This window comes from Lissotriton vulgaris, chromosome 1_2 (assembly GCF_964263255.1).
Source record: "Lissotriton vulgaris chromosome 1_2, aLisVul1.2, whole genome shotgun sequence".
NCBI classification, from domain to species: Eukaryota; Metazoa; Chordata; class Amphibia; order Caudata; family Salamandridae; genus Lissotriton; species Lissotriton vulgaris.
In genome coordinates this window covers 201,918,691-201,990,779 of record NC_141686.1, presented here as the reverse complement: position 1 = coordinate 201,990,779, position 72,089 = coordinate 201,918,691, and the positions used below count along the sequence as shown (strand labels likewise).

Below are 72,089 nucleotides of genomic sequence, written 5' to 3'. Positions count from 1 at the left end.
ACCAACCTCTTCTAACACTACATATGTCCATTCTGGAGCTGTGTAGCTCTTGTGCATAACCCTTACTCTTCTTGTCTTTGGAACTGATTCTTCTTCTGACTCACTTTGTTCAACTTGATCTGGTACTTCTATTATTGTGTCTGGTGATTTCTGTTTCAGAGTATATTTCAATCTTTTCACTCCATTCAGTCACACATCTCCTTTTCTCGCTCTCTTACCTTGCACTGCTTCTTCTTCAGTGTCAAGATCGCAAGTTCTCTTACTCAGTTATTTTCTTTGTTGTACTTGCTCTTGATTTTCACTCAATACTTCTCCAGTGTCACCTTCAACAGCAGTCTTAAAAGGCCCAGTAGCTGGTGCCCACTTTATTTGACATTTTCCCTGTTCAGGCACATATTCAACACTTTCAGAGTCTGTAGCTTCAGACTCTGAAGCTTCAGGTACTTCAGCTTCTGGCTCTTTTTGTCTCACCGCCAGTTGCTGCTCTTCTTCTTGTCTTTTGGTATACAGTCATAATATCGAATAAAAAATATTGACTGGCTAAAATATCAAGATAAAAATATAGAATGGACACAATATCGAATGGACAGAATGTAGACTACAAAAACATTGCATAGAATAGCAGAATATCGAATAGAATAGCATTAATATCAAATCCAAAATATAGAATGGACAAAATATCGAAAGGACAGAATATAGACTACAAAAATATCGAATTTGAGGTAAGTTAAAATGAATTTTTTAAAGTGTTTTTTATGTTACTATATGTGTGAAAAGTGTATATTTATTTTATAATTCATTTTAATTAATTAATTTAATTGTATTTAATTTTTGCGTAATATAATTCTGTAGCGGGTTGTGGGTTTATAGGGGAATAGGGTAGGGAGTAATTTAAATATAATTAATTAAATATGTTAATTTATTTATTGGTATTTATGTTGAATTAATTGTTGATTAATTATTAATTGGTATCAAATCAAAAAATCTTTATTTAGATATAAACATATATCTTTAAAAGAGGTTACAAAGTTTACATTGTGTAGCTACTATTCAAAGGCAAGGAAGAGCATGTAACAGTTAATTAGCCAACAGTAATAAAAGGGAAAGGAGGTTATCAGCTCTTGGGCCTCCTTAGTCCATTACAGTAAAAATAAGGTAAAAACACAGGGCGATATGATGAGAAGAAAAGTAGGTTAAAACATATTATGCAAGAAACTTTTCCCATCAACCTTTTTTTAAAATGCCCGTTGTCCACGATGTCATGCAAGTGCAGGACCGCCAACAGTCCTGATCTCCATGTTAAAATATGGTTTTGGTTTTGTCCCCCCTCAAAATTAAGGGCTATTGTGGAGAACGTCAGAACGGTATGGGGGGGTGGGGGGGAATGCATTAGCAGGGCCCAATTTGGTTTGGATGCGGTATGCCAGCTGAATGAATTTTGTGAATTTTATATTTAAAACGATGTTTTCTGGATTCAAACCCGCCATAATGGCTTGTCTACAGGTTGTCTACAGGTTCGGACGCCCTGATTGTTCCATTCAGCTTTGAGTTTGGATCTACATTCAAAGTTAAAGGCTGGGCAGAGGCAAGCCACATGCGTGAGAGTCTCAGCTGCTTTGCCACATCCTCTGCAAGTTGCATCCTCTGCTGTACGTCGCCATGAGGGTAGATCCTGCAGAAATCGCCTATCACCCATTCTGATGGCAGTAAAACTGCGTTTAAGGTACAATGTGTATGTGCAGGCCAAGTAAGAGGCAGGGACTAACCGACTGTATGAGTGTAAGAGAGCCCATGCGTGGCAGCGTTTTGAAAAAAAGTGCTTTGTCCATGATAAGAGATTTCATTCTCGCACATTTTTTAATCCCCATTTTAAAGGCTGACTGACCGGGGTTAAGGGTCCATAGTTCACTCACTGAGAATTGCTGGATTGCGTCCTTGAAAAGGCAACCAAATATTTCACCTGAATTTTTCTCGGAGATTTCTAACCAGACCAAGGATTCCGCCTGCCTCAGTTTGTGGCAGAGGTTCAGGTATACCCGGATGTCCGAGGCGTCGTAGTTTAATAGCCCCAACTCTAGTCTTATCTGTGCAGCAGAAGCGGACTTTGGAAACTGGAGAACCTTTTTATAAATTTTAGTCGTGTGCCTATTCAAAGCGGTATTCAGTTTACCCCTGAATGTTTCCATGCCATATGATAAAGTGGGGCCTATATTTGCTCTCATTACTTCTAAAAGAGGCATTAAAGTTGGACCTGAAAGTTTTTTAGAGAGCTTGCTCAATGATACCGCTAGGGACGTGGCTTTGACTGTAATCTCTTGACGCTGTTTTAAAAGGTTGCGTCTAGAATCTAGATGGACACCCAGGTATTTATACGATTGACTAGTGACAAGGCGTTCATTGTTAAATGACCAGCCGCCGCCAGTGTAGCGTTTCTTACCGAAGGGGACAACTTGCGTTTTCTTTAAATTTACCTCTAGCTGATTGTGGATCGTATAGGTGAGCAGTTTTTCCAAGAACCTTTGTGGCCCAACCCTCGTAAGGCTGAATAGAACTAGGTCATCGGCATACAGTAGGTTGCTTAGTGCTAGGCCTCCCACCTTTGGGGGATGGCTATTTGTGTCATCCAAGGTCATCGGAAGATCGGCTATAAACAGCCGATCTTCCGATGACCTTGGATGACACAAATAGCCATCCCCCAAATTGGTAATTAATAAAAATATAATTGTTAGTTAATTTTAATTAATTGATTAATTGATAATCATGTTAATTAAATTAATGTATTTTCTGCAGCGGGTTGTGGGTTTATAGGGGAAAATGGTGGGAAGTAATTTAAATATAAATAATTAAATATGTTAATTTATTTATTGGTATTTATGTTGAATTAATTGGTAATTAATTATTAATTGGTAATTAATTAAAATATAATTGTTAATTAATTTTAATTAATAGATTAATTGGTAATCATGTTAATTACATTAATGTATTTTCTGCAGCGGTTTGTGCGTTTATAGGGGAATAGGAAGGGAAGTAATTTAAATATAAATAATTAAATATGTTAATTTATTTATTGGTATTTATGTTGAATTAATTGGTAAATAATTATTAATTGGTAATTAATTAAAATATAATTGGTAATTAATTTTTATTAATTGATTAATTGATCATTATGTGAATTAAATTAATGTATTTTCTGCAGCGGGTTGTGGGTTTATAGGGGAATAGGGTGGGAAGTAATTTAAATATATTTAATTAAATATGTTAATTTATTTACAGGTATTTATTGACAGGTGAATCAAGTCATGACAGTACCCCCCTCGTAGAATCCCCCCTAAAACTGTAGGAACTGGTTTTGGCTTATCAGGATACTTAGCATGGAATATCTTCAATATTTTAGGAGCATTCTGCAGATTCACCAATGGTTCCCACGTCCTTTCTTCGGGACCGTAACCCTTCCAATCAACTAAGTAATGCAGTTTTCCTTTCACTCTTTTAGAATCCAGGACAGCCCTAACTTCAAATTCTGGAATTCCATCAACATCAACAGCTGGAGGGTGACCAAGATCTCTTGTTTCTGGATTACAAGATTAAATCAAAGCGATATGAAATACTGGATGTATGCGATACTTGGCAGGTAGTTCTAACTTTACACAAACTGGATTGACCACTTTTTCTATAGAAAAGGGTCCAGTAAATCTTGGGCGAAAAGTTTTATGACATTTCAATCTAAGATTTTTAGTTGCTAACCACACTTTATCTCCTACAGAATAAAGTGGTGCTTTAGAACGATGTTTATCAGCATATAATTTTTGGGTTTCCTTTGCTTGCGCCAAATGTTGTTGTGCTTCCTGTTGATTAGCAACTAATTCTTTTACATAATCAGACACTGCCGGAACTAGAGTTGAACCCAAATCTGATCCTAATATTTCCTTAGGATGATAGCCAAATGTACAAAAGAAAGGGGACATACCAATTGAAGAATGGTCAGAGTTATTGTACGCAAATTCTGCGGCCCACAAAATATTTGACCATTCTTGATCATGAGTAACTAACATGCATCGTAAAAGTTGTTCGACAGTTTGATTTGTGCGTTCGGTTAATCCATCAGTTTGTGGATGATAGCTGGTAGAGGTACGAACTTCCATATTTAAAGCCTTCCCCAGATTTCGCCAAAAATGGGAAATAAACTGCGGCCCCCTATCTGAAACTAAAACTGATGGAACGCCATGTAATTTTACAATTTCCTTCATAAATACTTGAGTAAATTCCAAAGCAGATGGAAGCTTCTTAAGAGGTACAAAATGAGCATAACGGGTGAAATGATCTACCACAGTAAGAATTGTAGTGTGACCAGATTTAGAGCGAGGCAACTCAACAATAAAATCCAATGAGACAGTATGCCAAGGTTGAGGTGGCAAGGCTAGAGGTAAAAGAAAACCACTAGAAGCATGATGTACAGGCTTGTTCTGACTACAGACGGTACAAGTATCCACATAATTTTGTATGTCTTTGTACATTGAGGGCCACCAGAATTTTCTCTTAATCAACTGATACATTTTTGTCACACCAGGGTGTATTGAAAGTGAAGTGTCATGGTACATTTGTAAAACACGTTTCCGAAGAGATTCAGTAGGTGTAAAAACTTGATCATTCATGTATAACAGATTTTCTTTCCACAGTAATAACGGATAAAGTTTGTTCCATTCTTCTTTTGACTGTGATTGAAAGGCTTCTTTAAGATCAGAAACCACATCTAAGTCTATAAGACCTACAAGAAAACATTCAGCAGGTATGATTGGAATTACAGGTTCTTGTTTTACATTCATGTCATCATTAACTCCAATTCTTGATAAAGCATCAGCTTTATTGTTCTCTTTTCCTGGACGAAAGGTGATAACAAAGTCAAAATCATTAAAGAACAAAGTCCATCTTAGCTGTCTGGCTGATAAAGCTTTTATAGACTTGAGTGACTGTAGGTTTCGGTGGTCAGTATAAATTGTCACAGGATGACGGGCCCCTAGCAAGTAGTGTCGCCATTCTTTGAAAACAGCTTTTATGGCTAGTAACTCTCTATCTGCTATGGCATAGTTTTGTTCTGTGGGATTTAATTTCCTGGAATAGTATGCTATGGGGTGCATTTGGCCAGTACTTGTACTTCTTTGAGAAAGAATACCTCCAATTGCAAATTGAGAGGCATCTGCTTCAACTATAAACGGTTGTGAAGGATCTGGATGTTTCAGAATAGGAGCGGTAGTAAATTGCGATTTTAACTTCTGAAAAGCTGATTCAGCTCCTGAATCCCATTCAAATTTGGTGTTTTTTCTCAGTAATTTAGTAAATGGAGTGATGATTTTTGAGAAATCTTTAATGAAACGCCTATAGAAATTTGCAAATCCCAAAAAGCTTTGGATTTGTTTCACACTACTTGGGACTGGCCAATCAATTATGGCTTGCACTTTCTTTTGATCCATTTCTATGCCAGAAGGACTGAGGATATACCCCAAGAAATACACTGTGGTAACATGGAACAAGCTTTTCTCCAATTTGACAAATAAAGAATTCTGTAAAAGCTGTTTCAAGATGGCTCGTACTTGCTTTACATGCTCTGAGGTGTTTTTCGAGTAAATGAGGATATCATCTATATAAACAATACAACAAACGTCAAGAAATTCTCTTAAAACCTCATTTATAAAGAATTGAAATGCGGCTGGAGCATTACAGAGTCCGAAGGGCATGACTTGATACTCATAGAGTCCAAATTTAGTACGGAAAGCAGTTTTCCATTCATCGCCCTCTCGGACCCTTACTAGATGGTACGCCCCACGCAAATCTAACTTGGTGTAAATTGTTGCATCTTTGATTTGATCAAGTAGAGTTGGAATCAAGGGCAACGGGTATCTATTTTTGACAGTCACGTTGTTGATTGCGCGATAGTCGATGCATGGGCGCAATTCTCCCCCTTTCTTCGGTATGAAAAATAGAGGGGAAGAAACCGGAGACTTAGAATGTCTGATAAAACCGTTTGCCAGATATTCGTCTAAGTAAGTACGTAAATGTTCGTTTTCTTTCTCGGTGAGAGCATAAATCCTACTACATGGTAAGGTAGCTCCAGGAATTAAGTCAATTTGACAATCATAGTCTCTATGAGGTGGTAAGGTATTGGCCTTTTTCTTGTCAAATACATCCAAAAGATCATGATATTCTTCTGGAACCCCTGTGACTGTCAAAACGCTCTGAATTTTTGGGGGAAAATTGTAGCCCTGAACTTTAAGTTCAGCACCTGGATATTGTCGGAAACAGTTTACATGACAATAATCGGACTTAAACAGAATAGTTCTATTCATCCAGTCAATGTAGGGATTGTAGAGGACTAACCAAGGAATACCTAAGATTAGACCAAACTGAGGGGCATCTATTATATCAAAAGTTATGTCTTCTATGTGTTTGGCTGCACATGTCATAGTTAACACTTCCGTATTATATTGTATCGGACCTGAAGTCAATTCTTTTCCATCCACAGCCCTGACAATTTCCGGAGACTTTTTCTCTGTTCTTTTTAACCCTAATTTCACAAATAATTGTGTGTCGATAAAATTGCCTGTGGCTCCAGAATCAATCAAAGCATCTATAGACCATGAGTGACTTTTGTCCAATTGTGATTGTAGTAGAACTCTAATACTAAGATGACTATGTGAGGTGGTTGGTGCTTTAGAGGCCAAACTAAGTTGTTTACCCGATAAACTGACCTCCTGATCTATCGAGTTTGTTAGTTTTCCGACTGTTCTACTGTGTTAACATCCACTGACTTTGACTTTGGGGCACTCTTTGACAAAGTGTCCTGACTTACCATAATACATACATTGATTCAGTTTTCTTCTCTTCTCTCTTTCATCTTTAGACAAAGGCCCTCTAACTGTCCCTATTTGCATTGGCTCAACCGGATCTAATTTTGCTGTGGATTCATGTTTAGGATTTGTCTTGTCTCTTGGTAAAAATACTTTGAAATCTGTTTTTCCTTTCTCCCCCTTCCTTTCAGGAATGCGATGATTGAGTTTGACTACCAGATCAATAAATTCCTCACAATCTGTGGGAGGGTCAAGAATTTGTGTTACCATATCTTTTAATTCATCCCTCAATCCTCTATAGAATAAGGACACACGTTTGTCTTCTGGCCATTCTGCTTCAATAACTAATCTATTGAAAGAGGAGATATAATGTAAAAGATCTGAGGACCCTTGCTTTAGGTTTAGTAGTTCATAATCTGCGGACTGCACAAAGACATGTTTAGCAAATAATTTCTTCATGGTGTTTTTAAAACGCCGTAAATCATAGAGAATTGCATCATTTCCTTCTACGTAAGGTACAGACCAAAGAGCTGCTTCACCACTCAAATATGAAAGAATGAAGGCTACCTTTGAAGAGTCATCTGGGAATGCTGTGGGTTTTGCCACAAAATGTAAATGACATTGATTCAAGAATATGGCAAATTTGCTACTATCGCCATAAAACCTCTCTGGAGGCGCAAGGGGTACAGGAACAGGGGTTACCACCTGAATTTGGGTGTTAGAAGAAGGGGAGCTCGATGCGCCACCACTATACAAGGTTTGCATTTGTGGCCGAAAGGTTGCAGGTTTAATCGGAGAAGTCCAAGGAGTACTAGTAGTTTGAATCTTAGTTTGCATATCAGAAACATCCCTACGCAATTCTGCGTTTTCATGTCTTAACTCAGCTAACATTGCGGCTATATCTTGTAGCGACACCTGTGGAGTTTGGTCCATAGCGCCTGGGCAAAACTGTATCCGTGGGCTTAGCCTTCTGTCAGGTGAATCAAGTCACTCTTACCTGTATGGCTTGGTGCTCTTACCTGCAAGGTGCTTGATGGGTTTTGAGGAGACGCTATGAGTCAAACTCCCAGAAACCTATCCTACCTCTTGTGGTTTTTTTATAAATTCACTCCAAGATGCTAGATAGTTATTAGGGAGAGTGGCCGGATCTGACGCTAATGTAGATTCTAGCAGTCGACCTGCAAAACAACAAGTTCACCTTAGAATCCTTCCCACATTAACTGTACTCAACTCAACTCTCTCTGTGACACTTTGTGGTTTTACTCTAGATTTTAAACTTCCTACCTGCGATCTACTAAGAGGGGCTTCGCGTCCTGGAAGTGGTGTGATGTAGAGTCTTGTCAGGTTAGCAGAGACGATGGGATGATGACGTCCTTGCTGTTTGTTCAGCTGAAGATTTTATTCCACCTTCTCTATAAATTCTAATCTATCAGAAGAACATCAAACATTTGACCTTCTCTCTTTTGCACTTACTTATCTGCTACTGCTTTATATTTCACCACTTCCTTGTTTTCTTTCTTCTTTGAGTTAACACTATTTATAAAAGATATGGAAACAAAATGCAGCAGGCCTAATACAAATACAACTAGCCTAATACAAATACAGTAAGCCTAATAAAAGCTTTTACACAAATATCAAATGTCTTTGTTTTCATTTAGTCCTTTTCCTCTTGCAACTTCAGAAGAAATAGGTTTCCAAAAATTGTTCTGTTTTCAAATCGAGAGGCTAGCGTTGGGCGCCTTTCAAAAGAAAAGTAAGTACTTAGCTTTTGTCATTTTCAAGTTGCCGAGTCCTGAATTCCCTTTTCCGTCAAAAGCTGTGACCTCTGAAGGGACCTTGAGATGCGCGATGTCTTCACGTTGAAGGCTGGAAGGCTAAGCGCCTTCTGGAAGGTCGGGTGTGGTTTTTATACCTGAACCACACCCGAACGTTAAGACGCTAACCTGGACTCTGCCGCTTGATTCCATTCAAGCGTCCGAGAAAAGATAAACAAACGCGTCTGTTTTAACTTCTGCTCGAAGCGAGAACACAAGGTTTGCAAGTTACCAAGCCGGAATTTTGTCTTTGAATATGATGTTCTTTAAACACCGCCAAGAGTCACATTTAAGTAATAACTCCCCGCCAAGAGTCACAAAAGAAATATCAGATCGTAAAACATGATTCATTAAGCACTGGTACATGCAAACGTTCTAAATCACATTTAACACTTCAATCAGCATACTAACATGTTAATGAATACAAGGAGTGCTGGATGCACGGGACAGGGGTGGGTTTCAATAATACAAAATTAGCGCAGTTTCTTAGCGTGCGCGTTACAGGCTTTTACCTTCAATGGGGGTTGCTGAACCTAAGACCGCGAAATCATGGCATTTATTTTGACTTAATTGTTAATTAATTGTTATTTGATAATTATTTAAAATATAAATTGGTCAATCATTTTAATTAATTGAATGATTGATAATTATGTTAATTATATTAATTTCTTTTCAGTAGTGGGTTTTGCGTTTATAGGGGAATAGTGTGGGAAGTATATGAACTATAAATAATTAAAATTTAAAATGTATTTATTGCTTATTTTTATTGTAATATTTAATCTTTTTTCAATTGTTAATTAATTTAGTGTTAATTGGTAAATAATTTGTATTAGTAGGTAATTTTTATTTTAATACTTACATTTCATTTGTATCTCCCGCTATCCAACGCTTTCCCTACTGTTGCACTTACTGGAGTGGGAATAGTAATTTTTACCTCTACGCTATCCAATGCTTTCCCTACTGTCGCACTGATTGGAGTTGGAATAGTAATTTTTAACCTTCCGCTATCCAATGCTTTCCCTACTGTTGCACTCTCTGGAGTGGGAATATTAATTCTTACCTCTACGCTATCCAATGCTTTCCCTACTGTTGCACTCTCTGGAGTGGGAATAGTAATTTTTACCCATAATCTATCCAATGTTTTCTCTACTGTTGCACTCACTGGAGTGGTAATAGTAAATTTAACCCTCTCACTATCCTACGTTGAAAATATTGTATATGTTTTGTTAATAATATGTGTATATATATATATATATATATATATATATATATATATATATATATCACAGCAGAAAACGGCGTACCAACGAGCACTTAGAGGAACAGAACACGGGAGTCAGGTCAAGGTTCCAGAGCAAAGGGTTTATTAATCCATAAACCTCGTGACGCGTTTCGCGCTTAGAAAGCGCTTGTTCACACAAAGTCAGCACCATTACAATCACGCTATATGGGCATTCTCACTTCCGTGTCATGGACAACAACAAAGGACTTGTTTATGGTCGCCATCTTTGAGTGGTGAAACAATCATTATTGTCAAAACGTAAAACAAATAACAGAAACATGTACGATATATCGTATAAAGTATACAGACACATGGGGCGACATCATATTATGATTGCTAGTGCAAAGTGCAGGACACAAATTACCAAAAGTGTGGAAATCTAGCTAATTCGCTTGTTAGTGCGTTTGTCAGCATGTAATACCATTGGTAAAGGAAAACTGTTCTCGGATGAGTACGGTTAGGTCATCGGATACCTTACAATCATGGAAATAGGTCAAGAAATTAATGTAAACAAAAGCGGTTATGATACAAGTATATCCTGTCCTACCCATAAGAGACATGATGTTAAAGGGTCTCCTGGTAGGTATGCTGAAATACAAAATTAACTGTGTATAAAATACAAAAATCTATATATACAGGATTCAAGCGCTGGTTAGTGTGCAAATAATACATATCATGATAGTTCATTTCTATGTCATGCACGAAAAAATCAAAAGTTCAAGCTGTAAGATATAAACATCATCGCCCAGCTATATTAAGTCCATGAGTACTGTCCATAGCCCATATGTATAGAAGCACGGTGCAAACCCTTAGATGGAATGAGTGAAGTTCACCTCTTGATAGTGTCCAAATTTCACACGTGTTATTCAAAATCCAAAATACCGTGAAAGTCAAAATGAAAATAAAATACATCCATGGGTGGGAGAGAGGAGGAAAAATCTCCTAAAGGCCATAATATGGATGAAGAAATGAGCAGACATCTGTATGAATAATATTCTGTACTTTTTTATAGTTTACTGTGAATGAACTGATGTCCTTTTTCTCTCTCTTTTCCATATTACACAGGATCAAGGTGAGGGTCCCCACCACAGGCTTGTGTGTGGCGGTGTCCCTGCCTACCGTCATGACTCTTTTTCCTCCTCTCTCCCACCCATGGATGTATTTTATTTTCATTTTGACTTTCACGGTATTTTGGATTTTGAATAACACGTGTGAAATTTGGACACTATCAAGAGGTGAACTTCACTCATTCCATCTAAGGGTTTGCACCGTGCTTCTATACATATGGGCTATGGACAGTACTCATGGACTTAATATAGCTGGACGATGATATTTATATCTTACAGCTTGAACTTTTGATTTTTTCGTGCATGACATAGAAATGAACTATCATGATATGTATTATTTGCGCACTAACCAGCGCTTGAATCCTGTATATATAGATTTTTGTATTTTATACACAGTTAATTTTGTATTTCAGCATACCTACCAGGAGACCCTTTAACTTCATGTCTCTTATGGGTAGGACAGGATATACTTGTATCATAACCGCTTTTGTTTACATTAATTTCTTGACCTATTTCCATGATTGTAAGGTATCCGATGACCTAACCGTACTCATCCGAGAACAGTTTTCCTTTACCAATGGTATTACATGCTGACAAACGCACTAACAAGCGAATTAGCTAGATTTCCACACTTTTGGTAATTTGTGTCCTGCACTTTGCACTAGCAATCATAATATGATGTCGCCCCATGTGTCTGTATACTTTATACGATATATCGTACATGTTTCTGTTATTTGTTTTACGTTTTGACAATAATGATTGTTTCACCACTCAAAGATGGCGACCATAAACAAGTCCTTTGTTGTTGTCCATGACACGGAAGTGAGAATGCCCATATAGCGTGATTGTAATGGTGCAGACTTTGTGTGAACAAGCGCTTTCTAAGCGCGAAACGCGTCACGAGGTTTATGGATTAATAAACCCTTTGCTCTGGAACCTTGACCTGACTCCCGTGTTCTGTTCCTCTAAGTGCTCGTTGGTACGCCGTTTTCTGCTGTGATATTGTTTCCGGCTGCTCCGCCGGATACGAGCCACTTCTTTAAGCGTTTGGTTTGCCAGCAGGAGCTTCTTGTAAGGATATATATATATATATATATATATATATTAAAATTATTGTTTTTTTTACGTTACATTAATTATTTATTAATTTTAAGTTTATTTAAGTATTTTAAGTATGTTTAAATTGATTACATTTATTATTATAGTAATTTTAAATTACTTTAAAGACATTTAAAAAATTCGATATTTGGACTGTCTATATTTTTTACAACTATATTTTGGAGTCGATATTTTTGTACTTCCCTGTTAGAAGATAGGAATTCGATATTCTGCCATTCTATATTTTCTCCACGATATTTTGGCAGGTCGATATTTTCCTCCTCCATATTCTGTCAGTGATCCTTGTCTTTTATGTGGACTTGCGACTCTTTTTATATGACTTCGTGTATCCAATTCAGCAAGCCACCACACTTCACTGCTGTCGTTGTCACCAATAATATTTGGTAAGGGCCATACCACATAGGTTCCAAACAGGACTTTCTCACATGCTTCTTCACCAGGATCCACTCACCTGGACCTAAATCATGTGCTTGTTTTTACTGTGTTGTGGTTGCAATTTCTCAAACCTGATGTGACACAGAACGCTTAAGATCAGACAACTCCTGCAATAATCAAGCACTAGATCATCAGTAATATTCATCAGTTTATTTGCTGGTACAATTGGCTGTCTCATTGCTCTTCCCATAATAACTTCATGAGGGGATAAGCCAGTCTTTTTTTATCAGGAATGCTTCTCAGACTCATCAATACCAAGGGTAAAGCATCTGGCCATTTCAGTGTTGTGGATGCACACACCTTTGATAGTCTAGATTTAATAGTGCAGTTAATTTGCTCAATCACACCTGAGGCTTTTGGTCGATAGGCACAAAGCAGCTTTTGTTCAAATTGTAATGCAGCGCAAATCATCCAGATTATTTCATTATTAAAATGAGTACCTCTATCTGTTTCTAAAGAGACTGGAAATCCAAATCTAGGAATGATCTCTCTCAAAAGCACTTTAGCTACGGTTAGACTATCACTTCTTCATGTTGGATATGCTTCTACCCAATGACAAAACAGATAAACAACAACCAACATATATTTATGTCTTTTACAAGGAGGGAGCTCTATGAATTCAGCTGCTTTCCCAATTCGGCCCCAAATAACAACAGTTTTTCTACCTGCATTCTGCTGCTGGCATACTACGCACCTCTGACATAGACTCTCTGCATTAACCCTAAACTTGGGGTTATACCATTACTGCTTCAAGAGTCTAATCATGGCATCTCTTCCCACATGGGTAATTCCATGATACATCCTTGCCATCTGGGAAAGTAAACAATCTGGCATTACTACTCTGTCCTCTATATACACCCAGATTTCATCCTCAGGCCTCGTTTTACAACTTGATTTAATCCAAAGTTCTTTTCCTTCTTCACTGGCTCCTTCCTGCAACTTTTTAACCTCATCCCATGTTTTAACAGTAGAGAACATCCAGCGACAATCTGTGTTCTTTTTCTCTGTTCCTTTGTTAATTGATACTGAATTTAGTGCACCGAAATGAGCTACTTGGTCAGCATATCTGTTCCCATTAGTCACATAATCATTTCCTGATTTATGTGCTGGACATTTGACCACTGCAATTTCCTTGGGCAATTGTAGTGCATTCAAAAAATCCTTTACATATTTACTGTTTTGAATCAGGGATCCTGAAGAAGTCAGAAACCCACGGTGCATCCACAATTGGCCAAAGTAATGCACAACCCGAAAACCATTTTGACTGTCAATAAATATAGTTATTCTCAGCTTTTTGCCAATCATACAAATCCTGCACAAAGTAACCAACTCAGAAAATTGGGCTGAATGTATCCCTCTTTGACAAGATGCCTCAAGAACCATGGCCACTGTACATACAGCATACCAAGCACGCAGAACACCTCTCTCATCCCTCAGACAGGAACAATCCACGAACATCACACAATCTAACTCTGACAACGGTACATCTTTTATGTCAGGCCTTGGCTTTGTGCATAATTCTGTCACATCCAACCAATCATGATCTGCTTCATCTTTCACTTCTTTACAACTGGAACTTCGCAATAAGGTCGCTGGGTTCAATGTAGTGCATCTTGTTAGTGTCACATTTTTAGCACCCAAGATCACTCTCTCATATCTAGTCGAGCAACGGCTTGTCATATGTTGAGTCCTAGTACGTGTCAATAGGATCTCAATAGAACGTGTCACATACACTCTCACTGGATGTCCCATCACAATTGATTCACTCTGCTCCAGACTCACAAAAGTGGCAGCCACTTCTTTCAAACAACCTTGCAACGCTGCAGCCACTGAATCCAAAGTGGCGGAGATATATGCCACTGGACGACTTGCCATTCTATGTGTCTGTGTCAGGACTGAAAGAGCACACCCATCTGTCTCACAACAGAACAACTCAAATTATTTACCATAATTTGGCATTCCCAATACAGGCGCTGAACATAAACTATCTTGCAACTCCATGAATGCTTTCATGTTTTCTTCATCCAATTGAATTGGATCAATTGCATCTTTTTGAGTCAATCTCTGTAATGGCTTAGCTGTTAGTGAAAAAACACTAATCCACTGTCTGCAGTATCCAACCATGCCCAGGAGCATTCGAAATTCTTTCTACATTTTGAGAGGTCCAATTTTCAAGATCATAGCAATTCAAGCTTGTGATACTTTCCTGACTCCTTTTTCAATTTTGTGTCCCAAATATCGAACTTCTTTTAGACAAAATTGCAATTTTGCTGGTAACACTTTATGCCCACCTATTGCCAAATGGTTCAGTAACGCAAATGTATCTGTCACACATGCTTCTTGTGTCTTTGATTCTGCCAATAGGTCATCCAGACACTTTTTCAGAATCTGATTAAAAATCGAAGGGCTCTATGTGTACCCTTGAGGAACTCGGCACCATGCCAAAACACGGTCTCCGAACTGGAAAGCAAAAAAATATTTGCTATCCGGATGCAGGGGTATCAAGAAATATGCTTGACACAAATAAACCACTGTAAAACACTTCACATCACAAAGAATTTGATAAAGAATCACTGCTGGATTGGGCACTATCGGACAACAAAGTACCAAAATCCTATTAACCTTCCACAAATCATGCACAATTCTGTATTTACCACTCAGTTTCTTAATTGCCATAATAGGTGAATTACAGGGACTTCCTAGTATCTCTCTCAGAATACCCTGCTCAATCATTTGCTCAATTACAGGAGTAACTCCCTCTATAGTCTCAGGACTTATTTTTACTGTGGTGTTATCGAAAATTATGCATCCTGCTTAACTAAAATCTGAACAGGATCAACATCTTTCATCAGTCTGATGCCGTTCCTGTAAAATCCCACACATCAGCTGTCACTCTGTCTCTCAATTCAACAGGTAAATCATTCATTGTAATCAAAGGATACAAATTATTCACTTCTGTCCCTTGCTTTGCTAACATCATTTTTTAAAGCAACATCCTCATCTGGCATTTGGAAAGCAATACCATCTGGTGTACAATAGATGGTGCAAATCATTTTGCACAGTAAGTCCATCCTAAAATGTTCACTGGACTTGAGTAACACACCACAAACCGATGCAAATCTTCAAACTTCCCAATATGAACCTTTATTGGTTTGGTCACTGGAGTCCTAATATGTTTATTTGAGACTCCTACGACTTGGATAGTTTCTCTCGAGAGGGTAAGGCTTGGAATTTCTGCTGTTATCACAGTAGAACGGGTAGCACCAGTGTCCACAAGGAATGTAATATCATTACCTTCCACATTCCCATCCACAAAAGGACCTGACTGATCGACATCTAGAGAAGTGCCAAGCACAAATTTTTCCTCCCCCCTCAGGCACCATCATTGAGATGAACCTGAATCACTCTCAGAGCACGGCAACCAGTTTTGCAGAACCATTTGTACATTTTGATTCTTACCAACTTGTTCATCCACGTGAAAACCAGCATCCGCACTATATCTTTGTTCCTGAGCGATCACATTATTTGGCATAGGAGCTTGAGGTACTAGTACCTGTTGTACCTGGTGTACCTGTGGTGTAACTAGCTGTTGCAGCTGCAGTTGCTGTTGGTTCACAACCACCTCATTCTACATGTGTGGATTTAAATTTTTAACTATTACCTAACAGGGACTTAACACTCATTCCTCCAATGTCCTAACTTACCACATCCATGACACTGAAATCTCTTTTTCAACTCTTCTTAATTACCCTTACATCTACGTTTTCCCGGTAATTGCACTTGAACACATCCATTTGATACAACATTAGGTATTTGATCATTTTGGAAACTCTGATTTTGCCTTTTCATCTGGAAACCTGCTTGTGAACCATCAACAAAATTCCAATTTTTCTGCTGTGACACTTTAACCTGTGCCCACATCACTTTCTCCTTCAATTTCCTATGTCTGGATTCAATCTCATCACTACAATACTTTGTATACCTCAAAATCTCCTCTTCTGTCTTGTTCTGCCAACAAATCATATGCTGCGGAGTCATATTGATAATCTCCGGTTTCAATCCAAACACAAACCTATAGACAAAATGTCCCATATCCTTGTCAGTTATACTTTCAAAACCACTATACTGTTTGAACACTTGTAGAAACAACTCATAGTAAGCATGTACTGATTCTTTTAACTCCTGTGTCGTCCTGTCAATCTTAAGTCCAATCTGCTTCTTTTGGGGTAATCCTACCTTTCAATTAAGTAATCACTTGATTATATTTTTACATTAATCTTCTGAAGGCGCTCCAGTTTTAATGTCTCCATGATATTTATCTTTCGGCCATTCAACTGCAATCTTACACTCAGTCCATAAATTAGCTGGTACCACAATATCAAATCTTTCAACAAAATTTCTGAAACTTTTTACAAATCTCCCCACCTGTTTGTACCACTCGACATGTTTTTCTCTCAATCTAGGGAACTCATTTGTAAAAGACAGTATTTCCTGTCTTGACCAAGGGATGTGAACATACCCACCACCCCGAACTTCTCTAATTAGATATATAATTTCAGCAGACTCTGTTTCTTTTAACAGAAGCAAAGGATTTACAGTCACACCTTTTCTCATAAGCGCTTCTTCTTTCTTTCTCCCCATCTACCTTTCCATCTTTCTACTTCACCCCATCTCTTCAGAGTATTTATCAACTCCTTTATTTGCAATCGTTGTTCAGAAGCATTCAAACTCTCCAAATCCTTGTCACTAAAATCAAACCTATATGTCTTTTGCAGAGCCTTGGACTTCTCAATATCCACAGCATATTCTTGTGCAGCTTCTGCCAACCTTTCATGCAAGTTTCTCGTTTTCAATGTAATATTTTTACACATGAATAACAACTCTTCATCCTGATATTTGCTCAATCTTTCTGGATTGTACCAATAATCATTCCTTCCAGATCTACATTGAATCTCCCCAAATCCAAACTCCGTTTGGATTTATTAGATGCCATTCCTCTTATCCATTCATCCAAATCCTCTGGCGAAGGTCCGACTAAACCAGAACCCCCTGATATCGAAGTTGTTTCTCTCACATTTTGTATCTGAACACTTCTTTTTGGCGTTTCAGTCACATTTCCATTTATTGGAAGATCAATCAAACACATACTCATCTCATTTGACTCTGATCCACTAACATTCCTATCACCATTCACATGAACTGTCAATGCATGTACTCTTGAAATATTTTGACCCTCACTATACAATGGAACTATAGGACCAATCGTCACTGGAACTGACAACGCTTCTGCAGTTAAACTAATCTGAATAATATTCTGGGTCAATTCTTCTTTTGCTCTACTAAGCCTCTCATTTTCTTTTTCCTGTGCAATTCGGGTAACCTGTGGATCTTGAGGAGCTTCCATTTCAATTAATGGTGCACTTGGAGTAATCCTAATCAGACTCCCCTGATACGGTGGAGGTCCTTTCAGTAACATCTCTTTTAATAACTCGTCATCAATTTCAGTCGGATACAGATCTATTTCTGAAGTTTCAATATTATTCTTTTTATCTTTACAATTTCGACTGGCCAGATACTCAGCAACCCTTTACTGGATATAATCCATCTAAGATTACATCTTCTCTTCATCTCTTCATTTAAGCATCCCACTTAGCCTCTGAAAACCATCTCAATGTATTCATGTATTTTAATCAATTCCTGTCTCTCTACCTTCTGTACCCTTCATGTTCCCATTCTTTCAGAGCCTCATACTGCATAGGTCTAGGATTTGCTTTCAAGGAATTCATTAATCTTCTTAAATTCTCTAAAATTCTCACATTAAAAGTACCATGCTCTGGGAAAGCTAACACTCCATCATCCTCTGTATTCTTCACCCAGTTTTCCAATCATGTACACGTATGATACCCATGCTCTAACATCATAAATGAAGTAGGCGATCCTGGAGGAGGTACAGAAATTCCCTTTCTAGTCACAATTGGTTTATCCTTTTTAAAGAAATACTCAATCACTTTTATCAATTTCATTTTTCAACCCTCGCTTTTCTGCACAAAATATCTTAGAGAAATACTTCCATAATTCCACCCACTCTATTAGCTTGCGCTCGTCCAATACCAGCGCGACTCACACCACCCAACCATTCACAGCACAATACACACCCGCTATTCTGACCAATGCCTGCACGGCTTCTTGTGATGTCAGTATAACTCCTACAACTGAGCCTCCCTTTGTAAAAATAATACTGCAATGTATTACAAGGTATTTCTAACTAAATTCTTATTAGAATCAACACAAAACGCTTCTACTTTGTCTGCTCCACTAATAAAGGGATAGTTTGATTACTCAAAAAGAGGCCTCTTGCTTCCAGTAAAATAACAACCAGCATCACTCTACTCTCAAACAGGTGAAAAGAGGTCTTGGTACTCCTCTGGGGACAAGGCCAAAGTTTCGGAAGAGGACTTTTTAGAAAAGAGGTCTTGGTACTCTCTGGGGATAAGGCCAGAGTTTCCGAAGCGTACTTTCCACTATTTCATACACTCTCCTTACAAGAGAATAAGTCCCTAAAATAACATCAACAGCATTTCACTGTACGATATTACAACAACAGACAAGGTACTTGCACAGTGTGATACTTTTCCACAATATTTTCTCTGTGACAAGGCTTAAATAACATCCCGGGATGTTACGCAACTTTGTGACTATACTTTCAGACTACATAAAACAAAGACACTAACTTTTCATTAGGCAATCAATAATTTGCCAAAAAAAAACAATATAACCATCAAATTCTGCTACCAAAACTGATCCAGCGCTCAGGGACTAATTATTTTCCAAAGACAAGGCCCAATTTCCATTACCCAACAAGCCCCTTCACGCTGGGAAAGTGTACTTCCAAAAACTATACCAACTTACCAATCTCCATTTAGTACTTTCATTTCTAGTATACCAAATTTGTCAATGTAATCTTTATATAGTTGATTACACTTGGCATGCCAATATTCATGAATAAAACCACTCCCAATAAAGAAAGACTCATTTACAAATGTATAATGTGTATCTAAATATTGTGAAGTAATGCTCCTCATGTACCACCATACAGTACAAACCATAGATCCTCACAAGGCAAACAACATTAGAAAAGAAAATTACAAATTCATATCAATGACAATGCACAAAGGAGTGGATAGGCGAAGAGACAAAAGATTTAGAGTCAAAATACATTTGCAAATAATTATGCAAATTCCGTTTTTTGGACTATACTAACCCAATTGAGAAATATGTAAATAATGCTCTCTGGCCATGAGAACAGCTGGGACCCCTCATGAAGATTTTGAGGAGGCAAAGACTACGTCATGAATCACAGGATGGACAGCAAACAGACGACAACAATGATCACACCCCAACAATCTGTCAAAAGTCTGCCAAAACCCCTCCCTCCAGGCCCCTCAATTAAACCCTAAAACACAAATGTCCAACCCGCACACATATCTAAGCCAAGCGCTTTTTCCACATTTGATTGGTTAGGGAAGGGGGTGTATTATCACACCACTCTCAGCATGACCATCTTACTAAATGTCCTCTTGCTGTGTTTATTCGATGACATAAACTTCCACCTAGGAAATACAAATTTGAGCCACTGTCATTATTCTTTTCGGCAAAGTTGCAAACTTTTGTATAACCTTTGTACTGATTATGCCTCTGCAGAGGAAGATTCCCTCTGCTTGTCGCATTGTTCTCTCATTACAAATCTTGGCAGGCACTCAGGATCTCGAAGGACAGAATATTATTCCACCTTCTTCTTTGCTCTCGAATTTTCTTTTTTTTTTATTCATTTTTTTCTTGAGCAGAGCCAAAAGATAACAGTTGTTATTTATACATCACAAAGAATGTTTTGCATGTAAACAAATTGGATCACTGACATAATATCGTGGGACAGAATATTGCCCATCAAAAATATCGCTGAAAAAATATCGACAGACAGAATATCGAGTTTATATCTACAAACAGGTAAGTACAAAAATATCGAGTTAAAAATATCGTTTACTAAAATATAGTTTATAAAAATATCGACTTTACTAAAAACAATATTAAATTAAATTAATATTACAAATTAATTAATAAAAATATACTTAAACATCCTTAAATTAACTTATAATAATTCAATAATTAATGAAAGTTATAAAAAAAATTAATTTATATTTGTTAAAACATATATATATAGTAACAAAATATGATTAAATAATATCCAATATTATTAACATATAATAACAAAAGTGTAAAAATTACTATTTCCACTACAAAGAGTGCAATCGTAGGGAAAGCGTTGGATAGCGTAGGGGTTAAAATTACTATTCCCACTCCAGTGGGTGCAACAGTAGGGAAAGCTTTGTATAGCATATGGGTAAAAATTACTATTCCCACTCCAGTGGGTGCAACAGTAGGGAAAGCGTTGGATAGCGTAAGGGTAAAAATTACTATTCCCACTCAAAAGAGTGCAACAGTAGGGAAAGCGTTGGATAGCATAGGGGTTAAAATTACTATTCCCACTCCAGTGAGTGCAACAGTAGGGAAAACGTTGGATAGCCTAGGGGTTAAAATTACTATTCCCACTCCAGTGGGTGCAACAGTAGGGAAAGCGTTGGATAGTGTAGAGGTAAAATTTACTATTCCCACTCCAGTGGATGCAACAGTAGGGAAAGGGTTGGATAGCGTAGGGGTTAAAATTACTATTCCCACTCCGAAGAGTGCAACAGGAGGGAAAGCTTTGGATAGGGTAAGGGTTTAAATTACTATTCCGACTCCAGAGAATACAACATTAGGGAAAGTAAGTACTTCATATAATATTTAAAAAATATAAATTAATATCTATAAAAAATTAATTAAAAAAATAACAATTTAATATAATATAATAATTAATATATTAAAATTACTAATAAACAATAATTATTTCAATTAGTTACCTATTAATACAAATTAATTACAAATTAACAATTAAATATTTAATAATTAAAAATTCATTAACAATTATCTCGAATTAAATACAATTAAATACATTTAATTATTTAATTAATTAATAATAAATTACTTCCCACCCTATTCCCCTATAAACCCACAACCCGCTACAGAAAATAAATTATTAAAATTAACATATTTAGCAATTAATCAATTAAATTAAATTAATTGGCAAATAAAATGTTAATAATTACCCATAAAAACGTAATTAATAATTAATTCTAAATAAATACCATTAAATAATTTTACATATTTAATTAATTATAATTTAATTACTTCCCACCCAATTCCCCTATAAACCCACAACCCACTACAGAAAATAAATTAGTAAAATTTACATAATTACCAAATAATCAATTAATTAAAATGAATTACCAATTAAAATTCAATTAATTAACGAATATAAATTAATTAACAATTAATTAAAAATTACTACCAATAAATAAATTTACATATTTAATTAATTATAATTACATTACTTCCCACCCTATTCCCCTATAAACCCACAACCCGCTACAGAATTAAATTACGCAATAATTATAAAAACAAAATTCATTAATTAAAATGAATTATAACATAAATACACACTTTTCACACATATTATGACATAAAAAAACACTATAAAAATTAGATATTATTAAAAAATCGATATTTTTAACTATCTATATTATATACTTCGATATTTTAACTTTCTATGTTTTTTACAGTCGGTATTACATCACTTACCTTAAAAACAATATTTTGGATATCTATATTCTGTCCTGTCGATATTTTGTCCTATCTATATTTACAACTTGATATTATGTCAAATCGATATTTTGGACTCGATATTATGTCTGTGCACCAAACAAATTGCATCCTAATTCAACAGAACACCATTCTCAAATTAACAATCAGCAAGATAATCCCAAACCCTCGAAAATGTGTTACTTTCCCCCAACCCCCTTAGCATAAGCTTCTTCAAAACATTTTGTGTGTTTCATTTTACTCAACCATTTCTCAAACAAAGGTATTTCCATTGATCTTGTAAGATCAATGAACGGGCAACCAGCATAGCAATAGCAAGAAAAAGTCTCTGAGATTTGGAAAGTATAGCCGTCTTAATACCTATGCCAAATAAAGCAGCTTCTACTGAAGGTTTATACATTTTCATTATCACACCACTAAAATATGTAAATATTTTTTCCCCAAAAACTTTTTATCACCTCTGGAAACATTTGCGAGCTTCTTTGCTCTCGAATTTTCATCTTTAAATGCATTTCCTTTTTTTAACGTCCTTTAACCCATTATCTGTCATGCAGAATGAAAATCATGCTTCTATGGAAAACAAACACATTCATTTATTGTTCACTTGAAATGCTTTTTCTCTACGCACCAACCCAGTGCTGCATTTATCCCTGCACAACCCATTGTTAATTAGTACCTTTCCCTAGCAGACATTAATTACATGCACAAAAGCAGCATTAGTCCTTTTTATTTTCGTTAGTCAAAAAGCATATGTGGTCTACTTTAGTACCTTAGTACGCGCTTGCGCAATAGCATTTTCCCTCATGTTAGGCCTTTTTCGCATAATTTTCACTCCACGCAGTTAGTAAATGTTACTGAGGGTGCAATCAGAGCAGGTTTTATTTTCGCGAAAACCCTGCTCCATCAGTACCTAGGGTACCTTTTACATGAGGCCAGAGAGTTGTCAATTGGGGTTTGCAACAGTACATTCTGGGGAAGGAACATGGGCCCTGGGTACCTGGTAAGCAGGAACCCAGTGCGCACTGGGTCAAAGCACATCAACACTAGGCAAAAAGTGGGAGGCAACCATGCAAAAAGGGGGACTTTCCTACATTGTAGGCTACTGTAATGAGATAGAGGCTCCGAGTTTTTGCAGGGCCGGAATACACTATCTGAATTGCAATTGCTTGACCACAGTCTTCTGACAAAAGTCAAAACTGAAATCCAGATGCCTTGCTTGGGAACCTTTAGCAGCCTTAAATATCTCCTGATGCAGCATGAAGTTTTCCACATAAATTAGAATGGCCCGCAGGCTCAGGTATGTCATATTTGCACTAACACTTGCAGCCTCTACATCTTCTATTTACACCAATTCATGCATCTATCTATTGAGATGATTAAAACGGTTCTGTATTGTTTGCTGACCTCAAGGCCTCGGAATTAAAGCTCATGGTTCTCTGCACACAAAGGAAGCACCAAGTTGTAACATTCTGACCAATGCTATTAAAGTAGATTCACTTAATACATAACTCAATCAGTCCATCTGTGCAACTTACACACCTTCAATTCTTTGAATTTCCTTAAGGTGTTCAGGAACTACAGCGCCTGTCTTGGTACATTGCAGATGTGTCAGCTTCATTTGAATGAAACCCCCAGTACAAAGTATTCTGGGCCACTTTTATGAGTTTTTGCCAAAGGGCAGCTCCGCAGGCCTTCCTGCAGCGCTGCTCGACGTCAAAAGAAAAGGGCAGGAGTGTGCCATATCTATCAGATACTGCCCATTTCTCCTTGTTAAGCCGCCCTTGCGCCTCGCCTGGGTAGGCATACGTTTTCCGCACTGCCTCAGAGTTATGATTTCTTGTAAATCTGTGACAGTGTTAAAAAGCTGTCTCAATATGTTGTGTGCCAATTCTGGGAATCTAAAAGTGACAATCATGGCATCACCCTTTAAAGATTTCTTGGATTCTCCTATCCAAGATACACTTGTTGCCATCAGGATTTGGGAATGGTCCCTTGTATTAAATCTGCTGTGTTTCCCTAGCCAGTGAGAGACTTTATTGATAAGGTTTTCTGTAGCTTCCTTGCTACCCACCCCCAAACCCCTATAAATGTTCTTAGAACTTGCCCCCCCCCCTTTCTCATGCACACGGACTGGGGAATATCGGTCCCTTACGCCTGGCCTCCTCTCTCTATACCATGTGTTTGAGAGTTAGACCTATTACCACTCTCCTTCCTCTTGGCCCCCAATTCACTCAGGGGCCCATTCCCCTGTGATCTATTAGAGTTTGGTGGTTGGTTTCCAGACTCATTTTGCACTCGTGAACTAGAGCACGATACGTGTGAATGGGCCCTACTCTGGGGCGAAACTTTAGAGATGGGACTGTGCAGGAGAGTACGATCTGCTTACTATGGTTACCCCCACCTTTTGCTGGTGTTTCACTGTTTTTCGACTTTAGTCTGGCTGGGACCCTGCTATTCAGGACCCCAGCCAAGCTGCTTCTTCTCTAAAGTGATTGCATGTACTTTAGGTACACTCCAGTTTGGTTACTGGGGTACCCTTGTGAGTCCCTAGTATATGGTACACTAGGTACTAAGGGCATAGGTACCCCAGAGGCCTACCAGGGGCTGCAGCATGTATTATGCCACACCTGGGAAGCCTTCCAAAATGACACCACAGGACTGCTACTGCAGCCTGGGTAAGGTGGTGCATGCACCCCTTACTAAGATATATGTTTCCTATATCTACCTTTCATCACTGACACATAAAAACCTATCAGTCACTCCTATGGCAGGAATATCAATACTGAAGGCAGAGTGCTTGGTTTTGTGTGAGAGGGTACCTATGCATGAGCAGGACCCCTCTGCAGCATTCGGTGTCTATTCTCTGAGGCTGTTCTGTGATGCAGCCAGACCATATACTCTTAAGTGCATTATAACCTCACGATAAATGCTAACTTTGGAATAGCTGCATGGAAACATGTTGTGTTTGGTGTCAAACACTTTGAAATCCTACCTCCCCCCCCCACCAGTCCTGGTGGCGGGGGTAGAATTCCACCCTTCTAGAGCGAGAGACATGTACACACTGGTCTAACCGGTAATAATTTAGAAGAGTTATGGCATCACAAAATGGATGCTGCAGCAACAGACACGAGTCTGGCCTCCTGCTGCTGGATGAAACTCAGGCAGGGGTGGCCTGGACAGTTGGTTTCCTGTCACAGGGAGGTGTAACCACCTCCCAGACAGGCTTTAGTGTATTGGAGCTGGGTGGGTGCACTCTGAGAGTGCCAGAAAATCTGCACTGGGGGCACATTTGGTGTCCTTGTACATAGCCCAGTTCAAAACGGTTACAGGGGCTACCAACCCCTGCTCTGGCGCCAAACTGGACAAAGGAAATGGGTGTAGCCACCCATCTTTCCAGAATCTCCCATAGGTGGGTCCCCAGAGTATGTCCAACACCTTTCTGTAGTATAAGTAAGGAACCCCTGGCAACAGGACTTTAGATTACACCTGGATGAACCTCTGAAAATGATTCCCGGAACTTTGAGACTCTACTAAAGACTAGAGGATGAAAGAATCTCCCTAGGGGTCAAGGAGTGACTACCCTGCTCTAGCAAACACCAATGAAGTATTTGCTGGTCTGCATCTCCAAAGCTCCCGCCGGACTCCGAAGTATTTGCAGCCCACGAAGAGGATTTCCAGACTTCTCGAAGGCAGGCCCGAGTCCCCAGAAAAGCTGAGACCCGCAGCCCTCACGAGTGATGAGGAACCAGAACTCCAAGACACTGTGCACATTTGCTAGTGCATTGACTTCTTGACGTCTCTTGAAGTTGTGCTTTGGGTTACTTGTAGCCCAAGCCCGGGCACCATCTGCACCGAAGATTGTGGGCCTACACTCCACGAGTGTTCCGTGAGCCCGCTTCTTTCATTTCAGCTTGAGGCTCCTTCGCGATCGACTGGTGGGTCCCCTCAAAGGTAACTCTGATTTTCCTTGGGCCTCCCTGGTTCCTCCAGACGTGCTCTGACTCCCCACAGTGTGGTAAGTCCCTCAGACGTTGCTGGTCTGCACCAAAGCATTTCTTTAATTCCAGCGTGGGTTGCTGTTGTCAAGGCGTGTTGGGTCGAATCCGGGCACCGACGCCGCAGCTCGACATCATTCGTGGGACAGCTCAAATCAAGAACCTGACCATTGTCAACGCCTCATGGTCCTCGTGGTTGAAGAGTCAAGCTTCACCTGAAATCACCCAACATCGGTGGGCATTCAACTATCATGCCCCTGGTCACTGGCAAGTGACCCAGACTCTGTCCCCTCTGCTTTTAGGTTCTTCTCTTCTGCGATCCAGGCTTGGATCACACCGGACACTTTCCACTTGGATGGCAGCAGCACTTTGCAGCAGATTGCCATTGAAAATGACGTTGAAACCTGAAACCAAAAGACACCTATGCGCCCGGCTTTCCTGGGTGAGGTAACTCCAGTACTCCAGTGCTCCCCTGGGTGTTGGCTCTAGAACCCCTTAATTCTAAAGGGGTTTGCTCCAAGTCCTCTCCTAAGTGTCCTTTATCTTTAAAATTCCAACCGCGGCTGTGTTCTGACATTGCATGCGTTCCCCGTAGGTCCCCTGTGTCACTATCTTGAATGGTTCCTGGTGGCCCCAGCAGTTCTACAGGCTCTAGGCCTTGTGTCTATGCAAGTCGTGGTTCTGATACCACTTTCTTAATATATGGTTTGGTACGCCCCTAGGGCTCAACTTATATTGTGCTAATTTACTGTGTGATATTAAGTTTAATGAATGTACTTTTGCCTCTAGCCTCATAAAGAGACTAGAACAAGCTGCTTTACATTCCTCCAAGACTTAGCCTGAAGGCTGCTCTCCACAGCTACCACTAGGATAGCTTAATATAAAGGTTGTCTTTAACCTACCTACAATAAGGGGTCCTTTGAACTGGTACAAGGTGCCCACTATAATAGTGGACAACATATGCCAGACCAACTTCTCACATACTCAACATATTCTCCACTTTCCCAAGTGTCTCTCTGGAGTATGAAATCCCTTTGTCCAATCTTTCCCAGAGCTTAGAGAAGGGCTCAGTCATCAGTTTGTGATTAGCCCCCTCAAAGTGTTCCAAAAATCTTCTATGTCTGTCGGGCTAAACTGAGCTTTCGGTGCCTCCACCCCCCTAGTAGGATCATTTATCTTCTTCACTTTACGCAATCTCCTGGGTGCTAGTGACACCTCCTCCTCCGTGTTCTTGGAGATGGAACACTTATCCATGGCTCTCCTCTATTTGACGCCTCTGCCCCTGTGGCAGCTTGTACGCTCTCCGTCCCACTAACCGGAGGGCTCGTGGTAATTGCTTCTCCTAATTTAGCCCGCAAGAGTTCAGGTATTAGGGGACCGGTAAAGCCCATAGATAGCCTTCTCTCTACCTTGTCAATCTCCTGGGTAAAGACCCCCACCGCTTTAGCTAAATAGTAGTCAATAGTAGCCTTTTTGATATTGGACAGATGTCAGAGTTAGTAGCTTATCTATTCCACGTGATAGATAAATGCTGCTCGCCACAGGTGCCTGTCAGCACCTAATGCTTCCACTCTTAAATAAGTTGTGCAAATAACAAGAGCTCACAACATTGCTTACCACACTGCTGGACTTCCTCTGGCTTGAATCGTGTGGGAACAGGTTCTAGTTTGGGGCAACTGAACTGCGGTGTCGTGTAGAATGTCAGTTGTCCAAAAATAACCAGCCAAAAGGTTGAGCCCAGCCGCATTCGGCCGCGGATGGGCAGAGACGGGCCCGCCCTTTGCCAATTAGGTAACTGCAAATTAATTAATGCAAAACCCTTTACACCTATGGGCCTTAAGGCCCATAGAAAAGAATGGAGTAGTATTACCTATTAGTGATTATCTAATTACGATTGCAACTAAGTAAGAATAGCTATTTTCTTACACACCATTTTGCATTCCTGAAAAAGAAATTACCTAAAATCCGCTATTTAGGTAATGCAAAAAGGATTTTGATACATGTGGCCCTTTACTTCTACACAGAGGGCCAGATGTACGACCATTGAATTTTGCGACTAGCGAATTGCAGTAAATTGCAAGTTGCAAAATTAAATGTACAACAGTGTCTCAGACACTGTTTGTGATTGCCAATGGGGTCACAAATTGCATGCCTCATGGATATTAATGAAGCTGTCACAATTTGCAACCCCATTGGGCCTGGGGTCAGCAGACCACTATGTCTGGGACTGCTTTTTTTTTTTTTTTTTTTTTTTTTTTTACTGCAGTCCGTTTTTCCTAAAGGAAAACGGGATGCATTTAAAAATAAAAATTAAACTTTTCAGTTTAATTTTTAGGGCCGACAGTGGTCCCTGGGACCACTGCTTGCTCTTAAAAAATATTTGTGCACCCATTCACAAAGGGGTAGGAATCTCCTGGGGACCCCTTTCCCGTTTGTGAATGGTTTACCACCTACTAGATTAGGTGGTAAACTGCAAGTGTTTTGAGACCGCAACTGCCGTCGCCAAACACTCATACATGGAAATAACATTCGCTATTAGGAAGGAACGGCTTTGGCATGCTCCTTCCTAATATGGAGTTACTAAACCTATTTTGCGAGTCACAAATAGATTAGCGACTCGCAGAATAGGGTTAGTACATTGTGCCACCGTTTATTGGGGTCGCAAACAGGCCAAATGCCCCTTTGCGATCGCAATAAACGGTTGTACATCTGCCCCAGAGTCATAAAACTATACTTCCTTATAAGGTGTATAATGTTGATACCTGCTACACTGTTGGTCAGTCTCATGCAAAACCACCCAAAATTGACACATTTTATGATTGTGCACATTAACATTTAATAGTTGCTTGTAGCATCATTTATGGTTACTGTATCAACTGCCCAATAAATGTATTTGATGGACAAAAGTGAAAACCTTAGAATGCAGCAGTTGTTTTATTTTTCAATGTACTTTTTACGTTTTTGAAAAGAAACAAAACAGAAAAAGAAAAGGTACCATAATACAGCAATTTTAGATGCATATTGAAACTACAGATACAAATTCAGATTTGTTGTCTAAAATGCATAACCATGTTCAAAAAAAGGAAACTAAGCCGAAACAAAGCATACTGCAAATCAAGTATTGGATAAGGAATAAACCATAAAAAGGAAAACCAAAGTATAAGGAGTCAATCATGGGGGTACAGCAACGGGTATGGCAGTCCTGTAGAGTTTGTTATTGGGAGGAGGACATCTGATTGCAGACAAGAGAATATATCAAAGAGATGATGGTTACAGAACCAAGTAAATGTTGGATGTAAAGCTCATAGTGGTCTTGTGGCAGCAAAGTAGATATCTAGTGTCTTCCATACAGCTCTAGACTGTGGTCTCCAGGGGGGAGTTCTGGAGAGAGATGCTATCTTCTCCCCTGAGGTAAGAGATCCAATTCAACCAGGACTTGCTGCAACCAGGAATGTTGCAGCCATAAGGGATACAAGGAGATGGGGATATGCTTCATTTGATCCCAAAAACATTCAAAAGATACAAAGATAGTGAAACAGTTTCACAGGTGATACATACAGCACTAAGTCATGACATGTGCAACCACTCTACAGTCCACAGTTTCTCCTGCAATGTTTGTGAAAAACATTGAGTGACTCCAGTTCTATAAACTTCTCTGTGGCTACATCAGTGGAGAATTTCTTTGACATCACTTGATTCCAAGATAAGTGTTAGTTCACATCATTATACAAACTCTGAAGTAAATTCTCTTTTACTTAACCAGAGTCTGGCTGTCTCACAGATGGCAACCTCAATGGAGGGTGCTCACCAAACAACAGTGGTACTAAACTAAACCAATTTGCTCCTTTCTTGTTTCTGAAGGAGTTTGCTCTCTGCTCTTGAGTGAGATATATTTACTGTATTGGCATACTACCAGCTCACTTATTTGAAAGGCTATTTGTCTTTCCATAGTCAATCACTATACTACAGACTGTTCTTCATTGGTGATGAAGGCCTGATAATTTTTACTTGTTATTCATTCATCTTCAAGTCTCCGGCATGCTGATAAAAGAAATAGGAGCAATAATGTAAGAAAAGCTTGTATGTTCTATGCTTTCTTGTTTTGTGCCACATATACAGGTACATATTTATATCAAGAACATTGGTTCCAGTGGCGTAATCTAAAATGATAACATTTAATTATTATGCTCAATGGCGATAATTATTACTGCTGAGGATTGAGAATGGCGGAAAGAAGTACACTCACAATTATATTGTATTCTTTTTACTTTATAGACTCTTATTGAAAAAATGTCATACAGAATAATTCATAGGAAAAACACAAACAACACAAAAGGGTGCAGTGTGTCCCAAGTGTGTCAAAAACAACCAAACTAACAGTACACAAAACATGAAAGCTCAAAAGGCACAGTGGTTTCCAACTGAATATATATATCAGAAAAAGACCCTAAGAAATTATTGTAATTCTAATGAGTGAATCTACACAATCGTAGGCACTCTCTTTTAAGGGTTCTTTTTCACGTAGGCGTCAACGGCGTTTCGACCCTATGGGGTAGGGGTCTCGTCAGGACAGGAAAATATAGAACATCTAAAAATTAAAGTACAAAAGGGGCTGTGAGTAAACTGTATGACCGTTATATATATTTATTTAAATAATTTTTTTGCAGTTTCATGTAAGGCCTGACGGCGCGAGTTCCAAGAACTCGAACGCAGTCAGGTGAATGAATCAAACGCTACCTCCGAGATTGTAGAAGACAGACTCGGGGGATTTTTTGGAAGTTCTTTTCTCTTTCTTGTTTGTTAATGTAAAATTCAGAACAAGTTCTGAAATATATATTTTAGTGTCCTTATTCCGATCGTTTTGTAAGGAGAGTCGTTAGTATATCTAGCCCTAGACTAGTTTATGTACAGAGTGACAATCAGCATTTACTAGTCAAAGTTGGTAATTAGAAAGGGCTAGAGCAGATGATAGTACGTTTTTATATTATGTATTATCAAGGCAATAAACGACTAAAAAGCATTTCAGTCACTGCAGAGGACTACACACATGGATGTGTCATTTTTATATGATGTCACAATACCTGGCATAGCTATACTTCCTGACAGTCACATTATAATTATAATGTGACTGTCAGCAAGTATAGCTATGCCAGGTTGAAGTATTGATATGTATCATTGTGCCACCCTTTACTTTTGATTGGTTGTCTCATTTTTTGATTACCTGTAAGTCCCTTAGATTCGGATCATGATATATAATTGTGACATCATATAAAAATGACACATCCATGTGTGTAGTCCTCTGCAGTGACTGAATTGCTTTTTAGTCGTTTATTGCCTTGATAATACATCATATAAAAATGTACTATCATCTGCTCTAGCCCTTTCTAATTACCAACTTTGACTAGTAAATGCTGATTGTCACTCTGTACATAAACTAGTCTAGGCCTAGATATACTAACGACTCTCCTTACAAAACGATAGGAATAAGGACACTAAAATATATATTTCAGAACTTGTTCTGAATTTTACGTTAACAAACAAGAAAGAGAAAAGAACTTCCAAAAAAATCCCCAGAGTCTGTCTTCTACAATCTCGTGGGTAGCGTTTGATTCATTCACCTGACTGCGTTCGAGTTCTTGGAACTCGCGCCGTCAGGCCTTACATGAAACTGCAAAACAGGAGCAGGAGGAGCCGTGAAACACGGAAGCGGGAAGCTGCTAGACGCGACTGGGCTCTACAGAAATAAGGTATGTCCCAGTACCTCGCGCTTAAATCTTTTGGCATTGCGAGATATAAATACTTCGCATGGCATATGTAATAAGTCCCCCCCCCTTTTTATTAACATAGGTATTACCCTTGACTGACAATATTGGAAACAAACTTACCTCAGCCTGATGTATAATTTGATACACGGAATTGGATAACATTGAGATATCTTATATATGGCACACCCATTGCAGGTAATTATTTAGTATTTCTACACCATGGGGTTATAAAAATGACCAATTCTAAACGCGATGCACTTATGGTATATATTATTTCATTAGGTGTAACCTACATCATCAAAAGATTTTAACTCTATTACTGAGCGATACATACTGCGCATTCCCAGACCACTACAAGTGGTAAGTACCAAATTTATACATGGTGCTTTTTTGCCTAAACTATTCATATGGTAATAACCTCTCACTAATTGCTCCTTTATTCTCTTGTTCTTTGACAATTTCAACAGTGCCCGGCTGGGTCACTTGTAAGTGTTTAAATCCTTTTTTCCTTTCACCACGCATGGGTGATCATAGGAATAGAAACCAGGTATTCAGGTCCCCACTTTTTCTAAATTATTTAAATAAATATATATAACGGTCAAACAGTTTACTCACAGCCCCTTTTGTACTTTAATTTTTAGATGTCCTATATTTTCCTGTCCTGACGAGACCCCTACCCCATAGGGTCGAAACGCCGTCGACGCCTACGTGAAAAAGAACCCTTAAAAGAGAGTGCCTACGATTGTGTAGATTCACTCATTAGAATTACAATAATTTCTTAGGGTCTTTTTCCGATATATATATTCAGTTGGAAACCACTGTGCCTTTTGAGCTTTCATGTTTTGTGTACTGTTAGTTTGGTTGTTTTTGACACACTTGGGACACACTGCACCCTTTTGTATTGTTTGTGTTTTTCCTATGAATTATTCTGTATGACATTTTTTCAATAAGAGTCTATAAAGTAAAAAGAATACAATATAATTGTGAGTGTACTTCTTTCCGCCATTCTCAATTCTCAGCAGTAATAATTATCGCCATTGAGCATAATAATTAAATGTTATCATTTTAGATTATGCCACTGGAACCAATGTTCTTGATATAACTAATTGCCCTGGTTCCTTGTGAGTAGGGTTTCCCTTGTCTTTTGTGAAACATATACAGGTACATGCATCAAAGGATTTTGCGATCGCAAACGGTGCGAATCGCAAAAATCGGCCGTTTGCGATCGCAGTATCCTCTTTTGGAATGCATGAAAGTTCAAGGCCCTCGCAATTTAAGAATTCACAAATATTTGCGAATTCTCAAATTGCAATTGCATTTAAGGAATCGCATTTTGCGAGTCCTTAAATGCAATGCAAGAAAACTTTTAAAATTGCGAATTCGCAATTAGGGGTTGCAAATTACCATGAGGGTGAACCTCGTGGTAATTTGCGAAAAATTATTAAAATGCTCAAATTAGCATTTTAAACACTGTCATGTTACAGACACACATGTCCTTAAGACATGTGTGTGTGAAACATGCACTTTAAAATACATTTCAGGGGTGCAGGAGGGGGTCCTTTGGACCCCCCCTGTAGCAATGGAATGCATTAACATTTTGCGAATCGCTAATTGCAATTCACAAAATGTCAATGCCTTCCCATTGATTCCTATGGGCCTTTTGGCCCATAGGAATCAATGGGAATTGCGAAATCGCAAATTAGAATTCGCATAATATTTGCGATTCGGTAAAAATTGCGATTTTTACCGAATCGCAAAAATTATGTGAATAAATTGATGCATCCCGTTTTGCGATTCCTTATTTGCGATTCATTAAAAATCGCTAATAAGGAATCGCAAAACGTTTTGTTGATGCATGTCACCGATGATGTCCTGGCAATATACTTTTAAAATATTATTAATCATTTTCAAATATAAAAATATAGTGTGCCCATAATCTGTCCAGACTGCCCCTCTCAAGGTATTTTTAAGTCAATCTCAGGGTATCTGGATGAGAAGGGAGGTGATTGATATGTTATAATGAAGCTAATGGACATATGAAGGATGCCTGAAGATGTGGGGCACTGAGTATTGTTGTTGCTAGAGCGATTCAGATTCCTCTTTAAAGGCCCTCTTTAGAGCAGTAGCGATGGAACCTTTGATCTGTTGACCTCTGAGACTTCCAACAAGAAAGTATATAACAGGGTTTAGGCTACTGTTGATGGTGCAGGAAAAAATGGCTATGTGTAAATATTCAAAATAATAGATACCAAACTGGATCAGGAACTTGAACAGCGACAGAGGAGCACAAAGAATCAAAAAGGCAACAACAGTGCTGATGATGAGTATGTACACTCTTGGTGGATGATGTCTTTGAGATTTCCTGCAGATCTGAATGGCCAATGCCAAGTTGGACAGAAGAATCAATGGCAGGCAAATCATTACATTTAAAATAGTTTGTAGTGCAGAAAGAACTTCCCAAATCTTCTCACTATTGAAAACATACCGCACTGCCATCGGGACACAAGCAAAGACCCAGGTAGCAGCACATACAATGGTGGACTGGTGCTTGTTCCGGCGGCATCTATACCAGATGGGGAACTTGACCGAAAGACACCTCTCCAGGCTGATGGCTGCAAGGAGGTCCTGGCTGGTGATGTACCCCAGAAAGTACAAATCCTCCTGAACGTAAGTATTGGGAAATTTCTTGATGACTCCATGAACATGCAGTAGAGACAATGCTATCAACAGGATGATCATGAGGAGGTAGATAAAATCTGCAATTGCCAGGTTTAGGATGTAGATGGTGAACGGACTCCTACGGATCCAGAAAGCAAGGTACCAGAGAACCATTGCGTTCCCGAAGACCCCGAAGAGAGCAATGCCAGCAAAGAAAGAAAGGAGGATCTGAAATTCGATATTAGCTTTGAGTCCTGTGGCATTATATCCCACATCATACATGAAATAATCTTCCAAGTCTGGAGCGTTGGTAGTGGTGGGATAAAGGTAGGTCATGGTCATAACTCTAGGGCTTCTTTCACCTGAAACCAAGAAGGGAGAATAACAGAGGTAAGGGAGAACTGAAGAACCACAAGCAGGAATTCCAGGTGTTCCACTTTAGACAATCTGCTACATCACATATAAATACAGAACATATTGGTGACACAGGGATGGGCAAAATCAATTTACGATAATTCATACATTTAAAAAGGTTTGTAAAAGCAAAACATTTGCAACTTTGAATATTTCTTTAAACTTCTGCAAAGCGCAGATTTGGGGAAGTTACCTTTTATTTTAAGACATATATATTGTAATACTGGCCACTGCTGCTCAACAACCATACATCTTACTCAACTCACTTCCAATTCCTCTTCTGCCCACAAGGATGTGACTTCTGCCGGCAGCGGAGGAGTTGACGTGTGCAGCTTCTCTTCCTACCGAGCTGTGGGCGATTTTAATTCAAATCTGTGGTGGTAAGCAGAAACCTGAAGGCAGTGGCATGATGCATTTTTAGCATTGTGGCGGCGGGGCTCTCAGCACCGCCCGCCACAATGCTAAAAATGCACGTATGCATTTGCATAAACATAGCGGTAGGCACCGCGTGGTGCCTGCTGCTTTGTTTATGCAAATGAAGGGGGGTACCACAGGTACCCCCCCGTGTGCACCCCCCACCTCTCCTTCACTCTGGGGGCCCAAGGGGGCCCCCAAAGTGAAGACTACATGCCTTTCCGTGGCAGCATCGCCGCCATGGAAAGGCATCTGAAACAGCCCATGTTAATATGGCTGGCGGTGTCTATTAGACACCGCCACCATATTGGACCTTTTCTGCCCCGGTCGCAAGATGACCTGGGCGGAAGAGCGGCGGATGGTCTTTCGGTTCACGCAGGTCTCCTCGCCATCCTAATATGGCGGGGGTTATTTAGGTGTGGATGGCGGGCAGATTTCCCCCGCCAGGCTGGCGGTGGCTTCCGCCGGCCTGGCGGGGGCAATCCGCCCGCCTTCCAAATGGGCCCCTAAGTCACCCACGTACAGCAAATGCAGGTTCCATCTAATTGAGGGGGATGGCAATTTACACTGTCCAATACTGGAGATAGGTCAGATATAAACAAATAAAAAAAAGAGTGGGTCCAACACGAAGCCTTGTTTGACACCAGTTTCAGTTTGTATCTCCCCGTAGATATGGAAGCCTTCACCCAGCTTGATTTTAATACATGTTTCCGTATGGAGTTGTACTATGGTGTGTATGCCCCAGGATTTTAATTTCTGCCATAACAGACCCCCGGGCACGCGGTCGAAGGCTGCTTTGAAGTCTACAAAGCAACAGTGAAGGTGAGTTTGTTGGACTGTCGCTTTCTCCACCAGGACTGCTAACAAATGAGTTGTAGTACCAGAGTTAGCAACAAAGCCTGTCTGATTAAAAGGAAGGCCTGCAGCTCTTCCAATAAATTGCTTGTGTTATACTTAGGGCCCGATTCACAGAATGAACTTAAGACTCAATCCTAAACTTACTACTATTTTGGCATTCACAGAATGCACTTTTTTACTTTTGGCATACCCAGAATAAACGCACTACTTTTGGTATTCACAGGAGTTAGGATTTTGTCTTAAGTTTGTCTTAAGACAAACTTAAGACAGACTTAAGACAGACTTAAGACAAAATCCTAACTTCTGTGAATACCAAAAGTAGTAAGTTCATTCTATGAATGCCAAAAGTAGTAAGTGCATTCTGTGAATACCAAAATAGTAGTAAGTTTAGGATTGAGTCTTAAGTTCATTCTGTGAATCGGGCCCTTAGATTCCACGTCGAAAAGTGCAATCATTGAATAATTTTTAGGCTCATATCTCTTCCCACTTTTGTAGATTAGGTGAATGATTGCACCTCTCCAGGACTCTGGAACAGTGTTATTTAGTCTACAGTAGAGAAACAGGGGGGTCAGGTATTCTGGCCACGGGTTGACATCGGATTTAAACATGGCCTAGGGGAGACCATTTGGGCCTGGGGCTCCTTCAGCTCCGGCTTTCGGTATGAAGCACAAGATCTTATGTTTTAAGTTGTCTGGTGTCACCATGGTCTTTAACATTATGTTGTTCTTTTGCGCTGATTCCTTATGTGTTGGTTCTTCTATCACTTTTTTTTGCGGGGTGAGTAAAATCAGCTCGTCTTGGGCTCTCCAGTTTCGGAGGTGAGATCATAGAGTTAACAGGACTCAGGGTTTTAGTGTGAACATCTTTTGTGTTGAGATTCCCAAAGTGAAGTGATAAAAAAGTACTCCATTCAGCTCCGCTGATGTTTACACTACCATAACCACTTCTGCTTTGGGGGCCCCTGTTTACGAGGGACCAGAATTGCTTTGAGTTAGGATTTTTGCTGTCATAAATGTGCTTCATCCAGAATTGTTACAAGACCACTTGTTTTTCCCTACGTATTGAGATCCTAAAAGCTGCTTGGGCTTGCTTATAGTTGTTAAAATTATTTTTATTACTGGTGTTCTTCCATGATAGTCAAAGTGCTCGGTTTCTATGAGTTTTTAATTTCCTTGTGGCTTTTGAAATACGAAATTGAAAGATTTGTTTTCTTGAGTACCTCCTAAGTGGCATTTCTTTGAGTAGTTGGTTTATAAGGGAAGTCCAGCAACTGACAACAGGGTATCTGACTTTAGGGATTGATGTAGTAAGGCTCTACTTTTTTCCATCAAAAAAGGAGCCGTGGTGTCCGACCACTTTATCCGCTTTAAGTTCTCTGTATAGCTGCCTGAATGAGTGTGGGCGAGTTCCTGAGTGCATGGGGTCGGCGTGAATAATGTTATTATTTGTGCCCGATGATCACTCTCACCTTGTGGTGCGATGTGATAACTCTCGATCAGAGGCAGTGTTTCTCTACTCCCTAAGGTAAAGTCCAAAAACAAGTGGATTCGACCATCTGACCAGGTCCAGGCAGGCGGAATATCGGTGGGGAAACACCCATTCAGTAAGGTAAATCCAATGCTGCTAAACTGCATTACCACATATTCACTCAATGTCGAAGGTTTATTTCCTGCAGTAGTCGACTGTGGAGCAAATTGTGAAGGAACTCTTGGGGGATTGAGCCCTATGTCTTCAGGGTAACAAGACATAATATCGAATTCAAAATATAGAATTACACAAATATCGAAGTCAAAATATAGAATTGACAAAATATCAAATGGACAGAATATAAGGGTGAAAAATATCGAATTGAAGTTAAGTAATATAATATCGATTTTTTAAAATATAGAAAGTCAAAATATTGAAGTATATAATATAGGCATTAAAATATATCGAATTTTTAATAATATCGAATTTTTTAAAGTGTTGTGTATGTTAGTATATGTGTGAAAAGTGTATATTATGTTTGTAATTATTTAAAGTAATGAATTTTATGTTATTTAATGTTTGCATAGTTTAATTATGTAGCGGGTTGTGGGTTTATAGGGGAATAAGGTGGGAAGTAATTTAATCATATTAAATTAAATATACATTTTTAGAAATTACTAATTATTTTTAATTTAATTTTGCGTTTTAGTTCTGTAGCCGGTTGTGGGTTTATAGGGGAATAGGGTGGGAAGGGAAGTAATTTAAGTGTAATTAAATAAATATTTTTATTTATTTATTGGTATTCATTTTGAATTAATTGTTAATTACTTTTTAATTGGTAATTAGTTTTTATTGACTGATTGATTGATAATTATGTTAATTTTATTAATTTATTTTCCGTAGCGGGTTGTAATTAATTAAATATATGTATTTATTTATTTGTATTGCTTTTTAATGTATTGTTAGTTAATTGTTAATTGGTAATTCATTTTTATTAATTGGTAATTAATCTGTATTAATTCATTAATTGATAATTACGATAATTGTATTAACTTATTTTCTGTAGCAGATTGTGGGTTTATAGGGGAATTGGGTGGGAAGTAATTTAATTGTAATCAATTACATATTAAAAATAATTTTTGTGTATTGATAATTAATTTACGGTTAATTAATTATTAATTAGTACAAATTTTATTATTAATTAGTTTTGTTATTGAAAATTAATTCATTGTTAATTAATTATGAATAGGTCATTAATTTTAATAACTAATGTTTATTTGTATTTCTAATTAATTAATTATTACATACTATGAAATTGGTAATTCATTTTAATTACGTTTTTTATTGGCATTTATATTTAATTTCTTTTTATTAATATATTAAATCATTCATTTTTTTACTGTTAATCTCACTAGTGTCGGAATAGGGATTTTTACCCCTAGATTATCCAACACTTTCACTACTGTTGCACTCTCTGGAGTGGGAATAGTAATTTTTACCCCTCCCACTATCCAACGCTTTCCCTACTTTTGCACTCACTGGAGTGGGAATAGTACTTTTTTACCCCTAAGCTATCCAACGCTTTCCCTGCTGTTGCACTCACTGGAGTGGGAATAGTAAATGTTACCCTCCTGCTTGCCTGCGGTAAAAATATTGTATATTTTTTATTAATATTACGTTAATATTTATATATATATATATATATATATATATATATATATATATATATATATATATATATATATAAATATATATATGAGAACACTGGATTTCCTCACTCAGCTCTGCGCTTGCGGACCCAGCCTCCACGCCAACCACAGCAAGGAAGAGACGAACCACCGAATTGGCAGGCAATAGTACTTTTATTTTCTCTTACAATTCACTCAGCCAAACATCAGCCACTCAGCCAAACATCAGCGACGCGTTTCGGACACGGATGCCCTTGCTCACGCTGCTATGCAAAGAATAAAACAATCACAAGCCATTTTTAAATGCATGTCACCTGTGTAGGTTACCACCCCCTGGTGGTAACTTCCTGTACCACGTGAAAAAACAATAGTGTAGAAAGACTATCACTGCTAGGGGGTTATTGTACGTTTAGGCACATTTTAGACAGATATCAGGTTAAATCCATGATTAATTGGTAGACAAAATTGATGAATTGCACAAAATAACTGGTTAAATCCATATATATACAGAATGATTCATTTTTATGAAAACATGCGTAGCATGTAACATGAAAGAGACTGTTATAAAAAATGGTAAATGGAAAACCACATAAGTGCAAACAAGCATCAGAACCATGTTGTCCATGTGCAAAATATCGCAAAGTAGTATTTAGCAGCAAATAGACCATAATAAAGTGCATTGTGTGACAATAAAGTGCAAAAAATAGTGATTGCGACGGAAGATAGACAACGTCTTATAGAATTGTATGTAAAGCCTCAAATTCCACCAGGACAACGGAAGCCTAAGCAATAAATATAACTGTTATTCAGAGCCCTGAAATAAAAACAAGTTATAAATATATAAAGGCAGTCGATGTACAAAAGTTAAAAGAGGTATCAAAAGTGTAGAAAAAGTGTTAAAAATAGTGTTTAAAAGCTAGTATCAAAGTGTCTTATAACAGTATCTACAATTAATTGGGACAGAGCAAATAACCCATGTGCAACAAGCAAAGACATAAAGTGCTATATATAGTGCAATATTCAACACACCTATATACAGAACAAGAGACCTAAGGAAAAAGTTGATCAAATAAATAGAATTAGATATGGCAGCGGAAATACATTTCAATAGTGGGGTACATAAATAGGGAACCTAACTTATGTACCAAATGTTAATCAGAGGACAAAGATAAGGGTGGCATTTACAAAGATGGGTGTACTTCATAGATGGACATCACAAATAGGGATCCTAACTTGAGATGTCAGAGAGCTTGTGAGGCTATATATGTATGATGGAAAAAAGGGAGATGGAATCAAGAGGATAACAGTGTTATTCTAAGAAATGGTGTAATTCCTCAATGTTATTGAGCCCGTTGGGCCAACGGGTATCCAACTCAAGTATAAATCTCGATTCTAACTTCCTGAGTAAAAGCTCTCTGTTGCCACCTTTCCTGGACAACGGTACTGAGCCAATTACAAAATACGAAAGGCAAGATAAATCTCTTTTGTGGGTGTTATTAAAATGCCTGGCGACCGGATAGGCCGGATCATTGTGCAGTATGGCTCGTAGGTGTTGTAATATGCGCATGTGTACCTGAAGTTTGGTACTTCCTACGTACCGAAGTCCGCAGGAACATACCAACACGTACACGGCAAAGTCAGTTTTACAAGAGTAGTTGCCCAGAATAGGTTTGTCCTCAGAACTAAATGGAGTAGTGTAATGAGTAGTGGACATGCCAAATTTGCATGCCCGACAGCTGGAGCACTTAAAAAACCCCCTAGAAGGTCGTAGCCACGCTGCTTTGGTTTTTAATTCAGGGGCAGGAGTGTCTAGGTAGCTACCCATGGTCTTGGCTCTCCTAAAAGACACTAGGGGAGTAGGGGGTAACACTGGATTAAGAATATGGTCACTTAAGACTATTGGCCAGTTTTTGTTCAGAATGGCTCTGATCTTCTTTTCCTCTCTACTGAAAGTGGTAACCATACGGGGGCCGGTATCTAGTGGCCCGCAGGTGGTAGTAATCTCGGTTTCAGTGATATTTTGAGGAAACAGGCTTTCTCTGGAGCGAGATAAGGATTTTTGGTAGGCTTTATCTAACAGTGCTTTAGAATAACCTCTAGCTGTAAGGCGAGATTTAAGATCTTTTAAGCACGATTCAAAATCAGCAGTAGAGCTGCATATTCTTTTCAGCCTCAACATTTCTCCGTAAGGAATGCCTGAAATTGTGTGTCTAGGGTGCATACTGGTACAGTGTAAAGTGGTGTTGCCCGCTGTTATTTTTCTATGTAAGGTGGTGTTAACCTTGTTATTCTCTATATACACTTCTACATCTAGAAATTGAATTCGATGTTTTTCCACATGGGCGGTAAAGTTGAGATTCAAATTATTTTGGTTGATATCATTTATGAATTCAATTGCCTCCGCCTTGGTGCCTTGCCATGCTATAAAGATGTCGTCAATATAGCGTAGGAATTTGATGACATGAGTATCCATCCAGGCCTTATGGCGAGTCATGAGGACCTGCTCCTCCCACCAGCCCACGTGTAAACACGCGTAGCTGGGAGAGAAGCAGGCCCCCATCGCCACCCCACGCAGCTGTCTATATATGTCCTTGCCAAAGGAAAAGAAATTGTGGTGAAGGCACCAGTCTATTAACATAATGATGGCTTTGTTGTGCTCGTATAGCTCAATGGGGCGCTGGCCTAAAAAATGTTGTACCGCAAGAAGTCCTTGTTGATGGTTAATGCTGGTATACAGCGCTTCGACATCGAGGGTGATGAGCCACATGTCTGAGTTCCAACTTATGTTGTCAATTTTCTTGATGAAATCACTGGTGTCTTTCACAAAACTAGGGAGTTTCGTGACAAAGTCCTGGAGAAAATAATCAATGTATTCTCCCGCCTTTTCCCCTACACTTCCAATGGCAGACACGATGGGTCTCCCCGGTATTGGTGTGACAGCTTTGTGGATTTTCGGTATAAGGTACAAGGAGGGCAATATGGGATGTTCTATGCACATAAATTTATGCTCTTCAGAGGAGATGAGGCCCTCACGCTTCCACTGGCCTAACATTTTGTGTAGTTTCATTTTAGCACTTTCATAGTTCTTTTGTGAACTTTTTTCATAGCAGGTGGGGTCGTCAAGTTGACGTTTCGCTTCCAAGATGTAGTCTGCTTTAGGCCATATTACCAGATTGCCTCCCTTGTCGGATTTTTTGACGACAATTTCATGGTTCTTGCCTAGTTTTTTCATAAGTGTGTCGAATGCTTTTCTCCTGTATATTTCTTTTTTACGGAACTTGCTGTTGGATTTAATGTATAACTTTTTTATGTCATTAACTACGCAGTCGTGGAAAGTATCTACAGCGTCTCTTGGCATCATGGGTATGAACTTAGACTTGCTGCGGAATGGACTAAGACCCGCCCCTCTTTGTTCAATGGAGATTTTACGTAGCCGATTTTGTGTGGCTATGTCAGAATCGTAATCCACTGGATTAGGGTTGGTGGTAAGTTCGTAGGCATCCAAGAAGGCATGGGTATCAGCTGCGATGAGTGGAGCAATATCATCTGGATTTTGTGTGGAACTGACGGTGTTAGATGCGTCAGATGATTTTGCAGGTTTTAGAGCAAAATGTTTCTTTAGTTTCAATTTGCGTATGAAACAAAATAGATCCACTCTTGTTGTTGCATAATTGAAACTTTGTATGGGCGAGAAATTAAGGCCTAAAGAAAGTAATTGCTCTTCTGCCTTATCCAAGACGATGTTGGATAGATTTACGATGGTGTTGTCTGTTATCGTCGCTTGCCCCAGGTTGTCTTTTTCTTTTTCTGTGGCTGCCCTCCGGCGTTGCTTCCATTTGCGTTTTCTTTCCTTCCGGCGCTGGTTTCGCCTTTGTCTGCTTGCTGATTGGGCTGCCAAGAGCGCAGAGTCTGAAGTCTCTCGTCCACTACAAAATCCAACTCTTGCTGTAAGTTCAATCTCGCAAGTCCTTGTAAGTTTAAATCCGTTGTGGAGGAGCCCCTAGATGATGCATCGCTGCTGTAGTCACTTTGTATTGGTGTGGAATCATTGCTGGCGTCATTGGGTGTAGAGGCAGTTGCATTGCCAGAGCTGGTTTGTTGAGTTAAGACAGATGAGCTTTTGTTGCCGGGGTTTTCCCCAGATCGTTTGTTGGAATAAGCTTGACGCTTGGCATTATTGTACTTTCGAGAAAATGTAAAGATGCGGCCTTGGCTGTAATCGTCTGCGTCCCTTGCAAATTTGGTGGCCTTTCGCTCCTTTATTTTTTCTTCGTGTTTACGAAGGCGCTCAGTCATTTTGTCTGTCTGTTTCTGGACTTCTTGTTGGTCAGGGTGGGCGTTTATCTCCAATTCTAAAATCTTTATTTGTTCCAGGAGTTTCAGGCGGTCACTAGCGGCATATTTTATTAAAATGCACACCAAGTTCATCGATGCTGCCAGGTTGCTCTCCCCCCACTCCTGTAGCATGGCCGGGTCCGGTTTATCGAAGCTGGGCGCTAATAGAATGCGCAGCCCACGAGGGACTCGGCCCACCTCTTCATATTTACTTAGCGATTTGTGTTCCCACCATTTGGTGCATTCTGACTTGCGGAGTTTTTCGAGTTCTTTAAATAAATGTTGCAAGTTCCTCTGTTGTGTGGTGCTCGTTTCATTGCATGACGGTGGTTTGTCTATGCGGTTTGCAGTCCCGCTGAACATGGTGGATGCGGCTTCTTCCCGCAGTTTGTCGATTTCGTCATTATTCATAATGGCTGTGTGAGTTAAGTTGTTGCGGCTGGACACTAGTGCCGTGAAGTGTCAGCGCCGATACAGAGTTGCTGCCAATTAGCTACGCTGCCGTGTTTCAAGATGCATTTTCACTCACCGCTCGTGTGTGGTAGAAGCTGCTACTCGTCTCGCGTCCTCCGACCCGAGTCCGTGAAGTTTTTTCCGCCGACCACACTCGCGAATGTAGTAACTGCAGACACGGGGACCTCCGCTGTGTTTTCCCAAGAGAGATCCAGGCCAGTTGATTTGAAAAGCGGAAGTCTGCTTGAAGCGTAGGGGTTCGTCACGGAAGCAAATCCTCTTCCGGAAACATGTGAGAACACTGGATTTCCTCACTCAGCTCTGCGCTTGCGGACCCAGCCTCCACGCCAACCACAGCAAGGAAGAGACGAACCACCGAATTGGCAGGCAATAGTACTTTTATTTTCTCTTACAATTCACTCAGCCAAACATCAGCCACTCAGCCAAACATCAGCGACGCGTTTCGGACACGGATGCCCTTGCTCACGCTGCTATGCAAAGAATAAAACAATCACAAGCCATTTTTAAATGCATGTCACCTGTGTAGGTTACCACCCCCTGGTGGTAACTTCCTGTACCACGTGAAAAAACAATAGTGTAGAAAGACTATCACTGCTAGGGGGTTATTGTACGTTTAGGCACATTTTAGACAGATATCAGGTTAAATCCATGATTAATTGGTAGACAAAATTGATGAATTGCACAAAATATATATATATGTATTAAAAAATAAAATTGTATGTTTTTTTCATAACCTAAATTAAGTATTTAATAATTTTATGGCTATTTAAGTATTTATTAAGTATGTTTTAGTTAATTATATTTATTATTTCATTATTTTAAATTACTTTTAAGACATTTATAAAATATTGATATTTTGACTAACTATATTTTTTAAAACAATATTTTTGATTCGATTTTTTGTACTTACCTGTTTTTTTGCATTCCATATTTTTTCTTCGATATTTTGGTAATTCTATATTTGTGTATTCGATAATATGTCAGTGATCCGTCTTCAGCTAAATTACAGTAGAGATTGGTGTTAAAATCTCCTGAAATGATTCTGGGTGTGCTGCCGTATTCGCTAAGTAAGTTACAAATGAGGTTAACCAAACAATCCATTTTAGATTGTTTTTTGGTGGTGCTGGGAGAAATATATACGTTGAGGAGGAGCAACTGTGTGTCCATAAATGAACTTCACTGCATAATTCTAGAGAGCCAGTCCTCCTCAAATTTATTCTGTTTGATGCATTGAGATAATTTTGTTGATGCATATATCGTAAGGTCGCCACTCGGTCTACCAAACTTGGACTGTCTTGTGGCGGGTGTCATAAACTCCAAGTAGCCTACTATAGGGATACTTTCTACTGCCCAGATTTTCTGTAAAAGAAGGATATCATATTCTTTTAAAAAGTCCAAAGTGGGGGCGGATTGTTTTTTCTGCCCAAATGCGTTAATGTTCCAGCACCATATTGTTAGACCGGGATTAACGGTGGTTCAATCGGTCCGGTTTCTGGATAGGGCCCCTGGCTACCATAACCAATTGGCAACCTCGAGGTTTAGCTGATTAGTTGTAGACTCTGGAGTTACTGTTGGTGAGCTGCTTCTCGCGGACCTCAGTTCTGAAAAGGGGGCCAGGCTGGTGCTAAAGATACAAACCTGATTGTTTTCCAGTATTGAGGGGTAGCGAGAAGCACTTGGTGTTGTGGTTATGCCCCAAGATTTAAATTGATCTGTTTTGTCAGAACCAGGTTTCAGGTTTCCAGGGATGCCAGTGTTAATTGCGTTGCTTCACCCATTTTGGATCCTGTAGTTGGAATAAATTCAATAGTGATTATGTCTCTCCATTGTAGGTGACTTAGATCTGGAAGTGATTTGAGGAGTCTTAGTATATTCCCTCGATTGAGGATGTCATGAGAGCCTCTGGAAGTGTATTCTGGAATAAGCAGCAGTTTGGTACTTTCGCTGTTACTTGAGTACTTGCAAACCTCATTAGTTGTTACTGGCTCTATTTGCTTTGGTTTTTCTTCACTGAGCGGCTTCAATGTAAATGTGGCAAGCGATGGAAGGGACAATTCGCTATGGTGAGTGATTGGGGTTAGGGCAAAGGAACTTTTGCTTGTGGCCACCAACTGGTGACAACTTGATAAATTCATGGAGTTCTTACAACCAGACTCTGTGACTATACACTGTATGCGCGAGTTGTTATCCTCAGTAATGCGGAGGCTGGAGTAACTCGCTTTTAAAGCTGGCACCTGGGAAGTTACGGGTCCCTGTTGCCCTACTACGAGTGCTGACCGTATTGTTGGTGATTGGTAGAGGCCGGATTTTGCTTGAATTGGTGGCTGCAGGGAGTGCCCCAGGTTGTGAGGTGGCTCTGGCGGTTGACTGGTCTGATGTAAAGATTCTGTCTGTGGGACCAGTTGATTTGGTGTCAATTGTGGGCTCGACTGTTCTCCTTTCATCGGTAACGTCGAAGGTACTTTCCGTGGAAGCTCTGAATTACTTGCTGGGGGGTTATTAACCCTTGAGGTTTTAGTTTCTATTGTTTGTTTGGCTTTTTAGCTGTCTTTTTCCCCGTTTCAACAGCTGATGTGTGTTATAATTATTAGATAGTTCGATAGGGATTAATATGCTGTCTGCTGGCTTCTTGGATTGCAGGGAAAGAGATCGGGTTTGGACTTCCGAGTGAGTTGGACCCTGTACCATGCTCAGAGCCAGAGGTGGAGGATCTGATGACTCCGACACTGGGGGCTTCTTTATTTCCGTTGGAACTGCTGAGAGAAATTGAGGCAGGGATGATAAGGAGTTGATTTAGGGCGGAGTAGCAGGATACTGTTTGGACTAGTTGGGTTTGGGATTGGGCTTTTGTGATGAGTGAATTAAGAGCCTCCAGCTTTTGGTCGATCCCAGCGGTATACACCACAAGTGAGATTAATAGGTTTACCTACATGTCCATCTTCTCCGAGTGGTATGTTAGTGCTGCTGCCGTTGTTTGGAAGGTTTGCAGTATTTGAGACCATAGATTATTAGCGTTAGTTAATGAAGATCTTTCCTGTACTACAGACTTGTTGACAATTGGATCATCTTGGTCCCCTTGATCGACTCTTGCGAAAAAAAATGACGACCCTGGCTGATCTAAATTACTAAAGAGGGCTTGCGAGTAGGTCATGTGGTTTGTGACCTGTGGTGACAAAACTTTGGGGCTCTTTATTTGATAGTCAGATTTAAATGCGGTTGAAAAATATAATGCGTATTGGAAAAACTGACTTTGGTTTAAAGCTGGTTGAAAAGTTTACCAGTAAACATCTTTAGGAATGATTACATGAGGAGAGGCTTGTTCCGTTTGAACTGTGTGCTGAACTTTCGGTTGGCAAAAAGCCTGGTGTGATTGGCTGTCGTCTAAGGCTTCTTTGCAAATGGATTCTGGGCCAGATGCATCAAGCGAAATGCGCTCGCAAAAGGGCCAGATTCTCAGAATCTGGCCCTTTGCGAGTGCAATTTTTGCATTTGGGATGCATCATCCCAAATGCAAAAATCGCAAATAGAGAATTCGCTAAATTGCGATTGTTTGCATTTAAGGAATCTCAAATTGAGATTCCTTAAATGCAATGCATGAAAGTATCAAAAATAGCGAATTCGCTAATAGGGCACGCAAATTACCACGAAGTACAACTTCATGGTAATTTGCAAAAACTTTGAAAAATGCACTTTTGTGCATTTTTCAAAGTTTCATGTTGCGCACACACATGCCCTAAGGGCATGTGTGTGCGCAACATATGTGCACAGATCACATTCAGGGGTGTAACAGGGTGTCCTTTGGACACCCCTGCACCCTTGAACTCGCAATCTCAATTTGCGAATCGCTAATTGCGATTCGCAAATTGAGATTGTCTTCCCATTCATTCCTATGGGCCTCTAGGCCCGTAGGAATTAATGGGGAGGTATTCATTAATTGCGACTCGCAATTTGCGAGTCGCAATTAAGGAATTCTAAGGAATCGCTATTTTTATAGTGATTGCTTGATGCATTCCATTTTGCTATTCCTTATTAGCAATTCCTTATTTTTCGCTAATAAGGAATCGCAAAATGGATGCTTGATGCATCTGGCCCTCTGTTATTACTGAAGAACTTGTTAGTATCGAGTTGTCAGGCCTTCCAGCAGCCCCATGAATCAGGGGCTGAACCATAATTTTCAGAGGGAGCACCTGCAGCTTGTCCAAAGGGCTGATTACTTTCTTCTGTGCTATCGCAGATACTGAAGTCCTGAAGTAGTCCCTTAATGAAGCCTTAATTGTTGTGGGTTATGATTGTTTTGCAGGGCCAGGTTTTAGCTCTTCAGCGGTCATATGGACATGTACAAGCCCTGGGTCGGAGGCTATTCTTGAATTTGCAAGTGATTGAAGCTGCGTAGGCACCGTTGGGGATTTTACCGAATGTTCGCAAAGATCCTTCTTCTCTGCACCTTTTTTGGTGGACCTTGTTGGGGCTTTCCTTACTTGTCCCGATCTCATCCTGGGTGTTTTATATTGCTAAGGGGCTAGGCTTCTTCCTGGTAGTTCCTAGTAATTGGTTTAAGCAATTGGCAAAGTTGTTTGGTTGATTAATTGATGAGATAATAAAATAATGAAATCAATGAGGTTGATTAGTAGGTTAAATTGGTAAGAGCCATTAGTCTCAAGCTTTTGCTGTGGTTATTGATTATTGGGTTGTTTTACGGGCTTTCACCAATTGGTTACCGATTTGTTTTTTGGTTGTAGGCCTGCCGATGCCTGACAATGCTTGGGTGGCAGAGTTGCTAGAATCACTGAACAGTGAGGACGACTGTGAACTTCCTTAGCAGAAAGCCTGGCGTAGGCAACTCCTGCCAGCCGTGTCTGCCTTTTCCTTGTCCTTATCCTTTCTGTATATTTGTCGCAGTGCTAGTGCTGATGGCCGTTGGCTGCATGCTGTGCAAACTGAGCAGCAACAGGATAGATTGGGGGTGTAATTTATCCGTGTGATTTGTCCATGGCAGATTAGAAGGCTGTGGGACCGTTGTTGTGGCTTCGCTGTAGCTACAGCTGGGTTGATGCATAAGTAGTGCGTGGATTTTTTTCTTTTTTTTGCAGGTGGTTTTGCAGGTGGTTGGTGAAGATTGTTATGTCAAGGACACACACTCACACAGCCGCCTGCTGAAGGGCAGCCACGCTTGCCACAGACATCAGCAGCTAGCTCGGTCCCTTCTGTCTCCTAGTCCTCAACTGTCTCCCTGCCTTCCTGTAGACGATCGTGTTTGTCCAACAGCGATTTTTTCCGGCAGAGAGACAACTGCAGTGATTGGTGAAGAAAGAACGGCGGCGGTGCTGGGCAGGTTAAGGTTTGAGATTAGAGTTTTGGGGGTTTTAGGGTTTAAGAGGGATTAAGAGTTTTGGGGTTTTTAGTGCACAGGTGAAATAAAGAGAAGCCTGTAATGTTGCCCTGTGGGGATCAGCCAACCTCAAACAGATTGTGAGGGGTGTAGCCCCAGGAGACCCCACAACGTCACGACAATAGGCTGGCCCAGCATACACTCGGCCAGCACGTAGGGGAACTTAATAAAGGCCCAGGGACCTGGACGTGCACCAGGGTAAGTCTGGCCACTAAACAAAACACCACGTGTCTGTGTCCCTTATTCGTAGGCCCAAGCACAGAACACTTAATGGGCGACGAGGTGGTCTAGCCACCCCACTGACCCACACTGCTGCCCGCTGCCGGCACCCCCCTCACAGGAACGCCCCTGCCTCGTCTCCCCCGCTGTCAGCCTCACCTCCGGTGTGCTCCTCATCGCACACGTGGCCGCACCACAAAGCCCGCCGCCTGCCTTCTACTGCTGCGGAGACCCTCGTCTGCCGCCTGGTGCTGCCTGCGGCCGTAGCCGCGAACTCCTGCCCCGCCGCCTGGCACGGCCTTCAGCTGTCTCCAGTGCCCGTGGCGCATCGGACTGCTGTCCAGCCTCCCGTGCCAGTGAGGACTCCAAGGCAGTGCGTAGGTGAGAGCGAGAGTGCCCACCAGCATGTTATGGCCCCCCCAGTCTCCTGTGAGCTACTCGCTCCGTGCTTGAGCACGTGTTGAGCCCTGCCCCCGCCTGCATCACTGCTTCCCAACCGACAAGGTCCTGAGGGGACAGAAGAACAATAGCACCTGCCTGCGAGACCACACCATGTAACACTAGACCTCAATGTGCCCACCTCCTGCAGCATTGCGAACTCCTGGCTGATTCAAGCAGGCCCCACCCGCACTGCGCCTGCTGGTGGTTGTGCAAGCGCACCAGCTCCTCGCCAAAGCCAAAGCCCCACACAAGCTGTAGCTCCCTTCTGCTACAACACAGAGCCTGCTCGGCTGGGAGCACCTTCCCTGACGCCACCAGTGAGCATCTCAACGCCATCCTCGCCACCCCGTCTACGCCCGCATCCACACCAGCATGGCCACTGTTCCACCGCTCAAGCCCTTCACCCTCATGGGCCCCCGATTTCTTTGATGCTGCAACCATCGCGGCCCCCAGACGAAGGCCCACGCTCATCCATCTAGGCGGGGCAGGCCTCCACAAGATCTCCAAACGGGTGAGAGAAGCCAGCCCACCCAGGAACTACACCATGATACGTGACGCCATTACAGCCTACTTCGAACCATTCACCAACCCCAACTACGAACGCTTCCTGCTCCGCCAGGCCCGCCAGCTTCCAAAGGAATCTGTGGATGTGTTCTATGCTAGGCTGAAGGAACTCGCGAGCACCTGCACCCTCCCAGATGAGGACAACGAAGTCCGGGCCCAGTTCATTCAGGACTGCGTGTCATCAAAACTGTGTGAAAGGGTCCTGCAAGAACACAACATGCCTATGAGGGACATCTCAACACTCGGCCGCTCCAAAGAACTGTTGAAAGCAAGGGAGGCGCACATGGACCCTAAACCTGCCTCCGTCGTCAAAGAGAAACCGGTGTGGGTCCTTCGTACCGATGCCCAGGAATGGCGGCCTCGGACAACACAGCCAAAGACTGCCACACCCACTCAGAGCTCACGCAGTCACCCCTGCGGATGGTGCGAAGGCCCTTCCCCCCACGACAGGGCCTGCCCCACGCAAGAAAAGACTTGCAGTGCCTCCAGAAAGGTAAATCTCTTCTCTAAAGTGTGCCTATCTACACCAGGAAGAAGACAGACTGGTCCGCCTCGGAGAGTCCACGCAATCGAACCACCCCCTGATGGCCCAGCGAGCAGCGACATGGATGATACAACAAGATACCGTATGCACACAACAAATAAGTAAAACAGGTGTGTCAGTGTCGACACATATATGTCACAGAGCAAAGCTATCAGAAACAACACAAGGATTTCTTGTATGGACGCATATGGAATAGTCTTTCTACGACTCCTCAGGGCTGGGAAAGATACAAGGGACAACAATGGAACATATAACATGATGTGTACACTTTGTTGTTCATTGCACTCAGTGTCTTTGTGGAAATTTTAATTGTCGGAGAACCCAAAACGCAAAAAGACCCTAGTGAAACGTACATGGTGCAAGAGGAATTTTTATGGTTGAACTCGTGAAAGGGGTTTGGTGAAAGAGAGGAGAGGAGACCAAGGAAAATGAGTGGGTGGGATTTCATAAAGGAGACATATGATGAAAAAGGAAAAGAAAACCTGTGTGACCGCGCCACCTTTCTTTTCCTTCTTCATCATATGTCTCCTTTATGAAATCCCAGATACTCTTTATCCTTTGTCTCCTCTCTTTCACTGAACTCCTTTCACAAGTTCAACCATAAAAATTCCTTGTGCACCATGTATGTTTCACTAAGGTCTTTTTTTCGTTTTGGGTTCTCCGACAATTGGTCGGCTAGTGACTGACACCATCCCACACCATTATAATAATAATAATCTTTATTTAGATATAAAACATATCTTTAAAAGAATTTACAAATTCACAACCTGACCATGTATAAAGATAAAAACTTCTAAGAAATAACCACACAATATAAATATAAAAACACAATCCATTGGCAATCTTTAAAAAAACAGGAATTTATGTCTCATGGTGTACTTTAAAATCACAAAAATTGAAACAGGGCACCAGCTTGCATTGAGTATCACCAGATTATGTCTAACATTACTGAAAATAATGCCAGTTGTTACTCATTTCGGTGTGAGAGAAAGGAAAATTAGGCACTTTAGCATGGTCTCCTTAAATTAAAGATGTAATATGCTGGCTGAACAAATTTTGTAAATTTTATGTTTAGCACTATGTTTTCCGGGTTTAAGGCTGCCATGATGGCTTGCCTGAAAGTCCGAACCCCCAGCCTATTCCATTCTAATTTTAGTCCGGACCTGCGTTCTGTGTTAAGGGCTGGGCAGAGGCAACTTACATGCAACATGGTTTCCGCTGTTTTCCCACACCCTCTACAGGAGAGATCTTCCGATGTACGTCGCCATGATGGTAAGTCCTGCAAGAAACGCCAGTCACCCAGTCTGATGGCAATAAAGCCACGTTTCAAGTACAATGGGTATGTGCTGGCCAAATAACTGACTGGGGCTGGGTGTCTGTAGGAGTTTATCATGGCCCAGGCGTGGCTACGTTTCAGAAAAAGTGCTTTATCAGTGGGACAAGAAGTCATTCTCACACATTTTATATGGCTTTTTTAAAAGCTATCTGGCCAGGGTTTAGGGCCCACAGATCGCTTGCTGACATTTGCTTAATGGCGTCTGTAAAGAGTAGTCCGTACAAACCCCCCGGGTTAATCTGGCTGATTTCTTGCCAGACTAGGGATTCTAAAGTTCCTGGCTCAGCTTGTCTTAACTTGTGACACAGGTTAAGGTACGCCCCGGTGGCTGAGGCCTCGTAGTTTGTCAGCCCCATCTCCAACCTAATCTGTGCTGCGGAGGATGTCTTTTGCAGCCGAAGCACCCTTTCATAAATTTTAGTTGTCTGTTGGGTCAGGGTTGTGTTCATTTTACCACTGAAAATCTCAATCCCGTAGGATAAAGTGGGGCCAACTTTTGCTCTCATTACCTCCAAGAGAGGGGCTAAGGTTGGGCCGGAAAGATCTTTAGCAAGTTTGCCTAGTGACACCATTAGGGTCACTGCTTTGGCTCCGATCTCTCTGCGCTGTTTTTTGTAGCCACATTTTGAGTCCAGGTGGACGCCTAGGTATTTATAGGTCTGGCCAATTTCTAAACTGACATTGTTGAATGACCAACCGCCCCCTGTGTATCGTTTCTTACCAAATGTAACTACTTGCGTTTTCTTCAGGTTAACCTCGAGTTGGTTTTTGATCGTGTAATCAAACAATTTGTCGAGGAGTCTTTGTAACCCAACCCTGGTAAAACTGAAGAGAGCCAAGTCATCGGCATATAAAAGATTGCTTAGAATCATGCCACCCACCTTTGGAGAGTGACTGTTAGTGTTGTCTAGGGCCACTGACAGGTCTGCTACAAGTAGATTAAAAAGAAGGGGGGCCAGCACGCATCCCTGCTTCACTCTTCTGGTTGTTATTATTTTACGTGAGAGATGTGTGCCGGTCCCCAACTTCACCCGCACCCACGTCCTAGTGTGGAGCTGAATTATTCCCTCTAGTAATTTCTCTGGAATCCCCCACATCTTTAGTTTGGCCCATAGGGCCTCCCTGGGGACTCTGTTGAATGCTGCTTTGAAGTCAACAAAGCAGCAATGAACTAATCTTGAGGTTACAACTGCCCTGTCGACTACAGTTGATATTGCTAGCAAATTGGTGCGGGTTCCTGAATTTGCCACAAACCCTGTCTGATTCATTGGCAATAGCTTATTGTCCTTTACCCATAACCTTAGGTCCTCTAGTAGAAGACCAGCATAGTACTTTGCTTCTATGTCCAAGAGGGCAATGAGTCTATAATTGCTCGGATGTGCATGAGATCCGGATTTATAAATTGGGTGTATTATGGCTCCCCGCCATGACTCTGGTATTATGGTTGTTCTTAATGCGTAGTTGAAGAGATTGGCCAATGTTCCTAACCAGAGGGCGATATCTGAGTTAAACAAAGTCTGTGGCAGGCCATTTGGGCCTGGCGCCCCATCCGATCTTGCTTTTGACATAATTTCGAGACCCTTTCCTGTTTTATACTCCACGTGGGTCCGTGGTCTCGGCTGGTCTCGGTTACGTTGGCATTTCCGGTGGGGTTTGGGTAATCAGGAGACTTAAAATGATTGAATAGGAAATTTGCCCAGTCTGATTCCAGGATATTAGCCGATCCCGTACACACTGTTCCTAAGCTGGTGTGGTTAATAAGCGCCCAGAATTTCCTTGAGTTTTTTTGCTTACTTTCCCACACCAGTTTACTCCAGAATTGATTTTCATGTGCCCGTTTATCCTTTTTGATCGCTTGCTTGAGTGATTTTTGCGAGATTTGATAATTGGATATGCAATCACTATTTCCCGGAGATTTGGCCAGTGCCCGCAGGGCCTTATTTCTCGCTTTCTTTAGTGACTTCGTCGTCTTAGATAGTGTGAATAGATGCGTCGAAGTGACCCTTTGGGCTTGATGCCTTACAGGAAACAAATGGATCAGGTGGGAGCATAACATGGACCATTGTTCTGTTAGACTGGCCTCTTGCTCCTGGCCCAGTCTTATTATATCCGAGCTTGCCCGAAGAATATTCGAGCTGATTTCTTCTGTCCACTTTAGGCGCTTTAAATTTTCTGTGTGGATTCCCCACACCATTATGTTTGGACAGAGTATCCAAACACTCTGAACCAGTCACTAGCACGGCGGACGAAAACCAACCAAGATGCCTCACGGAGGAGACATGCTGCAGAGAATACAATCACGGTGGGTGATCAAGTGCTCATGCGAAATCGTCACCCTGGTGGGAAGTTCAGGATGCCATTCGAGCTGGATCCATGGACAATAACACACGTCAAAGGCACGATGATGACAGCGTCCCGGGGACTTGATAAAGTAACCCGGAATGTGTCATTCTTAAAAAAGATCCCAGCCGATGAGTCAAAGGCGTTCCCGGTGCTCGACGAGACTAACACCACGGAATTGGACAGTCCACAAAAAAAAGAAGAAGATAGTGATCATCCCATGTCGGTCAGTGGAGAAGCCAACAGAACCCCCCATGCCCCAGAAGAACCCTAAGGCCAGGATTGTCGAAGCGGTCAGCCAGCACGAGAGACCGGAAGTCAAGTGAAGTGCCTCTGACCCCATCAACCAGAGACAGTCAGGGACGGTACAACCTGCGGCCCAATCCTCAGCCGTCCCAGAAGTATCAGGACTTTGTAGCCTGCTGTCGACCGCTGTAAGCCGGAACCAGAGAAGTCCAGGCGAACTAAGTAGGAATGTTCCTGTCAGAGACTTACAGTTTTAAAGTTGTGTTGTGTACTCAGTTGAGTTTGTTTATTCCTTAGGCAAAGGAGGAATGTAATGTTGCCTTGTGGGGATCAGCCCACCTCACACAGATTGTGAGGGGTGTAGCCCCAGGAGACTCCGCAACGTCACAACCGTAGGCTGGCCCAGTGTACGCTCGGCCAGCGCGTAGGGGAACCCAGGGACCTGGGCGTGGACCAGGGTGAGTCTGGCCACTTAACGCAACACCACGTGTCTGTGTCACTTATTCGTAGGCCCCGAGCACAGGACACTACTGATCCGAGGGCGGAGCGAAGGGGGGCACATCCCGGGTCGCCCTAACCCAAACTCCCGGGCTTAGTGGCTCCCACTCACTGTTTCACTGTTATTCCCTGGATGTCTCGGATACGCCGCCTCTCTGCGTGTCCGCGGCTCTCGACTTCCAAGTTCTCGGCCAGGTCTCAACTCCCGGTCTCCGCAACTCGTCTGCAGCTCGTCTGCAGCACCGCCCTACTCACAACTCCGTATCTCCGCCTGCAAATGCGTCAGAACCATGCGTGATCACAACCAGAGATCTAAGGAGGATACAGAGCTAGTGAAGTTTAACTTTCTAACACTCCTCACCAGTGGAGACTCTTTCCAAGCACCACAAAAATATGACACAATGGTAAGTCTATGATTACCTTAATCGAATACCTGGTCTAACTATTATTTAGCTGTCTGTTGATATACATGAAGAAACATCGCCAGGGACCTGCTAATATCAACTAAGACCACAAACGTAACTCTGAAAAACATTGATGTCACCATTACGTAGTTTGGGACATGGGGCACCGAATGGTTAGAAACATTACTGATGGAACTTAAAGGATGAGGCAAAACATGTTATCAGACCCAGAACAATATGGGGGTCAATGCAGCCCACAATTCCAGCTTCAAAAACATTTTGACTGCAGGTTCCTTAGAACCACTTAGCCCAAGTTGCTTAGTATACCACAGGAGGACCTTGAGTACACAGACCTGGAGACTGGTCAGCGGACTACAAACTGAACCAGGGTGTCCTCAGGTCTGAGGTCAGCCAACCGAAAACTGAATTAACCCCTTCACTGTGGCGGCTATTTCGCCGCAGTGCTAAGGGGGCAGGGCGGAAGAGCGGCGGGCGCATGCTGGTGATGGAACCGCTCCATCACCAGCCGCGGTTGCACTGTGCTCATGACGGAGCGGTTCCGTCACGGCCCCGCCCGCTCAATAAAACGTTCAGCGCAGGCGCTGAATCCGCGCAGGCGTTCCGAACGGGCCGTGACGGAACCGCTCCGTCATCAGCAAAGCGCGACCGAGGCTGATGACGGAGTGGTTCCGTCACCAGCAGGGGAGGGGTTAAAATAAAAAACTGAGTAATTATGAACGCTGAGGAGAGGCCACATGGTGGGTGATGAATTGAGCACATGGACTTGCTGCCCAACACACAGTTCAGTTAAACCTCACTACACACATCTGAGAGCCTTCCATAGATGGGCTAGCCACAAGAGAGGTTGGGTGCAGGATATGTCCCGGGGCTGGGATGCAATCCAGACTATGTGGGCAACCCCGACTGTTCACAATCTTCAGCTGTATGGAGTGACATTTGTACGCATGGTTAGAATTGGGATCAAAGCATGGCAGCATGATTTATTGTTAAGAAACAAAATCAAACAAGCATTATTAAAGGCAATAGTCTTGGCTTGCAGTGGCATTTATAAGCCACTATATCTACAGGCTTTACAAAATGCACATGTCCCACCTTTTAATAAAGTGAAAAAAAATACCTTTCAAGCATCCCTTGTTTGTACAGCCGATGTCTATGGCTAAACAAATGGATGACAATGAAAGGAATTGTGGGTTGGTGGGTGGCTGACTGCTACAGAAGAACTGCAGTCAACACAGGATATTCGGAACACTTTATAATAACATCAGCCTGCTAACCACATTATCAGCATATCAAGGGATGTTCATCTTTGTTTCTTGCTACAAATCACTTCAAAAGGATTTTGAATATTTCTAAGTAAATATTTACTGCAAAATAGAATGTATATTAATTTCCTGGTATTATAATTATTTGCTGCCTGTTTACACCTATTGTTCTGTCACCCTATTGGTTTTAGAAAGTAAAAAAGTAATATTGTAATGAAGATTCATCTAAATGGAGGGTAAAAGCCCGTCTCATTCCTCTTTCCACCATGGAAATAGTAGGATTTTTTACAACAACCCCAGACTGGCCTAAATCCCTTTCCAGGGTCGGGAGTGAAAGGATGACACCAGATTTGCTGGGGATGTAGATGAGTGGTTTCTCCATAGGTCATTTGTATCCACATAGGGAAAAAAACAAATGTGTGCTTAGGTTTTGTTATGTTAAGATAACTTGTAAAGCGTGCAGCTGCACTTCTGTGAATACCAAAATTAGTAAATTTAGGATTTTGTCTTAAGTTAGTTCTGTGAATCGGGCCCAGAGTCTTAAAAAATATTGAAGAAAAGTAACGTTTACAAGTTTAACTTTTACCTGACTAACCATTCCATAAGCTAATGAGCAGTAACCTACTAACAGCTCTGCCACTGCTTGAACATAAGGAGGTATGTGAAAACTACACCATGAGCAGAAACAATTGATGGCCAGGGTGTGTGGCAGTGTTTACTTCTGCATCCAGGAAGAGTAGCCAGTTTGAACCCAGCAACTACATTAATTTATAAATGGCTGCCCTTTCACAGGTAAATGTGAGGTGACTCCCAGGGAAGGCAAACCTTTGATCATCCTAGCCAGACTGGCTCCACACCCAGTGGGCGGCAAGCCATCCCTAGAACCAGTTGTAAGTGACCATTACAAAGTGAGCTACTCATGTCCCCAGCTACACCTCTAGCTGAAAACAGAGGCTCTGCACATGGGAGAAAAGGTTTCCCCATCTTGGATTTCAGGATTTAAGTGGTATTGTTTGCAGTAAGGGAGACAAGAACTGCTGAATAAGGGGGTAGGGTTGTCCACCACCGCCATATCATGCTACCCCAACTGCCTCTCTATGCTTCTACCTCCATACATGGAGAAAGTTCAATGTCTTTTTCAAGTATTTCAATAGTGTTAAACAGGCAGATGTGATTGCCGTTATTTGCAGATGAAAGGAAAGGTTGCTGTCAAATGTTATGCACACATTTTCTTTTCCATGTTTGGGAACCAAATGGAGCCCTAGGTCTTACAGCCACAACATTCCAACATCAAGAAGGGTAGATTCTCTAAAGATAAGAATGTTGGATTTGTCTGAATTCAGCTTCAGTCAGCAGTATTTCATCCAATTTGGTACTGAAGTCAGGTATCCATGCACGTTCCCAACAGTGCCATCATCCATTTGCTGAAATGATAGCATCAGGTAAGCATCCTATTGATAGGATACGAGGTTGAAATCCCAATTCACCACAAACTTTCCCAGCAATGATAAGTAAATGGCAAATAGCGTAGTACTCAGTGTTGAGCACTTTGGTATCGTGCATCTCCATTTATGAACATCAGAGGTGAACAGTGCAATATGGATTGCCTGCTCCCTCTCAGATAATGATTTTAGACAGCTGTTGACTGTACTCGTGATTCCTGCCTCCCTTAGTTGCTGTATGATGTTTTCTGTCATTTTGGATAACTGGGTGTTAACCAGGTGCATCAGCATTTTTCTCTATACTGGCTGAAGAGAAATAGGTCTGTAAATACTCAAACCAGCAGCATCTACAGTGCCCTTTTTTAGCAGTGGAAGAACTACGGGGCATATTATCAAGAACAGCATTCAAATTATTGCTGCTTCAGCAGCAGGAAACTGCAGCTAAAGTGGCGATAATGGGCTTGATAATATGGCCTTGTGAATTGCCATAGAAGCCCAGGTTCTGGTGTGAACCTGGGCTTCTATGGGAATTCACAAGGTCATATTATCAAGCCCATTTTCGCCACTTAAGCGGCAGTTTCCTGCTGCTGAAGCGGCAATAATTTTAACGGCGGTCTTGATAATATGCCCCTAACTCTTCTTCCTAATCCGGGTAAAAATGCCTGACTTTACGATTCATTAAAAAGTAGATTAATCTGTTTATTTGAGAAAGGTGCAATAAGTTTGAGAATTGTTGGTGGACAGAGGTCTGATGGAGAGCCGAAGCTGGCCATCAAGAGCACTGCCTCTGATTCTGTAAGGGAAATCTAATTGAAAACTGTTAGTTCTTGTCTTTCTAAAGTTAATGGATTTTCCATTTGAGGTGAAAGGACAACAATAGAATTATCAATAACCAGATTAGATGTTAGTAATTTTTTCCTGAAAATAATTGGTGAGGTTTGCACAATGCTTTTGAGGTTTCCACATTTTGTTAATCTCCAGCCAGGGACACAAATTACTCTATTATCTGGAATATTGTTATGCTACTGTTATTGATCCGCCCCTGCTTTCAAGATATTTTTTAGAAGGCACTGATAGCAGCTTTATATGCTGCCTTATCTCTGAAATCATACCTTTGTTGTCTTTTTACATTCCAGTTATTTAGTGATGCATTTTTCTACCTGGAGAGAAGGTAAAAACCATGGGCCCGATTCACAGAACTAACTTAAGACAAATTCCTAAACTTACTACATTTGGTATTCACAGAGGTTAGGATTTTGTCTTAAGACAGACTTAAGACAAACTTAAGACAGAATCCTAACTTAAGTCTGTCTTAAGACAAAATCCTAACTTCTGTGAATACCAAAAGTAGTAAGTTTAGTATTTTGTCTTAAGTTAGTTCTGTGAATCAGGCCTAATGTGACGGAAGGGGGAATATTGTTTCTCTGTGCCAATTTAATGGGCACCATTTCTTTTATTCCAGAGTAAGGGAAGCTTTAATGCATGTACTGCATGTTTGAACCAAAGCTCTGCAGAAATTTACCTTTGTCTAAGAGAGTTGACTTTCCTAGTGACTAAAACTAGATTGCTGATTTAAGATGCCGCCTCCCGATGTGTTAAGGAAAAATGGCTGCCATACTTCTTTAATAACATTGGGGCATATTATCAAGCGCGGTGTTAACATTATCGCCGTTTTAGCATCAGAAAACTGCTTCTAAAACGGCGATAATGGGTTCGAAAATACGCCGTTGAAAATTCCCATAGAAGCCCATGTTCACACCAGAACATGGGCTTCTAAGGGAATTCACAAGGACATATTATCAAGTCCATTATCCCCTCTTTAGCAGCAGTTTTCTGCCCCTAAAGTGGCGATAATGTTAACACCGTTTCTTGATAATATGCCCCTCAGTTCCCCAAAGTCCCTGCAAGTCCGATTCAGAGTTTTAAAAAAATCACAGCATATAAAAGGTTCCCCTGTGCAATTGAAGTTCCCCAAAATATTCTCCCCAAATTAAAAAATTAAAGTGCATTTCAGTTTAGGAACTCTACAAAACATTGCTTTTTACTGGCTGACAATCCTCAGCCTTCTGAGTCGACAGTGAAAGTAATTCTTTATAACATACATTTAACAAAACATGACACTATGGGAGGAAAGTATGGACCCCAGTTACTAGGGCAGCATGGGTATCCAGAGGAGATCAAAGAGTATTGTCCCCTTCAGAGGTTCATGTAAAGAAAGCTTGTGCTACTGAACCCAGTATAGTTGTCACCTTCAGGCAACCCAAAGGCTGGTATGAGGTTGAATACCTCACTTCTGATATAGATAGTGGGACATTTGGTTGCAGAGCTTAAGTACTGTTGATACTCACCGATAGCAGAGCCCACTGGGAAAAATGCAGGGCCATTCAAAAAGCCTTGAACAGGGGCAGTGTGACACAGCTTTCACTGCCAGGTAAGATCTTTTGCACCACTCCTCTTAGGAAAAACGACAATAATGCCTGCATCCTCATTGGGATCAGACAGAAAACAGGAGTTTGTATCTGACTCCAATTATAGCAAGGGTGCAAATGTCAAAGCTGCAGGTTCCCTCCCACCCCAATTATTGCAGAGAAAAAACACAGGGTTTCAAATGTTAAATACTACTGTTTATCCCGCTGTCTCACTCATGGAAATCAGACTGAGGGGTAATATTGCACTGAAGAAAAATATAACCCCTGACATTGGTATTTCTCATTGCAGTAAAGCGATTAAAGCGAAACACCCAAGGGCAAAGGGTTTGGACAGGGGTAAACAATAGGTTATCTAACAATGAACTGGTAAGAATGATAGAAGGCTTGCTTGAGTTACTTCTGACAAACATGGACCACAAATTAGACCCCATTTTGCAACACTTAGCCATCATAAAATTGAAGCTTCTAAAGCCACAACAGGATATCCAAATAGAGGCACGACCAACCCTGAGTAGGCCAGGAGGAGAGCCTGGCCCTCGAGGTAGATCGTTTGAGAGCAAATTACCATGGGCCAAATGGGATCAAAGGGCAGAGGACTATTCCACCCCAGGGAGACATGCACGGCCAAAGACTTCTTCCCTTCCGGCCATCGACAGACCCAAATCCCTCGAAGGCTGACACCTCGGGTGTAATAACAGATACAGACATTCCTGTTCTAATGGTCAGACCTGTTCAGGGCCAGCAAACATCGCATGGGGAGAACCTTCGAGTGGGACAGGGGCGTGCCAAGAGACACGGGCATCAATGCAGATGGAGAAAAGTCAGACGCAGAGGTTACTGGCTCCAGACCTATGCCCAGAGTCAATCCCATATGTAGTAGTTCTTGGTAATGTTTCGGTATTACCCTGACATGGTACTGAAGCCGTTGATCAACTAAACAACAAAGTGTTTGGTTGTCTCGCAACACGATCCTGGGCCTAAGAATGAAGGGCTATATAAATTTGGTATGAGGAGTCTCGTGGATCGGCAGGTCCGGTAAAGATATGGGTGGAGACTGTGTTGCTATCAATTTTAATAGCCTACACATGGTAGAATGGGTTTTGCATGCAGTTGCCCAGAACAACTCCTGCAGCCCAGCCTCATCCATAGTAGCCCTTCCCTTGGGCTACTTCTATGATAGTGCTATTAGAGTAAGAGAACCTGGGGAAGGGAATAACTGGCCTCACCAGGATCCCATTCTACACCAGCAGCCTTTTAGTCATACGTCGACTCAAGGTATTTCCCTCACTAATCGATTCGGCCCCCTGGGCTGGAAGACACAACAGTGGTCTGATCATCTTTGTGGCCATCAATTGTCATATGAAGGTGTTGCCAATGGACAATCCCTGTTTGAGGGCTTTGGTATTTTCTCTTGGGTCGATAAGTTATTGTTGGTTAATTTTTGCCACTGCTGTTGACCCAGATGCCTGTAACATTACTAGGCTAGGTGTGTTTTTAAACAGCAAGACATCAAAGTTTAGTTATAACAGGTTTCTAATGATTGCTGGGGACTTTAACCTTCACTTATGTGAGGATCTTCTGTGTTGAATTTGCCCAATCCAGGAAGTCCAAGGCACTGGGAATGCATGTAACGCATACTAATCAGGTTTATTGATTATGGCAATGTGTCGAGCAGATCGAACAAGGAGGCCTCCTGTTCCAAACTTCTCAGGGAGGGGGTGCATATACTATATTGATTTTATTCATGTGTCTAGTCCATGTTTCCCCTTTCTGATGCAGTTTTCATTTGAGGCCAGTATTTATAGTGATCATAACCCCTCTGTGCCACAATTAGCTGGTTTCGGCCAGGGGATTACAGGAATAATTGTGTAACGGGGCCCCTCAAGGTTACAGGTCAGGGCAGAAGGCTAAGGTGAGCCCAGATCACCCCGGAAATTTTTAACCAGTCTCCCTTTTCAAGGTACGAAGGAGAATTGGATATTTGCGCCAAAGGGCAGGAAGCACCAGACACTATCCTTGACACCTTCTGTGCTTATCTCTTGTGCTACTGAGGATCTCTTAAGAGAGCCAGCCAGGGGCCTGAAAGAGTGTGGCCCAAGATGGTTTGATCATACAAGTTCAAGAGCAGCAAGGGAACTGAGGGCAGCGTTACGTATCAAACCCAAGGACCCAGCTTCAGTGAATGCCTGTCGAAGTCAATAAAAGCTACTATTAGCAAGCTGTAAGGCTGTCTTGAGGTATGAGGCATAGACAAAGCTCACTGATGCCAGCACCCTAAAAATAGTGAATTATTCTGGAGCACAGTTAGTAGCCTATTTTTGGTATGAGGTGCTGGCCAGACATTTGACGCACACATAACGAAGGAGGAAGGGGTTGGTTATTTCCAGGAAATGTTTGCTAGATTTTTATTATGTTTATGTATTATTTCCCAATGAATAGTGTATTTTGTTTGGGTATCATATATTGCACCATAGTCATTCCTTTGTGAGGATCGACAATCCACTGATATGGCCCCTGGCTACCAGTCCTATTTTTATGTTGGATACTGTTATGCTGTGCAAGTAAACACATTTTTATTGGAGTAAAGTGTTTGTCCTTTCACCATGTTTTATTGTCACCATTAGCATTATGCTCACTGGTAACTGTTTACATTACTTTTTGAAGAAGATAACTGTATGCTGAAATGTGTTACAATAAAATTTCACTCTAGAGAGTAGCCTAATCTTCTGGACTTGGGACCATGTTTCTGCATATTCATTTTTCAATATACTTACTTACCTATTTTTGGCAATATTCTGGTCCAGTGTATTTTTTGTAATTTATATAATAAGTATGTAAACCTGATATGTTTGTTCTCAATTTATTTGTGTCCTTGTGCCAGCTCCCCCTGCGACAGTTCTCCTGTCCAGCTTGCCCACAGTCCGCTACCCTCTGCTGTCTTAGTTTTGTGCCTCCTGTGCCCATTGTCTGCCTTCTTTTCTGCTTGCTTTCTGCTCTTTTCTCTGCCTTTTTCAGACCACTTCTGTCATCTTTTTTTGCCTCGCTCAGCTCGTTCTGCCCATTATTTTGCTTCTTCTCGCTCATTTCTGAACTTTATTTTTCCTCTTTGTGCTCATTCTTGCCCTGGATCTTAAACGGAGACGTCGCATCCACAGCGCCCAGATACCCCAAAGGGTGATAGTGCTGCGCTATAAAAATGCTGATTCGTTGATTGTGATTTTTTTTGTGACCGATATTTTTTCAAACCACCATCTTAACACCTACCAGTTGTATTCACAATGTCAGATGTTTGATTAATTAACACCTCTTTTCTGAAGCTCAATTGATGATTAAAATGATAGACACTTGTAGTAGATCCAGATTTATTGGGAAGACAGCACAGTACCTGCCTTCAGTCAAGGCAGTCAACTCCCAAGTCCCCACAAATCTAGAGCCAGAACATAAGCAATACAACTGACCGACTCAAAGTCATACTACCTAAAACTAAATATAACACACTTAAGTTTGCAACAACATTCTCTGTGCCCACAGAGTGGCATGAGCTCAAAAAGAAAGAACATTGAGGCAGCATTTTAAACTGGTATTCAGTGGTATGCTCTTCATTTTCAATTGGTCTGTCCACAGCACACCTCACAGGCCTAATCACTGTATGTACTGGGAGCAACACATAGCTCTCACCCTGTCTGTTTTACTGATGGTCCTCTCACAAAAATGAAAATGCCAATACCCTACACATCAAAAGCTTTGAAATGGATTATGTTGGTCGGTTGTAATAACAACAAACTAAAGGGCATATTTACAATGGCATTGCGCCACAGGAAAGTCCCTTTTATTGACATTCCAGTGGCGCAATGCCCTGTTCCATATTTACAAGGTGGCATTATTCCACTTAACATGCCTTAATGCCAACTTGCAAATATGCCCCTTTCTGCCTTAGTCCTCAGTGGCATAGGGGCGGGCAATGGGTGTTGCTGTGGGTGTTCCACCGCAACCCCATTTCTTTTTTACGCTGCCCACTATTTACAAGAGTGTGTTAATATAGGGCAGCGCCAAAAACAAGACCAGGGAAATCCTGGTCTTAAGCAGGAGCAGCAAGGACAATAAATCATTTCTCCTCGTTTTTGCTGTTTCTATGTGTGCTGCATGCAGCACACATAGAAGTTACAAATCGCCATTATTGAATGTTTATGTGTAGTGACACCTCCCTGCACATGAATAATCATTCCCTGCAACACAGGCACCCTTGCACCAAGGTGTATGGGAGCCTGCATTGGTGCTAGGCAGCTAAATTTAGTGCCAGCGCGATGGGAAAGTGGGGGTGCACCACATTCATGTGAATATGCTGCATCCCTGCGTTTTAAAACCGACGGAGCACGGAATTAGCAGTTTTGGCTTAACACCGTTCTCCAACAGTTTCCTTGTAAATGTGCCCCCCTTATGAGGGTCACCATATTTTGCTTAGAGACCTGCATTATGCACATTTTGAATAATGCCTTGTGTAGTACACAGATGCTTTACTTGTGGCATAATGGGCTTTACGAAGCCCAGTGTGCTTCCCAGTTTAAATCAAGCATTGGCAAAGCCTATGAAAGAGCTAGTGACTTTGCCAATGTCTTTTAACCTTGTTGTACAGCAGAGTGGATTAGAGTAGAGTAGAGTGCAGTGGAGTGGATGGCGTAGAATGGTGAGGAGTGGTGTAGGCTGGAGTGGAGGAGAGTGGCTTTGGGTGGCAGACAGTGAAGTGGCATACAGTGAGGTGGTACACAATGAAGAGACATAGAATGTAGTTGCATAGCGTCAAATGGCATAGAGTGGAGTGGCGTAGAGTAGAGTGGCATGGCACAGAGTAGAGTAGATTGGTGCAGAGTGGAATGGGATAGATTAAGAAGAATGGAGCAGTGCTGAGCCATAGAGTAGAGTGGCATTGTGTGGAGTTGAATGAGGTAGAGTGGCATAAAGTGGCACTGTGTGGAGTGGAGTACAGTGCAGTCGAGTGGAGAGGAATAATGAAGAGTAGAGTGCCACAGAGTGGAGTGGTGTAGAGCAAAGTGGTATACAGTGGTATACAGTGGACTGGAGTGCCATAGAGTGGAGTGGTATACAGTGGCGCACAGTATAGTGGAGTGGTATAGGGTAGAGTAGAGTGGACTGTGTAGATTGCAGTGGCATAGAGTGCAGTGACATAAAGTAGAATAGTGCAGAGTAGAGGGTCATAGAGTGCAGTGGTGTAGAGTGCCATTCTATAGTTTAGAGTGATTCAGAGTGGAGTAGAGTGGCATAAAATGTAGTGGTGTAGAATAAAGTAGTGATGACTGTAGTGCATAGACTGCAGTGGCATAGAGTAGAGTGCTACAGAATAAAGTCGAATGGCATAGATTGCAGTGGTGTAGAGTACAGTGATGCAGAGTAGAGTAGAGTGGCGTAGAGAGCTGTGGGTTACAGTGAGTAGTGGCATAGAGTAGAGTGGGTCAGAGGAGAGTACAGTGGTGCAAAGTGCAGTAGCTTAGACTGCAGTGACGTAAAGTGGTACAGAGTAGAGTAGGCTGGCGTAGAGTGCAGTGATGTAGAATGCAGCGGCATAGATTGCAGTGACATAGTGTGGATTGGTGCAGACTAGAGTAGAGTTGTGAAGGGAGTAGTGACACCAAGTGCAGTGGAATACAGTAGAGCGGTGCAGAGTAGAGCAGCATGGAATGCAGTGATGTAGAGTGCAGTGGGGTAGAGTAGAGTGATTCAGAGTGCAGTGGTGTAGAGTGCAGTGGCATAGAGTGCAGTTGAGTAGAGAGGAGTAGAGTGCAGTGGCATAGAGTGCAGTGATGTAGAGTGGTGCAGAGTGCAGTGCTGAAGAGTAGAGTGGTGCAGATCAGAGTAGAGTGTAAAGGCATAGAGGGCAGTGGTGTAGAGTAAAGTAGAGTGGTGTAGAGTGCAGTGGCATAGAGTGGAGTCCTGCAGGGTAAAGTAGAGTGGCAAAGAATGGAGTGCTATAGACAGAAGTAGTGTAGAATGGAGTGCAGTGGCATAGAGTAGAGTGATGTAGAGTGCAGTGGCAGAGAGTGGAGTCCTGCAGAGTATAGTAGAGTGGTGTAGAATGGAGTGACATAAAAAGAAGTAGTGCATAATGGAGTGTCATAGAGTGCAGTGGCATAGAGTGGAAAAGTACAGAGTGCGGAGGTATAGAGTAGAGTTCTTGGGGCCAAATCGCAAACTACCGCAAATAGCCCAAAAAAGCCTTAGGACAGGTGGGGAAAAGGCCTAGCTGTGAAGGGGTTAAAGCTTGTGTGACTCAAGCCTTTGCTACATCTGCCCCTGTTGCTTAAAGCATCGCTGCTCTCCACCACTTACCGTCTAAGGCAGAAACTCCTCGGCTGGAAGCTGGAGGCCTTGAGCTCTGAAATGAGAGACGCCAGGACGTCCTACAAGAGAAGGACGAGGCTGCTGCTGTCTGCCCCCATCTCTATGCGGAGCCGCACCCTGAATCTGAACATCAGAACATATATCAGCCGTTGAATGGACGCCTCTGCTCCTGATACACATCAGGCCTCCCAGAGAAAGACCATTAACTCTCACCCCTCCGGGGTGGGCCGGCTTCAGACTCAACGCTCGTCCTACCGATTAAGTTTAGATTCTCTTCAAAACAAAACTTTCTCTTCAACAGTTTGCCCGAATTCGCTCAGCGTGACACTTTTAACAGCGACGTTATCAACCAATGGCAGATGATTGAACGCAAAGATTACCTCGGGCATAAATCATCTGCTAAAGTTTCCAGTTATAGTTAAGCCAGGGCTGCAGAAACCGACGTTGAAGCATCAGCCAATCATCCTTCCTGAGCTGATGCACTGAAAACAGAATGCATTTATTTGTAACTCCAGATCCTGAGACTCCTGGACTCGAAAAGCCTTTCATCGCTATGAGGTTCATAAAATGAGCAGCACTGACCTTGGCAATGATACCCGCCCTTGTGCCAGTGTGTACTGGTAAATGCTTCTTTGATTGTTACTATTGTTGTGTATGTGGGTACTTACGTATTTATATCTTTATTGAGTTTTTTTACACAGCACCAACTCTCAACAAATTATCATCACTAGTATTGCTATTATAATTACTACTAGTAGTAGTAGTAGTAAAACAGTAGCAGCTATGGTGTTAGTGGCAGTGGTAGGCAGTAGGAGTGGTAATGATGTTAGAGATAGTCATAATAGTAGTAGTAGTAGCAATAACAATGGTTTTAGTGGTACTACTAGTAGCATTAATGGTAGTAGTAGCAGTAATAGTAATGGTGTCAATGGCAGTAGTAGAACTAGAAGCAGTAGTAATGGTGTTAGGGCTAGTAGTTGTAGCAGTAGCAGTAATGGTCTGAGCGGGAGTAGTCAAACTAATAGTGGTAACTGTAGTAGAGATGGTGGAAGTGAGACTCTTTTCAGAAATAGTACTAGTAGGAATAGTGTTAGTAGCAGTAATGGTGTTAGTACTAGTAGTAGAACTTAGAGTAGCAGCAGTAGAGTTGGTGCTAGGGGTACTCATAGCAGTAATGTGTTAGTTGTAGTAGCTGAATTAGTAGTGGTATCAGTAGTAGAGATTGAGTTAGTGGTTCTCATGGTAGTATTAGTAGGATTAGCACTGATGGTGTTAGTGGTAGCAGTGGTATAACCATTGCACTCCTATTTAGTGTATTAATGAGCAGCTTCATCCACCATAGTTTATTTATGCGATTTTATATAGCGCAAACTTTACCCGAAGGTGTCAGAGCGCTTTACATAGGACCCAGTTTCAACCATAAGGACTGATGGTTACAATCGGAAAAACAGATTTGCAAATTTTTGACTTACATAAGAACCAGTTGAAAACATACGGATTTAGGATTACATGCGTTATCAAAAATTTAGGATTATATGCGTTACAAAAAGGTACAAACAGAGAAAAAAATTGCAAATGTACAAGAGATAGAATCACACAAGGAGGAGATACAAATGGATATATTCTAGGCCTATACTAGTAATATCTCTATCAACATAGGGAGGGGATAAACATGGAAATACTCTAACAGTCACATAGGGGACTAGTCGTTAGAGTTATCTCTATATACATAGGGAAGGGATATGACTGGATATACTCTAAGGGTCACATAGGAATGGTGGAGAGCACAACGGCCTACAGCATATACTAGTGATTAGAGCTATCTCTATATACATAGGGAAGGGAAAGGACTGGATACACACGGAAAAAAATTGCAAATGTACAAGATGTAAAGTCACACGAGGAGGCGATACACGTGGATATACTCTAAGATGGTATAAAGGTCTACTGCATATACTAGTGATTACTCTATATACATAGGGAAAGGATAGACATGGATATACTCTAAGAGTCACGTAGAAATGGAAGATAGCAATACGGTCTATTGCATATACTAGTGATTAGAGTTATCTCTATATACATAGGGAAGGGAAACACATAGATATACTCTAAGAGTCACATAGAAATGGAAGAGAACACACCGGTCTACTGCATATACTAGTGATTAGAGTTATCTCTATATACATAAGGCAGGGAAACACATGGATATACTCTAAGAGTCACATAGAAATGGAAGAGAACACTATCATGTCATTATACCATGTGTTAAACATTATTAAGCACACACAGAGCTCCTCCGAGTGCATGTGATCCAACAGGAGTACGATCAGAGCAGTAGCAGCACAACTCAGGTATTGTGTATGGTCAAGTCACCGTAACTGTTAGACTTGACAGCTTAAGGGTGGTCTTCCCCCAAACGTTTACCTGCCTTCCTCCATTTTTCTGACCTCATTTTTGCTGGTACAAGAACTTAATGCCACACTAGCGTACATTTTTGGACATTACAGCTTTTTTTTTTTATTGCCTTATTTACAACTTGCCACTAACCGCAGTTAGCGGCAGTTTCTGGCTTAAACGAGAATTTTTGGGATCGCCACTTCTGTTAGCCGGACTTAACGAAAATGAGATGCAAGGTGGGTGTTCCCGTGATTAAACTGCCACTAACCCCACTTCTCGATATTTACAATGATTTCTCGATTCAGCAATAATTACAAAAAACTACCGCTAAGGTTAGTTAGTGGCTGGTTTTTAAGACCAGAAAAAAGCGGGTCTTAATAATGGTGCAAGCACACCTGTTTAAAAGGGAGACTAACTCAGACCCTCATTTGCCTACCTATTAAGTCATGGAGGTGCTCCTCTTGCAGCTTGGAGCTCCAAGAAGATCAAAACCATCAACAGCAGCACCACCACAGAGGCAGCACAGCAGAAGCGAGCGGGTCTACCGACAACAGATCACCCTGATAGACCTCCAGCCAGAGGATATGATAGCCCACTACAGGCTAAAAAGGACCTGCATCCTACGCATACTCCCCCAGATAGCGCCAAGCCTGCGGGCATCATCACATCGCTGCACTTACATACCTCCGAAGACAAAGCTACTCTAGGTGATGCACATGTTGGCCTCTGGTACCTTCCAACCAACAACTGCCAGAGCGGGTGGAGACTCACAGTCAGCCTTCTCCAGGTTCCTCCCAAATGTCCTGGATGCCATTATCAGTCTGACGCCACAGAACCTACACTTTCCCAACACTGCGCAGGAACAGCTTGATAACAAGCAAGGCTTCTATGATATTGCCGGGTTTCCTCATGTGTTGAGGCCAATTGACTGCACCCATGTACAACTTGTGCCTCCTGCGGACACCACACATATATAAAGGAACAGGAAGCACACATACTCAATGAAAGTGCAGGCAATTGTGGACCACCTGGGCTTGTTCATCAATGTTGTCGCAAAGTTTCCTGTGAGTGTGCATGACTCCTACATCTTCCACAATCCAATCATCAATCAGCGGTTTGAGCATGGCACATATGGAAATGGACTACTTGTTGGTAAGTAGAAAAAGAACACACTACACATGTCAAGTACAGAAGCATGTAGCTCAAATATGGTAGAATGCACAGGTAGCAAATTTAATTCGACATACCTTGTAACAGGTCCAAACAATAGACACAAGCCTACAATGCAAAATAATCAAGACATATGTTAGACAGCCCAACAAGGGAGTAGCCTACGGAATCTCTCACAAACCACTATGGCACCCTTTGAATATAGCTTTTGCAGAACTCAACAGACAAAAATTGAAATTAAACAATGCAGCACATGACACAGAACATATATGTCTGCTGCGCTGCATCCATCCTGAAATAAACACATGTGCAACAAGATGACAGATCACCCTGCTCTCACTTGTGACGGTGCACAATTAGCTGACATGCAAAAACACAGTCAGTCAAGCACCATGCAGCATTTCTTCCTGCATCATATGTTAGCAAGTATTGCTGCATGAAGTGAGTACCCACTGCACACAAACAATCACCAACGTTGATTAACATCAGTCTGTGTTGTTGCAGTATGGAACATTCATAGGAAGAGAATACAATCCAAATCACAATCTCACCACATGTTGTGCATCCATATCACTTCCCTGGTGAGGTGTAGCAATCTGGTGCACCAAATAAGAGAAAAAATGTGTGCTGTTTGGGAACAGACACACACA

At 41.2% G+C, this 72,089-nt stretch overlaps 1 protein-coding gene across 1 annotated transcript; it reads right to left on the bottom strand.

Annotated features, from left to right (window-relative positions):
• Window positions 1–33,930: 33,930 nt before the first annotated feature.
• Window positions 33,931–67,961, bottom strand: LOC147734935 (proto-oncogene Mas-like). Its single transcript, XM_086953693.1, has 2 exons — window positions 67,861–67,961; window positions 33,931–35,095 (listed from the first exon to the last, which is right to left on the bottom strand). Exon 2 carries the CDS (start codon window positions 35,073–35,075, stop codon window positions 34,155–34,157), a length of 921 nt encoding a protein of 306 aa, XP_086809819.1. The 5' UTR covers window positions 35,076–35,095; window positions 67,861–67,961; the 3' UTR covers window positions 33,931–34,154.
• Between the last annotated feature and the right edge of the window lie 4,128 nt (window positions 67,962–72,089).

Bases quoted from the DNA above. Each gene is read 5' to 3' on its own strand.
- LOC147734935 (XM_086953693.1), bottom strand. From the start codon at position 35,075: ATGACCATGACCTACCTTTATCCCACCACTACCAACGCTCCAGACTTG.